At 41.2% G+C, this 72,089-nt stretch overlaps 4 protein-coding genes across 4 annotated transcripts; all 4 read left to right on the top strand.

Moving 5' to 3' along the window:
- The first annotated feature begins 2,514 nt into the window (after positions 1–2,514).
- LOC118887146 (keratin, type I cuticular Ha3-I-like) lies at positions 2,515–6,958 on the top strand. The gene is given in 7 exon segments (XM_036837748.1): positions 2,515–2,886; positions 3,920–3,990; positions 4,485–4,641; positions 5,855–6,016; positions 6,111–6,236; positions 6,408–6,628; positions 6,841–6,958. Coding segments are annotated over 7 exon segments (1,215 nt in total). The 5' UTR covers positions 2,515–2,526.
- Positions 6,959–34,787: 27,829 nt separating this feature from the next.
- Positions 34,788–35,072, top strand: LOC118887431 (keratin-associated protein 17-1). Its single transcript, XM_036838245.1, has one exon. The coding sequence runs from the start codon at positions 34,788–34,790 to the stop codon at positions 35,070–35,072; it is 285 nt and encodes a 94-aa protein (XP_036694140.1).
- A 6,829-nt stretch (positions 35,073–41,901) lies between these two features.
- On the top strand, positions 41,902–42,872 carry KRTAP29-1 (keratin associated like protein 29-1). Its single transcript, XM_036836730.1, is given in 2 exon segments — positions 41,902–42,763; positions 42,766–42,872. Coding segments are annotated over 2 exon segments (969 nt in total).
- Positions 42,873–68,584: 25,712 nt separating this feature from the next.
- Positions 68,585–68,962, top strand: LOC118886366 (keratin-associated protein 4-8-like). The gene is given in 1 exon segment (XM_036835989.1): positions 68,585–68,962. A coding segment is annotated over 1 exon segment (378 nt).
- The last annotated feature ends 3,127 nt before the right edge of the window (positions 68,963–72,089 follow it).

Here is a 72,089-nt window from a genome sequence, read left to right as displayed (position 1 = left end):
GGCTGTGTAATCTGTGTGTGTCTGTGGCTGGGTCACTATTGCTGTAGGCACACTAGTGTGGGGGCTTGTCACCAGAGCAGCTGGCTGTAAGACCCAGCTGCAATAGTTGCAGGCAGTCTGATGTGTGGGGCTGGACCCTGGGCAAGAACCACTTTGGAGGGATGCTGGTGCTGGCTGAGGATGTCTGCTTCTCCTCTACGATCATCTGTTACTCCCTGGCTCATACCATCCTTACTAAGTTTTTTCCAATTTCTCTAATGCAGAACTTCCCAACTTATTGAGGTGAATGGGCTAGAGGGAGCCATGGTACTGATGCTCTGAGTCCTCAGAATAGCTGGCCAAGGCAGCCCAGTCACTTTTCCCCAGTGAGCCACAAAAATATCATTTTCTGTTTAAGCTGTTTGTGAAAAATAGGAAATATGGTCAAATGCAATGTGCTCTCTCACTTCTGGCCTTCATGTTTGCCCCAACTCTACCCAGAACAATCTCCTTCCTCTTCACTTAGTTTCAGCTTTCAGCAACATCATCAATTCCTCAAGAAAGCCTTCCTTGACCTCTGCTAAGTCTGGTTAGATCTCCGGCTGCACGTTCTTACAGCAGCTGGGGCTTCCCCCCATGACAGATGTATCATCTATTTGGCTGGTGTGCATTCTCCACTAGGTTGTAGGTTTGCCTTTCTTGCTCACTGTTGCATCCCCAGTGCCTAGCTCTGTGTCTGGTATATAGGAAGGACTCAGTAAATGTTTGTTAAAGGAAGTGAGCTAACTCATCCTTGGTGTGCAAAACAGTGCTTTCTCTTGCTCTCTGTGTTTCTGTGAATGGTAAAGTTTTTCTCCTAAATTCTTATGCTTGCCAAATTTTCGGTTCATTCTTGACCCTCTCTCAGATTGCTGATTTAAAAAAAATGTTTCTTTGAAAATGGTTCTTACACCAATTTCTTCTTTTACACTTCCCCTATAGACACCTAAACTCAATTCTTTATTACTGCTGACCCAGACTATTATAATAACCTTGCTGCTCCTCTGCTTCCAGCCTTATCTTCATTTTGCTAAAACAGATAAATGTTTGCTAAAACGTTGCCCTCCAGGGAAGTCTAAGCTCCTTAGCTTTGTCACTGAAGACCTCTGCCATATGGTCACAACCTCCCCATCCAGCTCTGTTTTCCACCACTTCCCTTCACTCCTCTCCCCTCCCAGTTATCTAGTCATACTCGACCATGCCTTGGGCTTTCCTGCACCGTTCTGTTTGCACATGATTCTTCCACCTGCAGTATCTGCTTTTCTCCTCTCTGTTTCTTAGAAACCTCCCCATCCCGTCACAAATCTATCCCTGTGAACTTCCAGTTCTGGCTGTGCTCTCTCTCCCCATTTTTTCAACTTCTCACTTATCATCTCTTGCCTCATATTATTATACAATGCTCATTCCTTCATCCACCCAACAAATGTCCATTGAGTCCCTACTGTGTACCATGTGCCTAGAGCTGAGGATTCAAAGATGAACTAAACCATGTCTTTGCTTCTGGGAACTCAAATACACAGAGAGATATGCATATAAGTCATGCAGTGTTATGCTCAAAGTGAAATGAAAGCTAAGAGAGGAGGGAGAGATGACTTGTCGGAAGAAGTTAGGGAAGGAGTTAGTTCATTAATTTAAGCAGCATGGTATGATGGAAAGAACAGAGATCTGTGTTGAAATCCTGGATTCACAACACATTAACCCCTACTCTCTATGCCTCTGTTTGCCTATCTGTAAAATGGGAATATTATCATGTACCTCGAAAGGTCATGGTGAGATGTGAATAAGATCATGTTTGTGAAGAATGTCTAGTAGCAACTTGGGCTTGTACAGGTGCTCAACAAGTGTGAGCTCCTTTTGACCATAGCCCTGATCCTACCTTCCATATTCCTCACAGTGCCCTGTACAAACTATGATCCTGGTGACTATCTGCTATTTTGTTGATTGACATTATTATGGATATGGATGATGCCTGTCATATCAGGTAACAGGGCCACTGGGAACCAGGCTATTTTAATGATCCTAGAAGGGATCTATTCCTCTTTCTGAGAACCATGAATTTGGAATTTGACCTAGGGAATGATACATGGGCAAGTGTTATACTTTTCCATCTCAGCAAGAAGAGTCAGGGCTGTCAAGCCAGGAAGCAAAGAAGCCATAGCGTTCCTGGACACCCCACTAATGAAGGCCAGGGCTTTCACGAGTCCAGCTCTTTGAAACCACACCATAAAGCTCTTACTTCACGGATGCACAGCATGGAAGAGGAGTTCTGACTTAGCAAGAAGCCCAAGTAAAGTCTTTTATGAGATGAGGGACTCTTCTGAGGAAACGTAACAAGCCAAGGGGAAAGGCTTTTGACAACCAAATGAGTAAGAAAAAAGGGCTGTCTTCCACACCCACACCCTCTGCAGAGGGGCTATAAATGCTCCCAAGAGGAAGGAGACCCACAGCTCTGTGGCTTGGACAACTTGGACTCTGTCTTCAGCCGGTCACCTCACTCCCTCCATCACCATGCCTTACAGCTGCTCCCTGCCCAGCCTGAGCTGTTGCTCCAGCTGCTTCTCCCGGCCCTGCGTGCCCCCCAGCTGCCACGGCTCCACCCTGCCCGGGTCCTGCAACATCCCCGCCAATGTGGGCAACAGCAGCTGGTCCTGCGAGGGCTCCTTCAATGGCAACGAGAAGGAAACCATGCAGTTCCTGAACGGCCGGCTGGCCAGCTACCTGGAGAAGGTGCGCCAGCTGGAGCGGGAGAACGCGAAGCTGGAGTGCCGCATCCGGGAGTGGTACGAGTCTCAGATCCTGTACATCTGCCCAGATTACCAGTCCTACTTCCGGACCATCGAGGAGCTCCAGCAGAAGGTGAGGGGGTGGGCACCCCACTGCCTCCAGCAGGAAGTTTTAGGGAGGGAATTCAAGATATGATTAAGAAACAATATAAGCTCTCGGTGTGATTGAAACGCATGGGTTGAAGTCTTACTTTTCCATTCTGTTTTCTTGAGGGCCCGTCTTATTCTAGTTCCAGGACTGTTAGATCTGAGTATTTGCATAATGTTAGTCTGTGTGGAGGTAGCAGCACTTTGCATAAATAAACTGTAATTAAAAGCTGCCTCCGAATGCTTCCGTGCATTTGCCAAGACTCTGGAATTATTATCCTGAGGTGAGAGAAGAGACTGAGCCCAAGAAGGAAGCTGAGAAAGTGAAATTTTTGTAAGAATTGGACCAATTTCTCTCTCTCTTATCTGGGCTTTTGACTGCTCTGACCTCTTGTTGCTGTCCTCTTCTGGGTGCCTAATTATCTTAACTTCATCGTCTTGACCTAGAGGCCTCTGGGCTTCTCATGATGCACAGTGTCCAGTGAGGGCATAGAAGAGTTGGCTGAAATCAGAAAGAGTGGAAACTACCTAGAAGAACATAGGACCAACCCATCCAGGATGGATAGGAGGGCGTGACTCCATCCATGACTCTGCCCCCTCCAATTGCTAGTTGACATATTTATCTTCTCCACTGAATTGGAAGTTTTTTGTGGGCAGGATCTAGTGCTTACTCATTTTTGTATCTTCAGCTCCTGCTACCATGCCAGACATACAGTAGGTTTTTAAAGAGAAATGTTAGTTATTATTATTATCAGCTTCTCAGTATTGCTTATTAGGAAAGAAAAGGAAAAATTGTGTATCTATTGACACTTTTCTTGCATATGTCAGTGTTCTTTTTTTCCCCCAAGTTTGATTTCTTAAATATTTATTGAGCAACTATTGCACATGGACAGCATTTAATAATCTTATATAAGATCCACTGTGATTTCTCATTCTGGTCCTTCCAAGTAAGTGAATTAGTAGGGATTGCTGTTGGCTAAAAATAATCACGCTTATTCTAGAATGTTTTGGGTCTTCTAGATCCTGTGCAGCAGTCTGACAATGCCAGGCTGGTGGTGCAGATTGACAACACCAAACTGGCCTCAGATGACTTCAGGACCAATTGAATGGGTAAGGGGGCTGTTGTCTTCCCTCTTTCCTCTCCTTCCCCTTAGCCTGTCCTCTGTACCAACAAACATTGACAAAGTTTTCCCTAGATGATTTCCCTAAGATCGACAGAGCCATTGCTAACCAGAGCTCAGAGAACCCTTCTCCAGAGTCAGACTCTTTGCCTGTTTTTCCTTTCCAGAGGACATCTCTGAATCCCATCCAGTGTAGAAGTCATGTTCCCCTGATGCTCCACTATGCACAGAGTCCAATCAGGAGAATGGAGGAAGTGTTTTAATTCTGGAAATCTCACGGTTTATGGGCTTTTATCCCATTAAATCCACTGGCTCTTCATTTATTAAAAAATAATTACCAGTGCCTTTTCCTCCAGGAGCTTCGGTAGCGTGTTGAAAACCTAGATGAACGAGATGGCTGTAAAAACCACAAGCCCCAACTCCCAGTTGTCTGACAAACCAAACCAGGCCTGCCTCTGATGCTCCTGTATCACAGGTATGAGACAGAGGTGTCCTTGAGGCAGCTGGTGGAGGCAGACCTGAACAGCCTGGGCAGGATCCTGGACGAGCTGACCCTGTGCAAGTCTGACCTGGAGGCCCAGGTGGAGTCCCTGAAGGAGGAGCTGATCTGCCTCAAGTAGAACCATGAGCAGGTGAAGTTCCCCAACAGGATCAAACTCGCCAAGGCCTGTTTCCAGCTGCCAAGGGGTGTGGGAGAGGCTCAACTAGCCAAGGAATCTGTTCTCCAAACAAAAAGGGATTTGGAGAGAGTGAGTAATCTGTGATAGGAGGCGAGGGTTTTTCTGCCAGTGGCAGGAATGAGGGTGAAGGAAGCTGGCAAGCCCAGTAATGAGGAAAGGTCAACAGCAAGGCAGTGCCCACAGCTGCTTCCTCTCCCAGGTTGGAGCACACGGGGCTGCAGAGATCTTTTATTCCAATTCTCCACTTAGTAACAGGAGAAGCCAGCAGGACCACCCTGCAGGGAGGGCTGAGCTGGAAACACAACCCAACTCTCCCCTTTCTGGTCCGGAGCTCTTTCTGCTATTCAGTGTTGCCCAGAGGAAACGCTGTAAAGTGCTCACATCACTGCTAGATTAGTTGCACGGTAAAGAAGACAGATATTTTGTGCAAACCTTAATCCCAGAACATTGTAAATGGTGATAGTTAATATTAATTGAGTGCTTATTGTGTGCCAAACACTGTGCTAAGTGCTTTAGAACTTCATCTTACCGATGAAGCACTTGAGGCTTCTAGAAGCTTCTAGAAGCTTTCTAGTAAGTGGTAGACAAGAAACCCAATTCAAATCTGTCTGACATCCACCTAAGCCCAAGCACTAAGCTATGTTGGATGTGTGAAGAGATTAGCTGATAGTTACTTCCTTTATCAATAGCTAAACTAGTGAAATCAACAAATCACCAGTTAAGTCTATTCTATCCCAGGATGGCAGATTTTGAAGTAAACATTCTTTGTTTCCTCTTTAGCTGCACTCTATCCTTTTTATTATGCATGGCTAAGAATCAAACCATAGTCTATATGGTATACTAACAAGAACACTGGATTGGGTGTTTGGGCTCCACAGTTTAAATCACGGTCTATTGCATCTCGGCTCTGAGTCCAAACCCCTGTACCTCTTTAAGTGAGGAGTGGTATACTGAGTACAAAGGTGGAAGGAGGTCATGGACTTGAAAGCACTCTGTAAAGTGGAATGTACAGGTTAGTCACTGAATACAGAACCCAGTTAATGAGAGGATCAGAGAGAATAGAAATTTTGAAAGCTTAAGAATAAGCACAAGTTGAATTGCATTCTCTTAGAGGAGAGCATTAGGATCCTTTGTGATACTTTGAATTGTCCCCTTCCTCCATCAGGAAGCCAACTCCCTGCGGAGCCAGCTTGGAGACCGCCTCAATGTGGAGGTGGACGCCGTCCCCACCGAAGACCTGAACCGCGTGCTCAACGAGACCAGGTGTCAGTACGAGGCCCTGGTGGAGAGCAACCGCAGGGATGTGGAGGAATGGTTCACCAGGCAGGTGGGCATCTCGGCACGTGGTCGCTCAGGCCCCTCGGCCCCTCAGGGCCCTTCAGACACGGTCTGATCCTGCCTTCTCCCCTTTGGTGTTTCAGACCAAGGAACCGAACAGGCAGGTGGTGTCCAGCTCGGAGCAGCTGCAGTCCTACCAGCTGGAGATCACTGAGCTGAGACGCACGGTCCATGCCCTGGAGGTGGAGCTGCAGGCCCAGCACAACCTGGTGGGTATCGTTCAGACTCCTGGTGAGAAGGGGAGGTCGGGGAGTCAGAGGCACCGGGCTGGCCTTTGGGCCCTCCTCTCCTTAACTCTTGGAGCTTGTGACTTCTTTGGATCCTGTGGAGAAGCCCTTTCAGGAGCAGTTCTGTGACCTTCCTTCCCTTCCCCACGACAGAGAGACTCTCTGGAGAACACCCTGACGGAGATAGAGGCCCGCTACAGCGCCCAGCTGGCCCAGGTGCAGTGCCTGATCGGCAAAGTGGAGGCGCAGCTGGCGGAGATCAGGAGGGACCTGGAGCGGCAAAACCAGGAGTACCGGGTGCTGCTGGATGTCCGGGCCCGGCTGGAGGGTGAGATCAACACATACCGGGGGCTGCTGGAGAGCGAGGACTGCAAGTGAGTAGGAGGCTAGTGATATTCCTCTTGGGGCCTCATGAGGTTGCTATGAGGATGAAAGATCTTCTTGTTGGAAATTAATTTATAGTTACAAGCTTTCGGTTGGAGGCAGTCAGAGGAAGTACAATAGTCTTGCACAAAGTGTGTTTCGTATCTTCCTATCTCTTCAGATCCCTTTACCATAACCTGCTCTAATGATTTTCTGTCTCCAGGCTCCCCTGCAACCCACGTGCCACAGCCAATGCATGTGAAAAGCCCATTGGGCCCTGCGTCTCCAATCCTTGTGACCCACACACTTGGTGTGGGCCTTGCAACACCTTTGTGCACTAGAGGCCCCAGTGCCAGCAGGACGACAAGGGCTCCAAAGTCACATCTCAGCTCTACTTCATCCAAGTGTCCCCAGCAGGGACCATGCTTCAACCAGCACCAGCTCCACTGAATTTTCTGGCTTGATCCTTGAGCACAAGAAGCTGCAAAGTCCATCTACTGGCTCAGTCTGTCTTCTGAGTCACACAGAGAAATCTACAACAAGATCAAGTAATATCTTTTATCTCAATGACACATTTGCATAATGTCTTATGCTCTAACAAATACTTACCTAAATGTGATTTTAAATAATTACATTAAGTGTGATAGAGCTGATTAGGCAAGCTATGAAACTGAACATAATTGGAAGAAATATTCACCATCATTCTTTTGGTTTTGGAGATGCAATAAAGATCCTTTGTTAACCTCTTAATAAACTCTTCTTCTGTCACAGGAATGGTAATTGTCCTTTTCATTCATTCATTTCAAAATTGGGTGTTTTGTATAAATTAAAAAAATCAGTGTTCTTTCCATCAGATGAAGGGGTCATCACGACTATAGATGGTCTGTGACTACCCTCAAAGATATCAGCCAACACTCATCTAATTGACATAGGTTTCATGTTTGGGAGGAAGATGGTAGGAAAGGAATGACAAGTCCACATGAGAGTATCTGCAAACATTTTCTGTTGAGCTCCTCAGAGGGGGTATGTGAGAGAATCACAGAAAGGGGACAACAACATCAGGAGGAAGTGAATCGAGAGAAAGGCTGTGCCTCTTGGCAACATGAAAACATTGTAACCTAGAAAGAACTGGGGAAAATAGCTCAGCCAACAGTTATCTTCCTCCATTTCCATCTTAGCATATTGGAGAGTTTTTTTCCATAGCCATCAAAATCATGTAATGACTATTTTTGTGCCTAAAAACTCTCATAATAATTATTAAAATATGCAAAAATGTGCTCAAACCCAGACCTTCAACTCAAAGTATTACAAATCCTCAAACCAAAATGTTAAAAAAGACTCATTTTCAGTCACATTCGTCTTACCAAAATGTTTTTAATATTGATATTTTCTTCATATCATTTAATCATGATATTTCAAGAGGGTGAAACTGAGCAAGACCCTGTGCAGCCTTCCTGGGGACAGGAACCCCTCTCCCAAATTCCCTACCTCTTTTTTGTAGAAAAGCTTTAGTCTCCTAGGGCTTCCCCAAGTTCCAGAGAGAAAACTTAATCAGAGAAATGAGAAATTGCAGACATAAAGGAAAGCAGTCAAGCAAGACAAAATAATAGTTTAGCCATAAAGTCAAGGACCTTTAGTTCCTCCTCAAGGGTTATAGATAAAATCCTGAGCCATATCTTTGAGTTGTTCTGCAGATACTAAAACCCCCACCAGGTGGAAGAAGTTAACTGCATGCTGATCACCAGCACATAGATCCCAGACCAGTTGGAACCAGAAGTTTGATGACTGAGATTCCTGAAACATCACCCTGTTACCTCACCATCAACCAGTTAGAGAAGTGTGCATGAGCTGATCAGGCACCCTGTAACCCACACTCCTAAACTTGCCTTTAAAAACCCATCACTGAAAGCCATTGGGGAGTTCAGGTCTTTTGAGCACTAGCTGCCTGTTCTTCTAGCTTGGCGCCCTGCAATGAATGCTGTACTTTCCTTCACCACAAGCCTGTGTCAGTAGATTGGCTTTGCTGTGGGTTAGGTGAGCGGACCCCAGTTTGGGTTAGTAATAAGGGCAAATTTAATACTAAAGACAAATATAATTTTAAAAGCTTTATCACAGATTACTTACTCCTTGAAAAATTTTTATTAGTAGTATATAATGTATATTTTATAATATGCATAATATTTTATAGTTGTAGTATATACACATATAATATGCATAAAAATAAGTAAGCATATTTGGTGTGTGCACTCAAAGCTTTTCTGATAGGGGTATAATATGAAATATTGTGAAACCCAGTGGATTAGTGTGCCCTGTACCCCCTGCTGATGGACTGGGGTATGTCATTTCAACCTGATAAAATTATGGGAGAAAACTGTTTGTTTTGATCAAAAGAATTCTTCCTTTTCACAGCGAGGGAATAGCATGAGATTTACACACATACAATTTTTTGAACATATAAATTTACCCAAGATATCTACACTGTGTGAAAGTGTGTGCTGGAACCACTTAATGCAAGCTGTGGTTCCCTCTCCCAGGGTTGTCCTGGGCTGTCAGGACAGAGCAAGTTCCTACAAGTCAGCCCACTGGAGGCCCAGATGGATTCACAGAGAGCCTCTGCCCTGCCCACCCTACGCCTCACTCTTCCCCTTTAATTCCCTTCTCTTGCTACATTGGCTTCGGGTCGCGAGCAAATGTCCTGCCCCCAGGAAGAGCGCGGTGGAGACCCCAGGCTCCCCGATGGAGTCTGAGAGACAAGTAGTGGTTCGGACTTCTTACAGGCTTAGCACCACCCTCCAGAGGGAGGGGCTGCAACTCAGGTGACCCTCCTGGCCTCAGGTTCCTCCCATCCTTTGTGAAAAAGAGAAGAACAAAATGGTTCCTAGTCTATGCTGTACTCACATCTGACTCTGTTCTTTACCAGCTCTAACCGTTGGGCAGGTCCTTCCCCTTCTCAGAGTTTCATGCCTCCTCACAGGGTTTTGAGATGCGATTGAGAAAATGCAAATTCTGGGAGTAAGTGCAGACCATCTGCAAAGTGCTATGTGGAGGCAAATGTTTATTCCTCAACACATCCTATCGTACTGATGTATTTGTTGACGGGACTATTGATCCAGTGGCCACCATATTCTTCTGTTAAAGAATGTGATTCTGGAGCTAGAGTCTGTGGGTTGGATCCGGGTTCTGCTCTTTAATAGCTGTGTGACCTTGGCAAATAACATAAACACTATGCTCCCCAGTTTCCTCACCTATAATACGAGGACAATAATAGCATTTTTTCATAGGATGCTGAAGAAGATTAAATTAGTAAATACACATAAAGGACATGATAGTGTACCTAGCAGAAATAATGAGGGCTATTAGAAGTCATAGGGTGCCCACCCTTGGGGTGCAGACAGGAGAGGTGGTCTTGGGTGGTGCTAGAAGGGAGCACTAGGGAAGCTTCTGGGTCCGGGGCAGAATCTGTTTTCACTGTGTATGAAAACACAGTGTGTGAAGATTCATCGTGCTATATGCTGGAGATATTTGTGGTTTTTGTTTGTGTGTCATAATTCCAAAAAAGGTGTTTTTAAAAAGTGTAACTGGGTATTAGTAAAAATTCTCAGGAGGGCTTCAGACTTGCAGAAGGTGTGAAAGTGGTGGGGTCCATCCAAGCCTGTATCTCTGAGAAGAAAAGGGAAATCCAGCTAATCTTTGGGGTAAATTTGGAGTAAGAGAAAATTACACTAAGGTAATATGAATCTTAGTGTGTGCATATATACATAACACACACCATATATATACCCATGTACATATATACACACACCATACATACATATAAACATCATACACATATATATGCACCACATGCATATATATGTATATATGTACACATAATAATTACACATGAATACATTGCATATATTAGTATATTTATTATAATTATATATTATATTAATATTAATTTATATTTAATATTAATATATTAACTATTAACAGTAACATATTAATGTTGAATTTAAGTATTAATTAATATTAATTAACCAAATAATATTAGTTCAAGTTGATCCTTGAACTAATCCATGTATAGCTTTGCAGTTGGCCCTCCACATCTACAGTTCTATATCTGTGATTCGGCACCAACTGCAAACTGTGTAGTACTGTAGTAGACATTCATTGAAAAAAATACATGTATAAGTGGACCCGTGCAGTTCAGACCCATGTTGTTCAAGGGTCAACCGTATTGTATATATTATACACACACACACAATATGCTGAGAGGTTGTAGGTGGAAAGTAGGAAGGATAGAGGGATCTGGTGGCTATGAGGAGTGCAGAGATCTCCTAGGCTGGATGATGGGGGAGGTACCTTGGGTCCACCTTCCTCTTTTTGTCCCTTTCTCAGCACCCAAGAATCCCTCTTGACTGTTCCAAAGCTCTGTGATATGAGCCTGGAGCTTATGCTGGAATGTGCTTTCTCTGCTCAGTTGCCTGAGCAGCAGTGCACGTCAGAAGATGGAGAACTGTGGTTGGTTTATTCTGTGTTTTAGTGAGTCTGGAGCTTTGGTTCCATCTGTTTTTATTGGTATGCAGTCGGTCATACTACATACCATTCCTGTCATACTACTGCATGCAGTGGTGTCCACATTTACCAACGTTTAACAAAACACAAACAACAATCAAGTGAGGGAACCCAAGTCTCAGTCCACAAAAGAGATTGACACTTGTTTTTCCTTTTGCTGGTCCTGCTTTTCTCAACTGATTATTGGAATGGAGAGATATCGGGAACATGAACTCTCACAGAGATTAGAACATCAGCCACCTCTGAGAAAGGTAGGGCAAGGCAAGAGGTAGAGTGGGGACTAAGGCTTTTATCTAAAACTCACAGATCATATACTTAGGTATCATTGAGTTCCAGGCAAAAATATCAAAAACCTTGATTCAGGGTGTGCATACCTGAGGACACCAGAAGAGACAGGCCCTCAACCCTTGTTCACCAGCTGCCTTCCCATCCCAGGTGTCTCTGGACCACCCTCTCCCTTGTGTTAGGGCTGACGTGGAGAGTGATGCTGGCCCTCTGACAGATTCTGATCATGCACCACTCTGTGTTCAGGGAGCAGAGTCCTATAGAAGGGAGAATAGATGTTTTAATCTATCTATTCTAAGATCTGAGAATCAGTGCCCTTTTCAGCAGAGAGGACCACTGCCTAAAATATCAGTGGAGAACCACATACACAAAACAATTCTTTATTTGAGTTTGGTAGAGAAGAATCAGTAGAAAATATTCTTATCAACTTTAAAAATGATTAACATGGATACAAGATAAATCTCAAATCAATGTAGAAAGTCACATTATCATTATTAATGAATGTCTGTTGCTTGCTTAGAATGAGAAGAGAAATAAATGGGTCTGGGACTCTCTGGGTCTTTTTTTTTTTAATTGTCTTTCAGCAGCAACAAAGAGGCAGGAAAGGAAGAAGAGAGCTCTCTTACAGGTAGGGTCCTTCCATTCAACTCTGGGCTCTCCAGGTTTAAGATAAATTTCTCCCTTCCATGGGGGCCCCAGCCCACCATCGTTGAGGCCATCAGTTCCTAGAGCTGGGTCTTCACAGAAACAGTGCTGTCATAGCCCAGAAGCAAGGGCATCAGAACCTGGGAATCATCTCCCAAACCCACTCTGCCCTCCACATGAAACAGGCAACACAAGGCTGGGCAGAGTCTTACTCACTAGATGACAGTGTCAGACGTTGTCAACTTCCCTAACTTTCAGACTCTTCCTCTGAGGAAGCACCTGGGCAGGCGTCTCATGTTGTGATGGTCACTGTGTGTGGAGACATGGCACCGTATACACATAACAAGCCTTAGTATTATTGCCATTGACCCTTTGACCTTGAATACTAATTCCTGGGCTCTGAGTCTAATTTTGAGATTGTCTATTCCCAGCTTCCTACAAGGTTCTTTTGTTCCTGCCTTCGACCTGTGTAACCCGGACTCCTGTTTCCCAGCATGGAGCTGGGGTCATGCAGGACCAAGTTTTCCCTTCTGTAGAGATGACTAATCTCTTCCATTATTCCTGGTGTCCTTCTTGCTAGCTTGCCCATGGAATTCTAGGCCCCAGAGTAGCACAGGGTTGACATGAGAGGAGGAACCACAGGGATTGGAATGTGATGGAGAGTCTTGGGGTGAGCAATGAAAGGAAAATTGTCTATGGGGAAATGTGGGGAGACATGAGGGGAAGGAACGTGGGCCCATCTAGGTGGTCTGCCCCCTTTCTCCTCCTGGATGCACGTTTTAACCTCTTGTTTCTTTTTTTTAAACACTTTTTTTTTTAGCAGATATTCATTTTTAATTAATTAGTTAATTAATTATTTATTTTTGGCTGCGTTGGGTCTTCGTTTCTGTGCGAGGGCTTTCTCTAGTTGCGGGGGCCACTCTTCATCGTGGTGTGCGGGCCTCTCACTATCGTGGCCTCTCTTGTTGTGGAGCACAGGCTCCAGACGCGCAGGCTCAGCAGGCTCACGGGCCTAGTTGCTCCGCGGCATGTGGGATCTTCCCAGACCAGGGCTCGAACCCGTGTCCCCTGCATTAGCAGGCAGACTCTCAACCACTGCGCCACCAGGGAAGCCCTTAACCTCTTGTCTCTTATAGGCACCTGCATGAGCTTCCTTTTGAGGTTAGTTTTATGTGGGTGGCTCTGAGAAGGAGTCACTCACAGGATGGATTATCAAGAGGCTCAAGGGAGGACCTTGAGCAGAAGCGACCTGGAAACACCCAGGACCTACACTTGGGTAAGAAGATGCAGAATATCCGTGGGAATTGCTGTTCACTCTGGGAAGTCCTATAGCTGCTAAAACCCAGAAGTCTGGCTCCCTTGTCCTGGAGGGGGTGTTACCAGAATTCCTCTCAGGACACTTCTTTTTTCATCCAGGTCCTTCACTGTTTTTAGAAGCCCATATTGTGTGGTTTTGCATATCGAGGTGGGATCCACTCTGAGGTCCTTGAATGCAAAACACTGTTGATGTTGAAAGAGACTCAACCCCGACCTCTTCCTCAGGCCACCGTTCATTCCTCATCTGTCCATTTCGAGGGCTGACCCCATGGCCATGCCCCATGGCCATGCCTGGCTGACCCCATGGCCAGGCCATCGTTCATTCCTCATCTGTCTGTTCTGAGGGCTGACCCCATGGCCATGCCTGGTGGGTGAGAGGGCCTTGATTACGCAACTCATAGAAGAGGAAGCTGCTCACAGACCGGGTGGTCTGGCTCCAGAGCGCCCACTCCCAGCCGCACCTCCAGCCCGTGGGTCTCGTGCCTCTGAGGGCCCAGAACAGCAGAACTGCTGCTGATGTGGGTATTTGTACTTCCTTCTCAAATGTCCTCATCCGTGACCACATCTGGGCTTGTTCTATGTGCCAGACAGGGATACATAAGTATCACTACTACCATTAAAATAAAGCTTCATTGATGGATAATTGACATACAATAAACTGCACATATTTAAAGCATGCAGTTTGGTAAGTTTTGACAAATGTGCACCCTGGAGAATTATCACCACACGTATCCACCATCCCCCCAAATTTCCTTGTGCTGCTTTATAATCCTCCCCCTGCCACACTGGCCCCTTCTCCACTTTACAAAAGAGCAAACTGAGTTTCCTGGGCATCTAGAGCAAGAACACACACCGCCTGGCTCTTGCCTTTTTCCTACATATTGTGGCTCATAAGGCCAGCAAGGTGGCCAATGGCAGTAGTGTGGGGCTTCCAATGCTTGATAAGAGAGGAGCCGACATCTATTTACTACTTACTGTGTTCTTTAAACCAAGGAGGGCAGTTTAAATGATGGCCATTACATAGATGGGGACCTGAGAGTAAATGGTTTAAGGAAACTTGGCCAAAACCTGCAGGTCAGTAGTGGAAGCAGGTTCTCACCCTCCGCCCCCCCCCCCCGACCCCCAAAATCTAGCTCTTCTCCCCTGTTCCAGCTTGGATCTGATGTGGATGGCTTCACCTCCGTCCATCCAATGGTGCTTTGACATTCTCTCTCCATTCGTGGGGGAGCTGATACCATGGCTTTTCCTAGACGGACACTCACCTGTTCCACTGTGCCAGGCCTCCCAGGTATGTGCATTTAAAGTCCCCCTGGAACCTGAGTCTTCCTTCCCTTGCAACAGAATGCCAGATAACGCCTTGGAGATGGTGGAGAGATTCTGGAGTTTGGAGATGGATAAAGTGGGGAAGAAGCTTCTTCTAGGCCAGGTATGTGCCTGTGGTCAGCCCAGAAGGTCATTTTCCTCTGGAATCCTTGGTGTAGCTGGAGGAGAGGAAGCAGGGTCTCGTTCTCCTTCTTCTCCCTGTCCTGCCTTCTATTCCCTTTATCTTAAAACACAGCAAAGGGGCTTCCCTGGTGGCGCAGTGGTTGAGAATCCGCCTGCCAATGCAGGGGACACGGGTTCGAGCCCTGGTCTGGGAAGATCCCACATGCCGCGGAGCGGCTGGGCCCGTGAGCCACAATTGCTGAGCCTGAGCGTCTGGAGCCTGTGCTCCGCAACAAGAGAGAGAGGTCGTGATAGCGAGAGGCCCGTGCACCGCGATGAAGAGTGGCCCCCGCTTGCCACAACTGGAGAAAGCCCTCGCACAGAAACGAAGACCCAACACAGCCATAAATAAAATAAATTAAAAAAAAAAAAAAAAAAAAAACACAGCAAAGAGGAGGCTGTGGGACAGGCAACTTTTAAAAAAGCAACAGGATTCCTTTTCCAAATAAAAACGTAAAAGGAACAGAGTATATAAAAGGGCAATGGTTTACTAGTATATCTTTAATTTTAAGACATATTTACATTACTTAGGAATTCAACCAATGAGAGCAATGAGATTGTTTGGATTCATTTGTTTGCTCAATGAATCTTTATTAAGCACTTACTCTGGGCCTGTTCTTGTTCTCAGCACCAGGGGTGGTGCCTCAATGGAGAAGACAGGCAAGATCGTGCTCACCCAGAGTTCACAGAGCAGTGGAAGAGACAGGCAGTAAATAAGAGGGACTGAGTAAACCAGTACAGCAGGAAGAGGATTTTAAACAGTGATAAGCACCGAGAAGAAAAGAAAGTATGGTGATTGATAGGGGTCTGGGCAATAGTATTTACCATGGTCAGGTCTGGTCTTTCCAGGAGGTGGCATTTGATCTGAGACTGGAAAATGATAAGAAACAGACCAGAAGGAAGGAGCATTCCAGACAGAGGGAACAGCACCTCAAGGGAGGGAGCGAGCTTGATGTCTTTGCAGGAGGAAGGAAGACCAGCGATGGAGTGACAAACCAGGGAGGAGCCATAGGACCTGGGGCCGGCAGTGGTCTCCCCTGCTCTGGGGAGCATCTGATTGTATTTTTAAGCAAAGAGGGAAGCCTTAGAAGGGCTAAAAGGATGGATTTGATTGACATCGATATTAAAAGGAGCATTTAGTGGCTGAGTGGGAAATAGATCAGCTGAACACTAACATTTAAAACAAGGGGCTAGTGGAAGACAGTTCAATCAAATGCTTTGTTCTGTTTTGTTTTGTTTCAAAGAGGATCAATGATATCTAACAGCCACTCACATTCCTCATCTAAAACAGGAAAGTCAGGTAAGAAGTGCCCAAACTTACAAGAACTGATAAAACGATGAGAAGATGTGATCATAATGAGGCCTGTCCCTTGTTATTGGGAAACTCACACGGACACCTTGACGTGGGCATGTGCCAGGCAGACAGATGGGCTGAGCCATGGCAGGAGTGCTGTGTAGTGTGGCTCTCTCACTCTCACTTTTTGATGGGTAGGGACAAGCACGGGTCTGAAGTTTAGGGAAGGTCAGGGAAGATTTTCAGCTCTCTTGATCAAAGACAGATTTATAAGAAATTAAACCACATGCTCAGCAGCAGCAGGGAAATGTTGGTGTCTGTGTGAGATGGATTCAGGTGGCAGCATAAATGAAGTTCATGGTGGCCCTGAAGAGCTAAAGCTGGGAATGTGACACATTGGAGTGTGCATGTGCATGTATTTAAAGTTTTTAAAATGGTTCAAAGATGAAAAGAGAAAGAATATAAAGCAAGTCCCAGAAAACTCTTGGCTTTGAAAAAGCTTGCTTCAGTTTTCCATCTGAATCGCAGCCTCTATCTGAATCTCAGTCCTCAGTGTGTTACTTGGCCTGTCTGAGCCTCAGTTTCTTAATCTGTAAAATAGGGAGAATAAGAACCACGTCATAGTTTTTAAAATAAGGATGGAATGAGATGATGCTGGTAAAAGTGCTTAACCCAATGCCTGAAACACAGTAAATTCTTAGTAAACATAGTTTCTATTCATGTCCTTAGGGTTGTATCCCTGTGCTGTGACCCCCTGTTCTATTGGTCAGGACAGGGGAGCCACAGCCTTGAGATTCAAAGGTTCCACTGACTCAGGTCCTTTGGTGCTATGTTAGGAGCCTGGTTTCAAGCTCCCTCAAGTTCAGGGCTATAGGAAACTGGCTGGATGGGGGCAAGAGGCTGAGGAATCTGAGCTGGAGAGTTGAGACTCAGAAATAAATGAATTCAGATGTGCGTGTGTGTGTATGTGTTGGGAGGAAGGAGGAGAGTTAAGAATATCAAGCCAGTGGTACTTTCATGAATGGTAGCAATCAGAATTTGCAAACTGGAAGATAAAAGTAAAGCACAGATCTGGTGTCAAAATCATAGTCATTTTAGTCACTCACTGTAGCTAGTTTCCACTGATGTCTATTTTCTACACAGGGAAGCAACACTTAAGCTTGTCATGAAAGACCTGGATAAAATTTAACATATTTGTATTTCATTTTAATAATAATTTCATACCTGTACCTGCTGACGTTGTCATTGGTTGTTTGTGGAGCCTGGCTTGCTGCTGACCACAGAGACAAGTGTGCAGGAATATTGATTATCAGCAACCTGGACGCTGGGGGGATGGAGCTGTGTGTGGTCTATCGTTCAACAGCCAGGCTGGGAAGAGGGTCCCCCAGAAGTGCACACTCAGGCTGTGTGCAATGATGTGCAAGTACACATCACCGCGGAGATCAGGTCTAGGAAGGGTGTGTTCTGGGGGAGGGGAGAGAGCACCCATGGGAGAGTTTCAAGTCTGTTCTTTATAAAGTCTTAATGAGATAAGTTCTCCAAGGCAGCATATCTTGAACTGAGATGCAGAAACGTAGGTGAGCTCGTGGGATGATGGGTGGGGAAGTATCCAGAATCTTGCAACTGAGATATGGTGAGCTTTGTGTTGGCGGGACTGGCTCCCAGGGTCTGACATTTGGAAGTCAACGATTTTAGAAAAGAGAATGTCTGTTTTATTACTATGTGTTTAACTGAGGGTTTGCCTTCCTGCTCTGAGGTTGGTAGAGAGAGAGGGGAGGAGGAGAAGAAGAAGAAGAAGGAGAAGGAGAAGGAGAAGGAGAAGGAGAAGGAGAAGAAGAAGGAGAAGGAGAAGGAGAAGGAGAAGGAGAAGAAGAAGGAGAAGGAGAAGGAGAAGGAGAAGGAGAAGGAGAAGAAGAAGAAGAAGAAGAAGAGGAAGAAGGAGGAGGAGGGGGAGGGGGAGGGGGAGGGGAGGGGGAGGGGAGAAGAAGAATGGGAAGAAGAAAGGAGGAGGAGGAGAGGGAAGAGGAGGAAGAGGGGGGAGGGAGGGAGGAAGGAAAGGAAAGAAGGAAGGAAGGGAGGAAGGAAAAAAGCAAGCAAGCAAAAGGCCAGGCAACCCGACTGACTCTGTTACAATTGTCTTAGCCTCTCTCAGTGTACTTTATCACTTGGTCTTTGTGGCCCTGTGTCTGCTACTACCTTGGCTTTATCTCCCAATTCTAGTCTCATGTTTGCCCCTTATATTTAATGGTAGATCCAATTTTTCTGGTCCTCATCTTTGGTGCCCCAGGACACTATCTGCCCCCATCCTCTAGCTCATCCTGCTCTTGGCCTCCCCAGCCCCCCCAGCCAGTAACCCACATGTGCCATTGGTGAATTAGATAAAGGCTCCCTTTCTGGCTGGACACACCCACAGGTGCCTGGTTTGGCAAACAGCACATAAGTTGGTCTTCAGCTTCTATGCAACCTCATAGCTGGGTGCTCTTGTGCCTGGCATGACTCTTACAACTGCATGTGGTCGCCTTGAAACGCAGCCTTCTCAAAGCCGGGCCCCTGGACTCCATCCAGGCCATTGTGCCTAAATTGGCCCTCAAGTCAGATAGTTTAAATAACTGTGAAGAATTTTCACATTTCCTAACTGATCCTTAGTGGTGTTTTTTATGGCAGACACCTAAGAGGCCCATAATAGGTGTTTGATAAATAATAATCTGCCTGCCTGAAATTAATAACCCATTTAGGGCAAATGAGGAAATGAAGCACAGAGAGGTTGCTTGAGCAATGTTACACAGCAAAAAATGCTTTTTATTATTAAGAGGAGATGCACTGGGTATCTATGAGAAGAACAGGAAACATGTAGGTACATGGTTTTGTTTTGTTTTGTTTTTTCTAATGAGAAGGGAGTAATTCCCCTTTCTCTTAACCTTAGCACTGTGTTCTTTGAAAGCAGTATGTCTTTCCTATAATAACAAACATGACACAGGATTAAACATGAAACTTCATTGTGAAAGAATTTTAGTGACAAAACAGGGTACAGAGTGTAATTTTTGAATCAAGCCCAATTTAAAAGAGAAATTAAGTAAAGAAATAAAGTAGTTTGACTACACAAAGATGGATTTAATGCCAAGAGTTTTTCTGCTTCTTCTTGGAGGTGCTTAAGTAGACCCAGAAAGTTGTCTGTTACGCCCATATCATAGCGCTGCCTGGTGACCGAGCCAAGACTTAAAAAGCTTTGATCCCCCTTTGTTGTTCTTCTCTTTACAGAGGACTGGGCACTTCCTGATAAACAGAAAGCTGATCAAAGGTGACAAAGGAAGGTACACATTCTAGAAAGTTTTGGATTTTAGTAGAGAGAGTCAGGGTGTGTCTAATCTTTTTCTTCCTCTCTAGTTAAGCTGTGACTGATAATAAACAAAGACCTCTTTGAAAAGGGAACCTCTTGGTTGAACTAAAGAGTTCTTTCAAACTCATAGTAATTGCATATCCAATTAAATAAGTTGACTGAAAAAAGCTAGTTAATGTTTATGCCTGTAATTAAAAAAATCTTGGACTTGTATATACATTTATAAAAGCATGAAACGCTAGAAGGGTATACATATTAAATTCATGATTGTGTTTGTCTCTGGCAAGAAGGGATTGGAACTTGAATGGATATAAAAGTCAAAGAAATTCTCTCTGTTATCTTTGATGCTATGTTTACTTGATTTTTTAACATAGAGCAAATAAGATAAAAAATATTAACAGCTACTAATCCTAAGTAGAAAAGCACCGGCTTTAAAATATATTTCCTCTGTTCTTTTTTTTCTTTTCTTTGTTTTAATGCCAAATGGTTTTTATTTTTTAAAGTTTTTTATTGCTATGAAAACAAACCAAACACAGAATTGAGTGGAAAAGCAAACTAATCTCTTTATTTCAGCCAGTGATGGCTGTGGTAATCCTGGGTATTAGACCTTCAAATCTTAATGGCATTGTTGTTTACCTGATGGAAACTTTCGGTGAGTAACCAAGGGGATACACATTCTTGTGTTTGGTCCTGGATTCCCAACAGCCACGAAGTGATGGCAAATGACATTTGTCCAGATCCTTGCAATAAGTTAGTCATGTAACAGTATTTATGATTTTCATACTTACTATAATAAGGGGAAAGGAGGGTGAGACAAAGGCCACATTATAAAAGATCTAGCCGCTTTACCTTTTTATCTAATTGCTTTATCTTTACCTGCAATATCTGAAATATTTAATTCAATACTTCCAGTTTTATTGAAATCAGGGAAGTGTGTGGATCAGAAAAGATGGTCCATGTTGAATGTTGAATCTCCATTCTCAAGAAATCTGGAGTTCTCCTGGAAGCACTGTACAAGATTTATACATAATGAGTATTTATTTCCCCCCCATGAAGGACTGGGAAACTTCATATTCAAGATGAATATGGCAATGTTCTCAACCAGAGAAACATCAATAAATAAGTGTATGGTTACCAAGGGTGACTACACGTGGGTAAGCAAGTTTCTCTAAGATATCTGTCTAGTGGACTCGTTGTCTGTGGAAACTTTCTTGTTCAAAATGGTGTTGCCTTTTTCAAATACAATTCCTTGATTTTTACTAAGAATATCTTCCAATGGCATCCTTCTTTGTGAGAAATTTTACAGTAGAAGTAGACAGAAAAATGAGGATGGTAGACTGTGATGGTTAATTTTAAGTGTCAACTTGGCTGGGCTAAGGGATGCCCAGATAGCTGGTAAACATTATTTCTGGGTGTGCCTGTGAGGGTGTTTCTGGAAGAGATTAGCATTTCGATCAGTAGACTGAGTAAAGATCACCCTCACCAATGCACTGGGCATCATCCAGTCTGTTGAGGGCTTGAACAGAACAAAAAGGCAGAGGAAGGGTGAATTTGCTCTCATTGCTTGAGCTGGGTCAGCCATGCTCTCCTGCCCTTGGACATTGGCGCTCCTGATTCTCAGACCTTCAGACTCAGACTGAATTACACACCCAGCTTTCCTGTGTCTCTAGCTTGCAGATGGCACATTGTGGGACTTCTCAGCCTCCATAATCATGTGAGCTAATTCCTATAATAAATCTCCTCTTATACCTATATCTATCTTATTAGTTCTGTTTCTCTGAAGAACCCTAATATTTGGAGGGGGGTGGTCCAAGATGGCAGGTACTGAAGTTTGCGGTGGCATGAATATGCCTCCAAAATAAAGAACAGGCTTGGGAAGCTTTTCCTGGGAATAGGAGACTAGGGAATGGAGATGAGTGTGCATTCAACATGGACCACCTTTTCTGGTCCTCACAACTTCCCTGACTTTAGCAAACCTGGAGGTGCTGAATTAAATTTGCCTTCAGAGACAAGTGAAAGGTCTTTTCTTCCTTCTTTCAAAGTCTGTCCAATAATTCCCCTAATTCCTTGCTAATGAAGAGAGAGAGAGAGAGAGAGAGAGAGAGAGAGAGAGAGAAGAGAGAGGAAACAGACTGAGATGCAAGGTATGGTTCCATTGAAGGGTTATTAGCAAAATGGCTAATGAAATGGCAGAAAAAATGGCTGACACCAGATACCTTTTTGCTTTGTTGTGGGGGGGAAAGGAGAGGGAAGAAGCAGAGAATAATAGCTGTAGGTCATTAGCATCCGACAGGTTGGGGGAAAGGATTACCTGGGAGGAGAGAGAGAGACTGTGTGAGAAGAGAACTGTGCAACAATGTCTCTTATCCCAATGTTCTTCTTACAACATGACTTTGCTGGTCCTCCTGTTGACATAGACCCTCTCCTCAAATCAGGGTGAGTTTCTGACTGCAGAGGAAGTGACACTATGTGACTTTTGACGATAGATCATAAAAGGCAATACAGCTTCTACCTGGTTCTCCTGGACTACTATGAGGAAGCCCAAGCAGCATTCAAGTAATCCCCAGCCTTCAAGTCTTTCCAGGTGAGACTCCAGACATCACAGTGCAGATACAAGCCATCCTACTGTGGCTTTTCAGAATTCCTGGCCCACAGAAGCCATGAGCATAAGAAAATGTTTGTTGATTTATATCACTCTATTTGGGTTGTGTGCAAGGCCTCTGGTTTATCTTCACCTTAAGTGGGAACGAAAAGAAAGCATCAGACAGTTACATCTTGACTTCCCATGAAATTCTAAGAGGGTTTAAACAGGGCTGACTTTCTTTAGTCTGCTGTATTTCCAAAGACCACACCTGTAGGTATTTTCCAGCTTGTCTTTTATTTCTTTAAAGATAGCAACATACTTTATTATAATTTGTGTTTGATCATTCCAGTATCTGAACTGTAGTCTGTTTATGCTCTATCATTGCTACTGGTTCTCACTCATGGTGCCTTGTTTCCTTGTGTGCTTAGTTGTATGTATGACTGTGAATTGTTCATTGTATCTGTCAGGGTAGGCTACGTTATGGTTACTGCAGTAACAAACAACTCTCAAATTTCCCAAATCTTACAACAAGAGTTTATTTCTTGCTCATGCTCCATGTCCAATACAAGCCATTAGGAGGCTCTACTTACTCAAGAACCCAGACTGACAGTAGCTCCAACTCTAGATGTACTTCCACAGATCTGCTTGGGAGGGTGAAGAAAAAATGGCAAATTGCACATTGGCTTGTAAACACACTTATGTGTTATTAGCCAAAGCAAGTCCCTTGGTCATGCCTAACTTCCAAGGAGATAGAGAAGTGCATTCCTGCCATGTTCCTGAAAGACAGAGAGAAAGAAATATTTGATGATAGCACTAATGATTGCCACACTCATTTTCCTTGGAATATCATTTGTGGGACTTTGTTGAGGTAGGATGATGGTATGTTTCTCCAGAAAGGATTTGCTTTTGTTTCTGTCAGTGCACTGGAGCACTAGCAGTCAGAGGCCTCTTTCAATTCATGGCCTGAAGTTTTAAAAATCATACAGGTAACGTACAAGATAACTTTCCTTACAGTGTCTTGGTGGTAGGAGTGGATGGGCTGAGTTTGTGTCTGGGTCACCATTACACTAAGGGTGTGTTCCTTTGGGGGTGGGTGTCCCAGCTTTATGGAGGGGAGGTTCTCCTAGAGGCATCCATACCTTGGGTGGGTCCTGGGTCTTCTGTTTCTATCTCCCTGAGAGGTCGTGAAAACCACAGTTCAAGTTTGCCAACTTCAGCAAATGCTTTTGAGGGAGAAGCAGTTTCAGTGCTCAATTTACCTCTCTGAGTACCTGCCTTTACTTAGTTCTTTGATAATCACTTGGCAATTTGTACTATCTTGTCAGCAATTTGTTGCTTTTAAGAAGATTCAAAAAATATTTTAAAAATACACCATATTTAGTTGTTTTCATGAAACAGATTAATCCAAATAACCTAGCCTGACATACTATCTGAAACAGACTTTTTGGGGCTTTGCAGTCTAATACAGAAGTCACTGGCCTCATGTAGCTCTTTCAGTATAAATGTATTAACAATAAATAATATTAAAAATTCAGTTTCTCCATCACGTTAGCCACAGTTCAAGTGCTCAATGGCCATAAGTGTCCAGTGAATTCCATATTGGACAGAGGAGACAGAACATTTCTATTACCACAGAAAGTTCTTTCAGACAGCACTGCTTCTTGATCCAGGATTGAGTGAAGCATTGATTGATAATGATGAAAAGTGAGTGAGGTCTTGTTTGCTTATTTTTGCTTTTGTTGCCCTTGCCTGAGGAGACAGATTCAAAAAAATATTGCCAAGACTGATGTCAAAGAACTTATAGCCTATGTTATTTTCCTAGGAATTTTATGGTTTCAGGTCTTACATTTAGGTCTTTAACGTATTTTGAGTTTATTTTCATATATGGTGTGGGAAAATGTTCTAGTTTGTTTCTTTTACACATAGCTGTCCAGTTTTCCCAATACCACTTATTGAAGAGACAGTATTTTCCCCATTGGATATCCTTGCCACCTTTGTTGAAGATTAATTGACCGTATGTGTGTGGGTTTATTTCTGGGCTCTCTATTCTGTTCCACTCAGCTATGTGTCTGGTTTTGTGACAGTACCATACTGTTTTGATCATTATAGCTTTGTAGTATAGTCTGAAGCCAGGGGGCCTGATACCTCCAGCTTTATTCTTCTTTCTCAAGATTGCTTTAGCTATTTGGGGTCTTTTGTGGTTCCATCCAAATTTTAGGGTTATTTGTTCTAGTTCTGTGAAAAATGCCATGGGTATTTTGATAGAGATTGCATTGAATCTGTAGATATCTTTGGGTAGTATGGCCATTTTAACAATATTCATTCTTTCAATCCATTAAGACAGGATATATTTTCCTTTCTTTGTATTGTCTTCAATTCTTTCATCAATATCTTATAGTTTTCAGAGTACAGGTCTTTCACCTCCTCAGTTAAATTTATTCTTTGGTATTTTATTCTTTTTCATTTGATTATAAATGGGATTGTTTACTTGATTTCTCTTTCTAATAGTTCATTATTAGTATATAAAAATGCAGCAGATTTATGAATATTAATTTTGTATCCTGCAACTAAATTCATTTATTAGTTCTAATAGTTTTTTGGTGGAGTCGTTAAGGTTTTCTATATATAGTGTCATATTATCTCCTAATAGTGACAGTTTTACTTCTTCCCTTTCAATTGGTCTTTTACTTCTTTTTCTTGTCTGGCTGCTGTGGCTAGGAAGCTTTTGCACAATGAAGGAAACCATCAGCAAGACAAAAGGCAACCTATTCATGGGAGACGATATTTGCAAATGGAACGTCCAATAAAAGGTTAACGTCCAAAATATACAAAGGACTCATACAACTCAATAAAAAACAAACAAACAGCTAACCGTATTAAAAAATGGGCAGAGGACCTAAATAGGCATTTTTCCAAAGAAGACATACAGATGGCCAACAAGCACATGAAAAGACACTCAACACCACTAATCATCAGGGAAAAGCAAATCAATACTACAATGAGATATCATCTCACACCTGTCAGAATGGCTACCATCAAAAAGATAAGAAATAACAAGTGTTGGTGAGGATGTGGAGAAAAGGGAACCCTAGTACACTGTTGCTGGGAATGTAAATTGATGTAGCCTCTATGGAAAATAGCATGGAGGTTCCTCAAAAAATAAAAAATAGAACTGCTATATGACCTAGCAATTCCACTCCTGAATATTTAACCAAAGAAAATAACAATATGAATTCAAAAAGATATATGCACCCTAATATTCATAGCAGCATTAATTACAATAGCCAAGATATAGAAGCAACATAAGTGTCCATCAACAGATGAATGGATAAAGAAGGTGTGGTATATATATACAATGGGATATTACTCAGCCATAAAAAAGAATGAAATCTTGCCATTTGCAACATGAATGCACCTGGAGGGTATTATGCTCAGTGAAATATGTCAGACATAGAAAGACAAATACTGTATATATTTCACTTATATGTGGAATCTAAAAAACAAAACAAATGAACAAACATAACAAAACAGAAACAGATTCACAGATACAGAGAATAAACTAGTGGTTACGAGAGAGGAGAGGTTTGGGGGGAGGGATAAAATAGGTGAAGGGGATTAAGAGGTACAAACTAGCAGTTATAAAATAAAAAAATCACAGGGATGTAATGTACAGCACAAGGAATATAGTCCGTATTTTATAATAATTTGGTATGGTGTATAATCTATAAAATATTGAATCACCACATTGTACACCAGAAACTAATATAATATTGTAAGTCAACTGTACTTCAATTAAAGAAAAAGTGAGTGGGGAAAGGTGGCAGAGACCTCACTCTCTTCTAGTTGAAGCTTTTGATTATATTGCACTGCAGGGGGTCATCTCATATTCATTTATGATTTTATTTATTTATTTTTTATTTCTTATTTTTAAATTTTTATTTAAAAACTTTTTAAAACATCTTTATTGGAGTATAATTGCTTTACAATGGTGTGTTAGTTTCTGCTATATAACAAAGTGAATCAGCTATACATATACATATATTCCCATTTCTCCTCCCTCTTGCTTTATTCATTTATTTAAGAAATATTTTGAGTGCTCACCATGCAGTAGCCACTGGATGTAAATTGGTGAATGAAGCAGCTATGGCCTCTGTGGTTGTGAAACTTAAGATTACTTGAAGATGTTCTTGCTTAAGACTTACCTTGAGACAAAGAGGCAATTTTCTGTGGTTCCTGCAAGAAAGCCTGACATAGAGGAAGGGGGTGGACTTCAGAAGCAGACAGATCTGGGTTCAAATCCAAGGTCTGCATCTTCTAGTTAAAGTTATTGGCAAGCCTTCACAAGCCTCAGTTTCCTCATGTGCAAAATAAAGATAATACTACTTATTGTATATGGTTATCTTGAGTTAACCAAGAAAACACATACGAAGTGTCTAGTGTGGTACGTGGCACAGGGGAGGGGCTGATAACATGCCTCCTTTGCCAAGAGATGGTTAATCGGACACACGATTTAAATCAGTGCCACGTAGATATAATCAGCTTCTAATCAAACCATGTTTGTGCTGAGTTGCTACTGGTGAAGTCAGAATTGGGGCATAGCTTGTGGTTGTCTCTAAAAGAAACACCAGAAGCTGCATGTGTAATGGTACTTGGCGAACAGTAGAGGCTTCCAGAACAGACACCACACCTAGGTTTTTAATGACTCCTGCTGTGTCTCCGCATCCAGTTCTTTCTTGCATACTAAGCACTCATTTAATAGATACCTTAGTTTCACAGTTAGGAAAGCCAGGATCTTTTTGTAAAGCAGAACCTGCCACACAGCAAAATAAATTCCTGATACATAACAGCATTAAGTGTAAAAAATACAACTATGAAAACTAGGTGAAAATAAAGTTAATAATTGTATAATTTGGAGATGAGGAAGAACTTTCAAAGTATAAAAGCAGCAGAAAGGAAAAGATTGACAGGTGTACCCACATAAAAAGAAAATTCGGTGCATAAAAATACCATAGACAAAATTAAAAGCAAATACTACTCTTGGACTAATTTTACATGTGACAGAAAAGTTAATGTACTTAGCATAAAATAAGCTCTTATAAATAAATTAGGAAAGATGATTAGCTTAATAGGGAAATTGGCATGAGTAGGTAATTCCTAAAAGAAGAAAAACGTGATCTATTAAATAAATGCACTAATACTTAAGTACAAAAAAATACTGCAATGAGATTTCATGATTGGCCTATCAAAGTGACAAATAGACTTAAAAAAATAACGCATTGGTGAAGGCACTGTGAAATGGGTGCAAATGGGACAATTAAAAAAAAAGGTTTTTCAGTATATATTAATAGCTTTAATATTATTAACATGCTGAAGATTTTTTTAAAAATTAATTAATTTATTTAGTTTTGGCTGTGTTGGGTCTTCGTCTCTGTGCGAGGGCCTTCTCCAGTCGCGGAGAGTGGGGGCCACTCCTCATCGTGGTGCGCGGGCCTCTCACCATCGCGGCCTCTCCTGTTGCGGAGCACAGGCTCCAGACGCGCAGGCTCAGCAGCTGTGGCTCACGGGCTTAGTTGCTCCGTGGCATGTGGGATCCTCCCAGACCAGGGCTCGAACCCGTGTCCCCTGCATTGGCAGGCAGATTCTCAACCACTGCGCCACCAGGGAAGCCCCCATGCTGAAGATTTAATAATTACATTTCTAGGAATTTACTGTAGGAAGATAATAGGAAAAATGCATAAAGATTCACATTTAAGGAAGTTCACCTCAGTGTTTTGCTTTAATATTGGAAAGTTGGAAACAACTTAGATATGCAACAATAGGGAAGGTTTACATCAACTTGAAGATGTAAATTCTCAAATTTTCCTAATAATTAATAATCAACATATGAGCATTTTCTCAGGTTAAGCGCAATAGTCAGTGCAAAAATCAATTTACATAGTATGATTTCAATTTTGTAAAAATACGTGTTAGGAGGAAACCTTGAGGTACTCACTGTTCTTGTCTTTCTTCTGCAATTTCTTTTACTGCTGCTCTTTCCTCTTCACTTGGGCATCAGTGGGGCAGGGTTCTTGATGTGGGAGTGCAGAGAGAATGACTCAAGTTGATACTTAGCTTATGCAATTCAAAATAGACTTTTGGGGGTGGAGGAAAGTGGGTGATCAGACAGAGAAGATCTTGGGCATCCTGGATGGGGTGGTGGGTGCAGAATTCACGGAGAGCAGGGAGAACTTGAATATCTCAGTTGTGCCATCAGAAGGAGGATGGTAGCTGAGAATAAGAGAGGACCATGTACCTTTTCCTGGATGCCCGCTGTGAACCAACTGCCACCCTCTTCAATGCTATGATACTATCCAAGCCCCCAAACTCAGATACCATCTCCAGATAAAGGATGGGGAGGGAGAAATTTGAAATGATTTCTGAGTTTATACAGAACTACCTTTTCTTCCCCTATAAGCTGGAATGAAGGTTTGAAACAGGTTTAAGTAATCTTAGAGAAAAAATTGTTATACATTTTTAACCTACCTTGGAATATGGATTTATATTTTATATTTATATTTATATTTAAAAATTCATACCTGAGATAAATATATACATAATATACGTATATGCACAAATATATATGCTTATATATATCTGTATGTGTATCTAGCTACATTCATATCAATATTTATATGTTAATCTTTAGAAAAAAACACTAAAAAGGAAACAAAATATTAGCAGTAAATATCTTTGTGGCGTTATGGATGATTTTTATTTTCTTGTCTCTAATTTTTTGTATTTTTCAAAAATTCCATGGTGAGCACGTATGAAATTTATAATGCAAACATTACTATTATTATTATTAAACATTACTGCTATTATTTAAATACAGCACCAAAGGCTAATGACAATCTAGGAAAAATATTTACAACTCAAAATACAGACAACACTTTTATTTTCCATTTCACCAAGGGTCCCTATCAATCAAAGTAAAAGACCAACAACACAAAAGAAAATGGACAATGGTTATGAAAAGATAATTCACAAAAGAGGGAACATAAATAGCATTTAAGCATGTGAAATATTGCTTAATTCCATTCACATAATAGGAATGCAAATGAAAACCATTCCAAGATCCTGTCTCGCTTATCAGGTTGGCAAGGTCAGCATTTGTTGTATTGATCTTTGCTATTGTTTCCTTCATTTCTTTTTCATTTATTTCTGATCTGATCTTTATGATTTCTTTCCTTCTGCTAACTTTGGGGTTTTTTTGTTCTTCTTTCTCTAATTGCTTTAGGTGTAAGGTTAGGTTGTTTATTTGAGATGTTTCTTGTTTCTTGAGGTAGGATTGTATTGCTATAAACTTCCCTCTTAGAACTGCTTTTCTGCATCCCATAGGTTTTTGGTCGTCGTGTTTTCATTATCATTTTTTCTAGGTAGTTTTTGATTTCCTCTTTGATTTCTTCAGTGACCTCTTGGTTATTTAGTAGCATGTTGTTTAGCCTCCATGAGTTTGTATTTTTTACAGTTTTTTTTCCTGTAATTGATATGTAGTCTCATAACGTTGTGGTCAGAAAAGATACTTGATATGATTTCAATTTTCTTAAATTTACCAAGTCTTGATTTGTGACCCAAGATATGATATATCCTGCAGAATGTTCCATGAGTACTTGAGAAGAAAGTGTATTCTGTCGTTTTTGGATGGAATGTCCTATAAATATCAATTAAGTCCATCTTGTTTAATGTATCATTTAAAGCTTGTGTTTCCTTATTTATTTTCATTTTGGATGATCTGTCCATTGGTGCAAGTGGGGTGTTAAATTCCCCACTATTATTGTGTTACTGTTGATCTCCCTTTATGGCTGTTAGACTTTGCCTTATGTATTGAGGTGCTCCTATGTTGTGTGCATAAATATTTACAATTGTTATATCTTCTTGGATTCATCCCTTGATCAGTATGTAGTGTCCTTCTTTGTCTCTTATAATAGTCTTTATTTTAAAGTCTATTTTGTCTGATTTGAGTATTGCTACTCCAGCTTTCTTTTGATTTCCATTTGCATGGAATATCTTTTTCCATCCCCTCACTTTCAGTCTGTATGTGCCCCTAGGTCTGAAGTGGGTATCTTGTAGACAGCATATATACGGGTCATGTTTTTGTATCCATTCAGCCAGTCTGTGTCTTGGTTGGAGCATTTAATCCATTTACATTTAAGGTAATTACCAATGTGTATGTTCCTATTACCACTTTCTTAATTGTTTTGGGTTTGTTTTTGTAGGTCCTTTTTCCTCTTGTGTTTCCCATTTAGAGAAGTTCCTTTAGCATTTGTTGTAGCGCTGGTTTGGTGGTGCTGAATTCTCTTAGCTTTTGCTTGTCTGTGAAAGTTTTAATTTCTCCGTCAAATCCGAATGAGATCCTTGCTGGGTAGAGTAATCTTGGTTGTAGGTTTTTCCCTTTCATCACTTTAAATGTGTCCTGCTTCTCCCTTCTGGCTTGCAGAGTTTCTGCTGAAAGATCAGCTGTTAACCTTATGGGGATTTCCTTGTATGTTATTTGTTGCTTTTCCCTTGCTGCTTTTAATATTTTTGTTTGTAATCAATTGTTGAGAGTTTGATTAATATGTGTCTTGGCATGTTTCTCCTTGGATTTATCCTGTATGGGACTCTCTGCGCTTCCTGGACTTGACTGACAATTTCCTTTCCCATATTAGGGAAGTTTTCAACTATAATCTCTTCAAATATTTTCTCAGACCCTTTCTTTTTCTCTTCTTCTGGGACCCCTATAACTAGAATGTTGGTGCATTTAATGTTGTCCCAGAGGTCTCTGAAACTGTCCTCAATTCTTTTCATTCTTTCTTCTTTCTTCTGCTCTGTGTTAGTTTTTCCACTATTTTATCTTCCAGGTCACTTATCCGTTCTTCTGCCTCAGTTATTCTGCTATTGATTCCTTCTAGAGAATTTTTAATTTCATTTATTGTGTTGTTCAGCATTGTTTGTTTGCTCTTTAATTCTTCTGGGTCCTTGTTAAATGTTTCTTTATTTTCTCCATTCTATTTCTGAGATTTTGGATCATCTTTATTATCATTACTCTGAATTCTTTTTCAGGTAGACTGCCTATCTCCTCTTCATTTGTTTGGTCTGGTGGGTTTTTACCTTGCTCCTTCATCTGCTGCATATTTCTCTGTCTTCTCATTTTGTTTAAGTTACTGTGTTCGGGGTCTCCTTTTTGCAGGCTGCAGGTTTGTAGTTCCCGTTATTTTTGGTGTCTGCCTAGTGGGTGAGGTTGGTTCAGTGGCTTGTGTAGGCTTCCTGGTGCAGGGGACTGGTGCCTGTGTTCTGGTGGGTGGGGCTGGATCTTGCCTTTCTGGTGAGCAGGGCTGTGTCCGGTGGTGTGTTTTGGAGTGTCTATGAACTTAGTGTGACTTTAGGCAGCCTCTCTGCTAGTGGGTGGGGTTGTGTTCCTGTCTTGCTAGTTGATTGGCATGGGGCGTCCAGCACTGCAGCTTGCTGGCCATTGGGTGGAGCTGGGTCTTAGTGCTGCGACAAAGATCTCTGGGAGAGCTCTCACCAATTGATCTTACGTGGGGCTGGGAGGTTTTTGATGGTCCAGTGTCCTGGAGTCGGCCCTCCCACCTCAGAGGCTCAGGCCCGACACCCAGCCAGAGCACCATGACCCTGCCAGCCACACAGCTCAGAAGAAAAGGAAGAAAGAAAGAAAGAAAAGAAACAGATAGAATCGTAGGACAAATGGTAATAGCAAACCTAAAAAGAGAAAGTCACACAAAGAAGCACATACATACACAATCACAAAAAGAGAAAAAGGAAAAAAAATTAAAAATAAATAAAACTAAAAAAACAATAAAAATTTTTAAAAAAGGAAGAGAGCAACGAAACTAATAAACAAATCCACCAATGATAGTAAGCACTAAAATCTAAACTAAGATAAACATAAAACTAGAAACAAATTAGATGCAGAAAGCAGACCCCCCAAGTCTACACTTGCTCCCAAAGTCAACTGCCTCAATTTTGGGAACATTGTCTATTCAGGTATTCTTCAGATGCAGGGTTTAACAAGTTGATTGTGGGAATTTAATCTGCTACTCCTGAGGTGGTACAGAGAAATTTCCCTTTCTCTTCTTTGTTCGCACAGCTCCTGGGGTTCAGCTTTGGTTTTGGTCCCACCTCTGCGTGTAGGCCACCCTCAGACATCTGTTCCCGCCCCAGACAGGAGGGGGTTAAAGCAACAGCTATTAGGTCTCTCTTGCTCACTTAGGCTGGGGAGTGGGAGGGGTATGGTAGTCATAATTGGAATGCGGGGTCAGCCTGTGGCAGCAGAGGCTGGCGTGATATTACAACAGCCGTAGGCGTGCCATGTGCTCTCCCAGGGAAGTTGTCCCTGGATAACGGGACCCTGGCACTGGCATCCTGCACAGGCTCCTGGGGGGCTGTGGGTAGTGACCTGTGCTTGCACACAGGATTCTTGGTGGCAGTGGCAGCAGCATTAGCAGTTCATGCCCATCTCTGGGGTCTGAGCTGATAGCCGTGGCTCATGCCCATCTCTGGAGCTCACTTAGGTGGTGCTCTGCCTTCTGTGGGCACACAGGAAAGGAATCGCTCTCCTCGTGCACCCTGAAACGATGGTCTCTTGCCTCTTTGGCAGGTCCAGACATTTTCCTGGACTCCCTCCCGGCTAGCTGTGGTGCACTAGCCCCCTTCAGGCTGTGTTCACGCCACCAACCCCAGTCCTCTCCCTGGGGTCTGACCTCCGAAGCCCGAGCCTCAGCTCCCAACCCCCACCCCCACCCCCCGGCGGGTGAGCAGACAAGCCTCTCGGGCTGGTGAGTGCTGGTCGGCACCGATCCTCTGTGCGGGAATCTCTCCACTTTGCCCTCTGCACCCCTGTGGCTGTGCTCTCCTTCATGGCTCTGAAGCTTCCCCCCCGGCCCACCCCCCATCCCCACCAGTGAAGGGGCTTCCTAGTGTGTGGAAACTTTTCCTCCTTCGCAGCTCCCTCCCAGAGGTTTGGGTCCTGTCCCTATTCTTTTGTTTCTGTTTTTTCTTTTTTCTTTTGCCCTACCCATGTATGTGGGTATTTTCTTGCCTTTTGGGAGGTCTGAGGTCTTCTACCAGCGTTCGGTAGGAGTTCTGTAGGAGTTGTTCCACATGTAGATGTATTTTTGATGTATTTGTGGGAAGGAAGGTGATCTCCACGTCTTAGCCCTCCATCATCTTGAAGGTCTCCCCCAAGAACATATTCTGATTTAACAGGACTGGGGTGTGGACTGGTGATCTGTATTTTTCCAAAGTCCTCTCCTTAGGCAATTCTGATGTAAAATCGGGTTCAGAAACCTTGGACCACATGATCTTTTGGGGTTCCTCCCGGTTCTAAAATTCCACATCCTGTGAAGTACTGAGCATTCTATCATATCCAAGTGACCCATTCCCACCCCCTCATTCCCCTCTTCCCCCAATTCCCAGTCCTTCTAGCCCTTCTTGGAGACTGCTTTACCTCCAGGTCCATCTAAAAAGGAGAGGGAAGTTAAAAGGGAGAGACTGTGTCTTTTGCTCCAGCTCTGCATGCCCACTGTCACCTTCCATCTCTACCTCCCACTCCCAATCCCCTTTCTCTGGGCGCTGCTCTCCAAAGGGCAGAGCCTTCAGGATCCAGGGTTGCCATTATCATTCCAAGAAGACGACAAGGTACCAAAGCCCAAAATGGAGACAGGAATTTTGACCCATCTCAGGATTTACACGTGGACCTGAATCCTCTGTGGATTCTAGTCTCTTTCTAAAGGCATTTTATTCCCTGGGATGATACTCTGGGTGTTTTGCATGCTAATCCCTCATTCTGCCAGATGGTCTATAAAGTTGGAACTCTTAAAAAAAGTGTACAGCATTTTCATTTTAATGCGATGTTTCGGATATTCAATGATCTGCTTCCTTCCTCCCTCCCTTCCTCTTTCCCCGCTCCTCCTCCTCCTCCTTCTCCACCTTCAACACCACCACCACCACCACCTCCTTCTATCTAGGAAAGGGCTGGGCCAGGAGGGTTGCAGGCTCTGACTAGTGCTCTTGCAGCCTGTTTAGAGAGATGTGTGAGCGTTCCGTTTCCATGCAGCTCAGAGGGAACGTGGCTCCCAGCCTCTTGCAATTTTATGATGAGTGTCTCTGCATTTCATAGGGCAGTCGTTACTGGTGACTGACGCTCACTCACCAAGCCCAAACAAGCATGTGGCACTGTACACATACCACACGCAGACACAAATATTTGCCTTGCTCACATCGACTGGGATGAGGACGCCATTTCTACCTGGGAGGAGCCACATGACCAGACCTTCTAAGGCAGCCTCTACCTGTGGCACAAGGCACAGGGCATCCAGCTTTTAGTTCTGGTTTTCCCGGACGAGCATCCACGGCAAAAGGGTCCACTGCCAACTTGCCACTGGGGAAGATGTGGAAGGGTGGCACCCATTCCAGAGCCAGACTCTGGGGCTGGCCTCCCCTCCTCTCTGCAACCTGGGCTAAGGACAGCTGGCCCCTGTTTGGGCATGATGACAGGTCTTTTCCAAAATGTATTTCGTGCCAACACCCTCCAGTGAGGGGATATAAAAGCTGCTGTCGGGGCAGGTGACCTTCAGATTTGGGGAACGCCGGTCGCGTTCCTGACCTGCCACCTGACCGGCGGGGACCATGGGGTGCTGCCCAGGGGATTGCTTCACCTGCTGTCCTCAAGAGCAAGACGGCTGTGAAGTGTGCTGTTGTCAGCCCTCCTGCTGTGGCTGCTCCGGGCCGTGCTGTGGTTCCTGCTGCGGCTGTGACTCTGGCTGCGGAAGTTGCGGGCCCTCCTGCTGCGGATCTGGCTACGGGGGCTGCGGAGGTTGCTGCAGCAGCTGCTGTGGATCTAGTTGCTGTGGCCCCTCTGGGTGCTGCGGCCCTGTGTGCTGCCAACCCAGGCCTGTCTGCGAGATCAGATGAAGACCTTTCCCCCCTCCGCTGAGGCAGACCAAGGGAGAGCTCCCATCTGCTCCAGGTGGACACCCCTCGTCTCCAGGACCTTCCCCGCCACCGAGACGGTGTCCTGCCTGTCGTGTTATTTGTAGCAGAAGGCTTGTTCTCCAAAGCCTGGCCTGGCTTTTCAAGGCACTGAGAACAAGAGCCACGTGCTGGTGAGAAATGAAAACTGGGTCCCACCCAAAATGGTACCCGAAGCTCAAAGGGTGAATCGCCATGACTTTTTTTTCCATGAAGTTAAAAGGGAATCTTCTTATTCAAGGTGGCCTTGGGACTGATGTCTCCTCCTTGACTTTTCTGCTGCTTTTGAGATGCAAAAATTCCTCTTCATTAATTGCTTAATAAATTCAAACGTGCTGGCGTAACCAAATTAGTTCTCCCGCCTCTTCCTTGGCTCTCTCTTGGGCACTGGGCCAGGAAATTTACTCTGGCATCCACAATAGGGTTTTTGAAATGTGGCTTCTGGACCACCTGCATCAGAATCACCTGGGGGCTAGTTAAAAACGGAGATTCTGACACTCTCTTTGAGACAAGCAGAATCAGAATCCACAGGAGTGTGACCCGGCAATCTGTGTTTTTAACAAGACCCCAGATGTAGACTAAAGCTTCTAGGTACTGCGTGAGAGTCACCTGGGGAGGATCTAAAAATACAGATCTCTGGGCTTCCCTGCCAGAGATTTGATCCTTTAGCTCTAGAGTGGGGGCTCTGGGACCTGCAGTTTTAAAAGCTCCCAGGTAAATGCTAATGCTGGCCAAATTTAATTTTGAGTGAGGGCACGTCTTCCTTCTGCATTACAGTTCTGCAGGAAGGCTTCAGGTTTGGTCAGAACTTTCTGGCAAAGTCAGAGAAGGAGGCTTTGGTAAAACAAGCTTGATCCTGAATGGAAGGGATACCTGTGGCAAAACCTTGTGAACACAGAGGTTCAAAGGATGCTCTGGGAAGTCCAGTTCCTTCCTCCAGCCTCATGCTTCAGCAAAGTCTTCCTTTTCTGGGTTAGTTTTTCTTGTCCTGGAACCAGTTGTATTTCTTCTGCTTGAGTCCCAGGGATGACGGGGGTGAGTGTACATCTATCTGCTAGGTAGGACCTGACCCAGGTGTGTGAGAGTCAGTTGGAAGGTTAAAATTCAAAGGATAGTTAATTCAACTTTTTGCTGAATGTGATCTTAAGCTACATGTGGAATAAAACTAATTCTGCTCTTGCCCTGGGAGAACTTTATTTTCATTCCCACAAAACAATGTTTCATTCAACAAACAAACAACACATTTTTTTCTGATTATAAGCATAGCAATGATCCCTAAAAATGTGGAAAAAAATGCAGAAAAATATAAAGAAGAAATAATAGCCACCCGAATTATCACCATTTAGAGTTTATTACTGACATGTATCTTTCCAGACTCCTTCTAAGCATGTTTATAAATAAAACTGGGATTATGCTGTTTTTACTTTTTTGCTTTTAAAAATTTTCTTTCATTTTTTATAAGCCAAACTTATTGAGATATAATTTACATTTAATAAAGTACTCCCATTTTTAGTGTACTGTTCAATGAGATTTGACAATTGTATATACTTAAGTAACCTCCTCTGCATTCAAGATATAGAACTTTCCATCATCCTCCAAATTTCACAGCGTCCCTTTGAAGGAAATCCTGCCCACTATCTACCCCAGCCTTAGGCAATCATCTATCTGCTCTATATCACTATAAACTTTGCATTCGTCGGGAGGGAGGGAGGGAGGGAGGGAGGAAGGAAGGACGGAAGAAGGGAAGAAAAAGAAAGATAGCAGAAAGAAAGAAAGAAGCAACGTCAGCCCGTTTCGTTTGGCGGGACTTCGGATTTCTTTCTTTCTGTCGTGCTGGAGCAGAAGTAACAAGTCCTTCCTGTTCTTCCTTCTTCCTTCCTTCCTTTCTTCTTTTTTCTTGCCGTTCTGTCTTTCTTTCTCTTCTTTCGTTCTTTCTTTCTTTCTTCTTTCTTCTTCTTTTCGTTCTTCTTTCTTTCTTTCTTTCTTTCTTTCTTTCTTTCTTTCTTTCTTTCTTTCTTTCTTTTCTGGCTGTGCTCCGTGGCTTGTGGGGATCTCAGTTCCCCCACCAGGGATTGAACCTGGGCCAGGGTAGTGAAAGCCCGGAATCCTAACCACTAGGCAACCAGGGAATTTCCCCTAAACTTTGCATTTCTATAATTTCATATAAATGAAATTACACAGTGTGAATTCTTTTTCACTTAGAATAACATTTTTTAGTATTCATCTGTGTTGTGGCACTATCAGTAGTTCATTACTTTTTACTGAATAGTATTGCATTGCATGAATAAACTACATTAAAAAATATTCGTCTACTGATTTGGGTTATCTCCAGTTTGGGGTTTTTGGTTTTTTTTTTTGCTATTATGAATAAAGCTGCAATGAACATTCAGGTACACACTTTGCTGTGAACATATGTTTTCACTTATTTTGGATAAATACCAAGGAACTGGACTGCTGAGTAAATACTGAGTGAATGTTTAACTTTATAAGAAGCTATCAAACTGTTTTTGCACATTGGCTATACCAATTTTGTATTCCCACCAGCAATGTCTGGGAGTTCCAGTTGCTCCATGTCCTTGCTAACACTCGATATTGTCAGTCTTTTTATTTTTAGCCATTCTAGCAAGTGTATAGTGGAAGCTCACTGTGTTTCCTTTCTTTCTTTTCTTTTCTGTATCATTAAAAAACCCAGCAGGATTAGTAGTATCTTGCTTTTGGAGAGAATTCGAGATTTGACTCTTCTCTTGTTGAGTTTCAGACTCTATTATCTCGGTCATTTTAGATCTGGCTGGAATTAGCCTCCCGAAAACTGGCTCTATAACCTCCAAGACAAAGTCACAGCCAGAGCAGGAGTGTGCCAGTGGGACAAAGTAGGCAAGAGGCCAATGGGTTTGCACTGAGTGGCTGCGATTCAAAGTGGCTGATTCTTTTGTTGCTCGTGGCGGTGGTCTCTCAGATGGGTGAGTAGAGAGTAGTAATTTTTTTCAATTACTGATAGAGAATTGCCCTTCCTAGCTGTTCACAGAGGTCCTCATTCATTCATTCAATAAATATTAACTGTGACCATGAATTGTGACCCTCTTATGTATCAAACACTGCTGTGGGTACAAGTCAGTGAATAAACAAAATCCTTGCCCTTCTGCAGCTTAGATAATGTCAAAGGGGACAAGAGCTATTAAAAAGGACAAAATAGGAATGGGTTAGATAGTTAAAAGAGCCATTGGGTTAGACAAGGGCAGAGGGAGAAAGTCAAAAGTGAAACTTACCCTGCACATTGGTGTTGGAGTTACTGTCTATTAGGCCACTGGGATCTATCTCTATCTCCTTTCAGAGTTAAGAGACAAGTTGGCTAGGTTTTTAAATCTCTGTGCCCAACACAGACTCAGTGTAAATCACAGAAATTCTGTGAGATAAGATTTCTTTTCCCCTATTTTATAGATGAAGAATATGAAGGGCAAACAATCCAAATGCCTATCAACACAGACAAGAAAATTGTGTTATATTCATTCACACAATAGACTAGTATGCTGTAGTAAAAACACCTGGATAATGGCTACATGCAGCAAAATGAGTGAACCTTATCCCTGTAATGTTGATTGATATAAACAAGCCCCAGAGACCATATATATATTTAAAGTTCAAAACAACACATATACACATATACACATATGTATGAGTATACATACATGTATAATATACATATATACAAATATATACATTATAAAATATATATCTCTATATGTCTATATCTATCTATCTATCATCTATCACCTATTCACAATGAAATGACAACACAAAATTCAGGATAGTCACAGCTAGTAAGTAACATACAAATGACTAAAACCCAGTTCTCTCCAAGCTTGTGTTTTTATGCAACAACATAGTTCTTGATGCGATAACAAAAGCTCTTGGTGATACACTAGATATCTTTAGTGCCTTGAACCATAGCAAAACCAAAGTTCTTTCTGTTGAGAGGGTTTTTTTTTTCCAGCTTTATTCAGGGATAATTGATAAATAAAATAGTGAGATATTAAAAGTGTACATGTGATGATTTTATATACATATTTATTGTGAAATGATTCCTCCATCTAGTGAATTAACACATTCATCACCTCACATATTTATCTTTTTCTCTTTTTTTTTGGTGAGAACACTTAAGTTCTTTTAGCAAATTTCTATTACACAATACAGTGTTATCAACTATAGTCACCATGCTGTCCATTAGATCCTCATACCTTATTCATCTTAGAGCTGAAAGTTTATACCCTTTTACCAACCTTTTTAGATGCTTCTTTAAGAGGAAGGGAGGCAAGCGCAGAATCAGAGAAAAATGGTTGTAAACATGGATTGCTTTGAAACAATAAAAGTGGTAAGTATGGGTATAGGATATTGACACCTTTTTCAGACTGAAATTTACATGCTTTCTCAAATATGCTCATGTTCACATTTTGATTGATCTATTTGGTAAGACCAAATGTATTTCCTCTTGGGAGATGAGAGTTTGGGGATGTAGACTTTCGGGAATAAAACATAGTGCAGGGATCCCTGCAGTCTGCAAGATGCTAAAATGAACAGTGCTGAGATGGAGGGCAAAAGAAGTGATTGATGCCGTGACATGAAAAGCAATGGTCGAGGAAAGGCATTTTTATGACAAGGGTGAGGATTTTTCAGGCATCGTGATCAGAAAAATTTCTCTTCCTTTTAAAACAAGAGCAAAGAGATAACATTTTGTAACGGATACTTTGAAAAGTAGCTTCCAGAATTTCCAGCATTTTCAATAATTGTGAGGCAGACCATAATAATAAAAATACCATGAGACATAGCCATGCAGTTGATTGACTGTCAGTACTTTGAACACTTGGGTAATGAGCTAACATGTCCAGTACACTGAGTTTGCAGCAGAGCCAGAAATCAAGGTGAGCCCTGTCTGCATTCCAAGCCCATGAACTCTCCATTCCATCATGTTATCTCCAGTGTGAACCAGGCCAGGATGTGGGCCAGTGTGGGATGCTGAAGTTGGCTGATGTTGCAGAGCTAGGACCAGCCCAAAGGAAGAGGGGGAAAATCAGCAAAGTCCCTCATGAATTTCTCTTGGATGAGGTTGATTTAACACAAAAACCATTTTGCAGAGATGTCCTTATATCACTTCTAGTTGTTGTGTTTTATACAGTTATAGAATTCACGTCTGTTGACTCCATAGTATGAGTTTAATCTTTCTTGATGAAACATTTTGCAGTTTTAAATTTCCAAATTAAAAGATTGTCTTTGGGTGTATTGATACCGGTTTGATCTAGCTGATGATTACAGTCACCGGAGTGGGCAGATGATCCCCAGCGCGGGGACCTGGACCACCTGCACAGTGCTGGGAGCACCTGACCAGTGACGCTGGTCAGCCTTCCATCACTGTATTAGAGTCTTCCTCCCCACCTCCAAAGTCGGGAAGTCTAATAGGTGATTAAGCTCCGCGGTTTTGGAGTCAGCCCAAAGTAGGTTCAAATCTTGTTTCGCTCCATATTACTTGCATAATTCTGGGAACATGATTTACTCTCTCTGAGTTAGTCTTGCTACCTCTAACATAATGGTGAAAATTACATCTGCTAACAAGGATCATTGCAAAGATTCAATGAAAAATGTAGTCAAGGACTTGGTACATAGGAAGTATGCTATTTTGAATGAAAAATATTGCCTGCCATATCAGCAAACAAAGGATGTTGCAGCTATCAGACCACCACATTACAGCTGCCCTGATGGTGAGCCTGGAGGAAACTCAGGATGGAAACAGATTGCTGCAGTCACCCCCAACGGAGCATACTGGGGAGACTCAGGATGAGAAAAACACAGGATACTGGGCCCAGATAACTGAGGTGCATATCAAAGGAATGATTTCAATGAGCCCAGACTTTGCATCTTCTCATACATAGAAAAGCGCTAATTTCATTAACTTGAGATGTCTGGTTTTCTTTGATTAACAGTAACCTTTTGATGTTCTGATTGTCTGGTCTTTTGTTGCAAAAACTCCTATGTATCCTGGATCCCCTCTTGGCTCTTCAGAACAGTCCTCAGCATTATCTGAAATGCTGTGTCCTGGGTTTGAAGTCCTCAGTATGTCCACCGAATAAAACATAACTCTCTACTTTTAGGTTGTGCATTTTTTTTTCAGTCAACACTATAAATGGAAGCCATTACTACTGTTTTTATTATTAGTGGTATTAGTAAAGCTGGGTTTCAGGAAAGCCAAACAGGAAGATTCTAGAAAGAGGTGGAGACACTGAAGTGTCCCTTGGGTTGCACTACCTGATTTTCTGTTTGCCATCTCTGATATCATCCTGCCTCAACTGGGTCACAGCTTCATTTCCTGCTTGTCTAAATGGCGTGGAACTGCATTCCTGGCAGAAGAGCGGGTTGCTTTGGTTGGGTTGTGGCCTCTTGATGAGAGGTTGGCCTGGGGAGAGCTCTGCTTCAGGGAGGCTGGAGAACAAGCTATAAGAGAGGCAGCTTAGCTCAGAGCAAGAGCAGTGGCAAGGTACCCAAACTCAGCCACGAAAACTCCCAGCTCAGCCAACCGGTTCTTAAACTGGGTACAATATCTCCCACGCTCCTGAAGCCCGCTAATCAGATGTTTGTAGGCAATTGGGTGGAAACAATAACAAGGAAAGATACTCTGTCATGAAACACCCCTAGTGAAGGACTATAAAAGCCCCTATGTATTAGATGTCTTTCAAACTCAGGTATACTGAGGTTGCAGCTTCCTGGCAAGGTTAGCACCAGCACCATGGTGGACAGCTGTTGTCCTGGAAATGCCAATGCCATTCCAGCTGTGCCCACCATCTCCATATGCTCAAATGGTGGCAGCTTCAGAAATGGTATCTGTTTGCCTAGTTCCTGTCAGAGCAGAACGTGGCAACGGGTTATATGCCAAGGAAACTGTCAGTCATGCTGCAGTGCCCCAAGTGGCTGTGAACCTGATTCTTGCCAACCTACCTGCCTTCCAGTAAGTTCTTGTGTGGGTTTTGTTTGCCAACCCATTTGCTCCTGCATGGCTTGCTATGAATCTGGCACTGGTCGGTCTCCTTGTCGGGTTAGCTCATGCCAGCCCTCCTGCTCAGAATCCAGCGGTGGTCAGGCAAAGTGCTGTAAAGCCAGCTCCTGCCAACAAAGCTCCTGCCAGCAACCTGTCTACACATCTGGATCGTGCCAAGTAGCTTGTGGCCAATCAGCCTGCTGTGACGCTAGGTCCTGCCAGCCATCCTGCTCTGAGGTAACTTCCTGTCCTGAAACATCTTGCCCACCGACTGTCTGTGCGGCTCGTCTGTGCCAGCCAACTTGCTGCCAAGCAGGTTCATGTCAAGCCATTAGTGGTGAAGATCGGCCCTGCAAGTCAACTTATTACCAACCGATCCGCTACATTTTCAAGCGTTGCCGATCAGTTCCCTGCCAGCTGTCTCCTTGTGTGTTCAGTTCTTGCAATCCTACTTGCTGTGTGTCCTTCCCTTGCCAGACACTTCACTCCAAACCAGCTCCTTCCATATCCTTCATCTGCCAGCCAGAGGTTAACGGCCAGCCCCCTTGTTCGGTAACGGACCCTTACAAACTAGCTTCCTGTGACACCATGCTTTCTGGCCAACCAAATTGTGGTGAACTTCTTCCTTCAATCAGAGTGGCTGCAAATCCCCTTCCTGCCAACCAGCTTGCTGTGTGACAGGTTTTGGCAAATCATCCAGTGGTGGCTCCAATGGCTTCTGACCAACTGCCCCAAGTCTCTGCAAAGCCAGCACCTGCTTGCTGACTTCCTGCCACCCCAGCTATGAGTCCAGCAGACGTAAGGCAACATTTCATTGAGGCAGCACTCTTCACACCTCCTCTGACGTCTGCTGCTGTCTACAAGTGCATAGCCATCCCACGGTGCCTGCCTCCAGCCGAGCAAAAATGCTGCCTGCTTGCTAGCTTTACTCCAAGTCCAGTCCCACTTTCCCTCCAGGTGCTGATGAGGGAATTTATCCTAAGAGATCCTTCTTAACCGAGGATAACCTTTCAGCAAGCATGGTGCATGCTATAGCTTGCATTTCCTGATGTTATCATTTCATTTCACTTCAGCAAAGCCTTTTCTCCAGTTTTTCTTTCTTTGGATACTGCCAAGTCTTTAAGGAGACTCTTTTTCTGGCAATTGCTAATAGAAATGTGACTGGTTAAGCATAACGAATCAGACTAATAGTGCTTTCATTCCTTTCAATATACCCCTACGTAGATTTCCTTTAGGTTCCATTTGAACGCAATGACCTTGGGCCCTCCAAATCACTGTGTCTGCATTGGTATGCAAGGGTAGTTGCTGTCTAGAATTATAGATGCCTAAGCTGGAAGGGAGTAAGGACAAACAGTTCCCTGGCTTCCAACCTTTACACCACCAAGAGCTCTTTGAGTTGGGTGACCTCAGTCTTCCCACAGTGAAGAGACTTGGAAAGCCAAAGACAGAAATGGTTCAGGGAAGCCATAGATTAAAGTAAACATGAGGTTTTGGCCATGGAGAATAACTAAGGGTTAAGTCACTTAACATTGGTTTTAATGATCAATTCACCTAATGGCCAATATAAATAAAATTAAAAATTCTTGAGAAAATTTTAGCAGGTAATTGCTATGTTTTTGACATTTTAAGAAACAGTTTTAAAAACAATTAGTCTAAGGGAACTTTTGACCGAATTTTGTTATTTCTAGTGTGTAATTATTGAATCCAAACATTTTTTGGATTGGTTTTCTTAGGGGAAAAGCTTAGAGGAAGATTTATAGTGTGTACTTGTAGCAATGGTACAGAGTCCTTCCTGAAGGGGATCTGGCCTCCCCTTTAATGAAGGGGCTCTGGGCCTGCAAAATGATTTAAGTATCAACCCCCCAAAATTCTTACACAGCTCCATAAAGGGACACATATGATGATGTCCACTGTGGCATGACATAGATTTTAAAGGAAATCAGTGGTCCACCACTAGGAGAATAAAGAGTGGGTAGGTAACAGGTGGTGATTCCTTCCACGGGGTATTGTATTAGGCTGGTTCTCCAGAGAAATAGACCCAATAGGGGATCTATATCTATATCTATATCTATATCTATATCTATATCTATATGCACTCATTAAAAGGAATTAGCTCACGTGGTTATGGAGGCTGGCAAGTCCAAATCTGTAGTGTGGGCCTGAAGTGTGGGCTGGCAGGAGGAGACCCAAGAGAGGTGATGGTGAAGATGAAGTCTGAAGGCTGTCTGCTGGGGAATATGCATTAAACAGAATAAAACAGCTGCCTATCGAAAGAGAATGGGACATAAGAACAGGAATTAAATTAATTGATATGTAAGCACATAAAGAAAAAAATAAATAAGAGGGAACTTGCAAAGACCAAAAGTGATAATGTGCCACATAAGGAATATAACGGATTCAAGTATTTGCAACTGAAATCCAAACAGAAAATTAAGAAGAAGAAAAAAGGGAGAGAGGGACCTTGATATGGCAAAAGAATTACCATGGATGGAATGTCTTCTAGAAGTGACATTTTGATGGATACCCTGTTTAAATTCTCTCTCCCACATCTTCCATGGAGATTCCTCAGCTGGAGGAAGGATGAGACTTTGGGTAGTGGAATGCATCTTACCTCAGTCCTGAACAGAATTTTCAATAATGTTCCTTACAGTTTAAGTTTAAGGAATCACATCTCCTTAAATAATTTGCTTATTAATCCCCGAATTCTTGACATCCTTGAAATTTCAGATTTTATTTTGCAATTTTTTTTTTGACCCACCTAAGTCAATCTTATTTTTATCTTTCCAGTTACGGATTTCTCTGTTGTACAGGCAAGTGTTTTTCACTGGTCGCTTGCTATCACACAAACTGCATGTTTTAAACATGTCAAGTGTAAAAGGTGTGTTGGAAGCCTTGTACCTCCTCCTATGCTTGGCAACAGTTTAAATATCAAAGCATTTATTAGTTGCTTTTAGGTTTGCTAGAACTTGCTCATAAAACATCCGAACCTCCAATTATAAACATTGTTCTGCCGAGCCTGAACATGCTTATAACTAAATCTTTGTTTACATTTATGTCCTGGGTAGGGGAGCAATTTTAAAAATACAGGGAAGTTTTGAGAAAAATATAGGCGTGCCTTGTTTTATTGCACTTCACTTTGTTGTGCTTCCCAGATATTGCATTTTTTTAATAAACTGAAGGTTTGTGGCAACCCTGCGGCAACCAAGTCTGTTGGTACCATTTTTCCAACAGCATTTGCTCACTTTGTGTCTCTGTGTCACGTTTTGTAATTCTTGCAATGTTTCAGACTTTTTCATTATTATTATATTTGTTGTGGTGATCTGTGATCAGTGATTTTTGATACTATTGTAATTGTTTTAGGGCACCATGAACCACTCCCATATAAGATGGTGAACTTAAAACGTGTGTGTTCTGATGAATGGATAAAGATGTGAGATACACACACACACACACACACACACACACACACACACACACACACAATGGAATACTACTCAGCCATAAAAAAGGATGAAACAATGCTTTTTGCAGCAACATGGATGGACCTAAGATTATCATACCAAGTGAAGTAAGTCAGAAAGAGAAAGACAAATATCATGTGATATCACTTATATGTGGAATCTAAAATATGATACAAATGAACTTATTAACAAAACAGAAACAGACTCACAGACATAGAAAACAAACTTATGGTTAGCAAAGGGGAAAGGCAGGGAGGGATAAATTAGGATTTTGGGGTTAGCAGATACAAACTACTAATTATAAAATAGATAAACAACAAGGTTCTACTGTATAGCACAGGGAGCTGTATTCAATATCCTGTAATAAACCATAATGAAAAAGAAAAAATATATATCTGAATAACTTTGCTGTATACCAGTAACTAATACAACATTGTAAATCAGCTTCAATTAAAAAACAAAAACGATGTGTGTGCTCTGACTGCCCTACCAAGCGACTGTTCCCCTAGCTCTCTCCTTCTTCTTGGGCCTCCCTATTTCCTGAGACACGACAATATTGATACGCCAATTAATAACCCTAAAATGACCTGTAAGTGTTCAAGGGAAATGGAGAGTCTCTAAGTTTCTCACTTTAAATCAAAAGCTAGAGATGATTAAGCTTAGTGAGGAGGGCAAGTCAAAAGCCGAGAGAGGCCAAAAGCTAGGCCTCTTGGACCAAAAAGTTAGCCAAGTTGTGAATGCAAAGGAAAAGTTCTTGAAGGAAATGAAAAACGCTACTCCAGTGAACACATGAATGATAAGAAAGTGAAACAGACATTGCTGTTATGGAGAAAGTTTTAGTGGTCTGGATAGAAGATCAAACCAGCCACAATATTCCCTTAAGCCGAAGCCTAATCCAGAGCAAGGCCCTAAATCTCTTCAATTCTGTGAAGGCTGAGAGAGGTGAAGCTCTCAGAGGTTCCTTCATAAGGTTTAAGGAAAGAAGCCATTTCTATAACATAAAAGTACAAGGTGAAGCAGCAAGGGCTGATGTAGGACTTGCAGCAAGATCTTTATCCAGAAGATCTAGCTAAAATAATTAACGAAGGTGGCTACACTTAACAACAGATTTTCACTGTAGTTGAAGCAGTCTTCTATTGGAAGAAGATGCGAGCTAGGACTTTCATGACTAGAGAGAAATCAATGCTTGGCTTCAAAGCTTTAGAGGACAGGGTGACTCTCTTTTTAGGGGCTAGTGTAGCTGGTGACCTCAAATTGAAGTCAGTGATCATTTACCATTCTGAGAATCCAGGCCCCTTAAGAATTATGCTAAATCTACTCTGTCTGTTATCTATAAATGTAACAACAAAGCCCGGATGACAGCACATCTGTTTACAACATGGTTTACTGAATATTTTAAGCCCACTATTGAAACTTACTGCTCAGAAAAAAAGATTCCTTTCAAAATGTTACTGCTCATTGGCAATGCACCTGGTCAGCCAAGAGCCCTGATAGAGATGTACAAGATTAATGTTGTTTTCATGCCTGTTAACATAACATCCATTCTGCAGCCCATGGATCAAGGATTCATTTTGACTTTCAAGTCTGATTATTTAAGAATTACATTTTGCGTAAAATAGATAGCTAGTGGGAAGCAGCCGCATGGCACAGGGAGATCAGCTCGGTGCTTTGTGTCCACCTGGAGGGGTGGGATAGGGAGGGTGGGAGGGAGACACAAGAAGGAGGAGATATGGGGATATATGTGTATGTATAGCTGATTCACTTTGTTATACAGCAGAAGCTAAGACACCATTGTGAAGCAATTATACGCCAATAAAGATGTTAAAAAAAAAAAAGGAATACATTTTGCAAGGCTATGGTTGACATAGATAGTGATGCCTCTGATGGATCTGGGCAAAGTAAACTGAAAACCATCTGGAAAGGATTCCCCATTCTGGATGCCACTAAGAACATTTGTGATTCATGGGAAGAGGTCAAAATATCAACATTAACAGGAGTTTGGAAGAAGTTGATTCCAACGTTCATGGATGACCCAGGGGTTCAAGACTTCGCTGGAGGAATTAACTGCAGATGTGGTGGAAATAGCAAGAGAACTAAAATTAGAAGTGGAGCCTGAAGATTGGACTGAACTGCTACAATGTCATGATAAAACTTTAACAGATGTGGAGTTGATGAGCAAAGAAAGTGGTTTCTTGAGATGGAAACTCTTCCTAATGAAGATGCTGTGAAGATTGTTGAAATGACAACAAAGGATTTAGAATATGACATACACTTTTCGTTGATAAAGCAACAGCAGGCTTTGAGAGGATTGACTCCAATTTTGAAAGAAGTGCTGTGGTGGGTAAAATTCTGTAAATAGCATTGCATGCTGTAGAGAAATCGTTCATGAAAGAAAGAGTCAATTGATATGGCAAAGATCACTGTTGCTTTATTTTATTATAAATAAATAAGTTAATTTATTTTTGACTGCATTGGGTCTTTTTTTTTTTTTTCTAACATCTTTATTGGAGTATATGCATTGGGTCTTTGTTGTTGCGTGCGGGCTTTCTCTAGCTGCGGCAAGTAGGGGCTACTCTTCGTTGCCGTGCGCATGCCTCTCATTGCGGTGGCTTCTCTTCGTTGCAGTGCACAGGCTGTAGGTGTGTGGGCTTCAGTAGTTGTGGCGCATGGGCTCTAGAACGCAGGCTCAGTAGTTGTGGCGCACGGGCTTAGTTGCTCTGCGGCATGTGGGATCTTCCCGGACCAGGGCTCGAACCCGTGTCCCCTGCATTGACAGGCAGATTCTTAACCTCTGTGCCACCAGGGAAGTCCTGTTGTTTTATTTTGAGAAATTGCTACTGCCACCCCAAGCATCAAGCAACCACCATTCTGATCAGCCAGCAGCCATCAGTATCAAGGCAAGAGCCTCCACCAGCCAAAAGATTATGACTTGCTGAAGGCAGATCATGGTTAGCATTTTTTAGTAATAAAATATTTTTAAATTAAGATATTTACATTTTTAGACATAATGCTATTGTACACTTAATAGACTACAGTATAGCGTAAGCATAACTTTTATGTGCCCTGGGAAACCAAAAATTTGTGTGGCTCGCTGTATAGCAATATTTGCCTTATTGTGGTGGTCTGGAACTGAACCCACCACTCAGGACTGATGTTCTTCATTATGTGATTCGAATTCTGGTTCTACCCTCAGGATAGCTGCTCTCCTCAAAGCGCTTTCCAATTATTCAATATTCTTTTGAAAGGTACATCGTCAGAGCCTAACTCAAGATCTAGCTGCTTTTTAACCAGCCCAGGATGTGAAATGGTCATACTCCTTTTCTGAGTTATAGCCCATATTTCCCCCAAGGTCATGTTTGCCTGATGATATAATTAAGTACTATTCTTTAAGTTAGATATCTCAGCCTCACCAGGAAATTTGCTGGGATCTGAATGACTAAGTCCCTTTTTAGTATAGTGGCATGTGTCTTCCTGTAGGGGTCATTCCCATCACTCCTCAAATGGCTTCTTGGTCCCTGTGTTGATATTCTCTGTTCCTGTCTTTGCATGCCTGTTCCTAAGGTCATATTCCTCCTCCAGTCATACCTATATTTTTATTGTCATCGTATGCAAGAGGGAGTTCTTCAAGTTCAGATTTAACATCAACTTGAGATATATGGCTCTTTAATTTGAGTCCAAGTTAGCCATCGTGCTTCCTCCTTAGCAAACTCCAGGTGCTTTGAGTATCTGCAGAAAAGACTACCCAGTGGATCTGCCCCACAGACAGAGGGGCAGTCTGTCCAACTGCCCCTCTAGCCCATCTTTTATCCAGGGTCTCAGCTTGAATTTGGGGTCAAGTGTTTATTATTATTGGATGAAGTGAGATGCTATCATTGGAAATGAGACATGTCTTGGCAATTGTCATTGAATTCGGTCTATATTTCCACATTCTCTTCGTAAGCTATTATGAGAGTCCTTTTCAATTGTCCTGCTGAAATCCAGATTCATTTCCTACTGAATTTCATTGATCAACTAATCTGGCAAAAATTAAAAGTTAAATTATTTGACATGACTTGGCCTAAGTGGTCCCATGTTCTTTTTCTAGGGGTCCACAAAAGGTCTTTCGAACAACCCATTCTATGATTTGCAGAAACTTGAAAATGGAATGGCATTTGCTTGTCTCAACATCTCTTATTAAGCATCTCTTCTTCTCAAAGATTCCTCAAAATCAATGTGTAAAGACTGTTTTGGGAAAGATCCTCTGTGTTCTCCTTACTTGCTGCAAGTAATAAATCCTTCCTTCTACCACTTAAAAAAAAAATCAATGTGTGGTTTACTTCCAGTCTCTGAGTGCTCTGGGACATAATGTGCATAGCATACAAAAGCATGAGTTTATTTTGAGAATCTAGGCATTTGTAAAATCTATTTGTCCTTGTAAATGTTTAGTTATTTTTTCAATTTGATTATTTCCCATTGTCTGAAAAGACAGACACCAAATAAGAGTCTTTCTAGCATAACTTTCACATTCTTTGTGCTACATTCCACAGGGAGATCTCAGATCTTATCTTATCTCATTCCAGGTCTCAGCATGAACTAAGGAGAACAGACCACTTTTACAAGCCTGGATTTTCATTGCCAGCTGCTGACATGTTGACAGCTCATGGATCACGAGTTGGGTGAGAGGTGGTTGCAAATGCATCATGTGAACATTTTTTTTGCAGTATCACACTGAGGAGTTTACTTCATTTAAGCTTCTTGGTGTTATTTTGAAATAAGGTTTGATTTCCTTATTTAAATAAAAAAGTTAAACTCTCATTCTCTTTCTCTCTTCTCTCTCTCTCTCACTATTGCAGGTTTTCCCATTTAATTCAGAAGGAAATTTTACAATCTTCATTTTTCTTTTATTGTAAAAATAACTCGAGAGTTCCCTGGTGGCCTATTGGTTAGGATTCTGGGCTTTCATTGCTGTGGCCTGGGTTCAATCCCTGGTTGGGGAACTGAGATCCCATAAGCTGTGTGGCAAAAACAAACAAATGAACAAACAAACAAACAAAAACACATGCTTGAGGTAGAAAACAATGTATGAACAAAAAATGGAAAGTCCTGGTCCACCAAAACTCCCCACACATCCTGCTCCCCTGAGGCAAACTACTGGTTTCTGTTTATTATGCCCTAATCTTGGGTTTCTCTTTCCCTTTACAGATGCCTGGTTTTTTTTCCTTATTTGAAAGATGGAAGAAAAATAAAAAGGAACATTGATTTCTATATCTCAAGCACAAACACCAGATTATCCACACAAAGTAATAGACTTTTGTCTTGTTTGATGGCATCATTACTGTGCTTATAATCATTTAATAAAAAACATATCTTTCCATGTGTTTTCTATTTTTTTCCTTTGTGAGCATCTGGAGCTTCCTTTATTTTTCTCATGGGTGGGTACCATTCCTATTTAATGCCCAGTTCATGAACCTTTCTGTCTAATTAAATTACTATACTTTAAGTTAGCCCCCACCAGGAATTTTGCTGGAATTCGAACGTTGTGGCATCTGTCCTCCTGTAAGGGCCACTTCTGTCATTCCTCAGATATTCAATTGCACATTATCAATTATTTTTTATCTACAAAAATGAAAATCTCTTGGGCTTCCCTAGTGGTGCAGTGGTTGGGAGTCTGCCTGCTAATGCAGGGGACACGGGTTTGAGCCCTGGTCTGGGAAGATCCCACATGCCATGGAGTGACTGGGCGCGTGGGCCACAGTTACTGAGCCTGCGCGTCTGGAGCCTGTGCTCCACAACAAGAGAGGTCGCAATAGTGAGAGGCCCGCGCACCGCGATGAAGAGTGGCCCCCGCTTGCCGCAACTAGAGAAAGCCCTCGCACAGAAACGAAGACCCAACACAGCCATAAATAAATAAAATAAAATAAAATAAAAATAAAAAAATAAAAGAAAATTTCTTTTGATTCAAACTAGCATATTCCCTTCTTGGCCTTTTTCAGTCAAATCCTAATACACATCTCCTTATAACTCTCTCTGGTATCTTTATATACTGGAAAGTATTTTAAAAGGCATTATGACAATAATCACACTCAGGAAAACGTTTTTTAAAGAATTAAGACAACTTAAGAAATTCTTTCTACCAGTGTCTTTTAGAATGAAATGTTGCCGACCATTTTTCTGTTTCTTTTGTTATCTATTTAATAACTAGGGTACACGTCAGACTTGTCCTGAGAAATTCCATTCTTGAAGAGCAAAAGCTCTTTATTTTTTATCTTATCTTCATAATCCCAGATGTGAGATTGCCATAATGGACTTTGATAAAGAGAGGGGCAAAATAATCTGTATGATGATTGAGGCAGCTTCACAAAGGTCAATTTTGAAACCAAAGATCCACAGGGAGTCATCCCAGTGGCTATGAATAAAGAAAATAGAATGGAAGGTAATGTCTGAGACACACAAAAGGCCCAAAACATACATGTAAGGAGCCTAAAAGATGAGTCCCAAACATAACATGTAGAATTTTCCCATCTGTGTGATGTATGACATTTGGTGTTATTTTTGTTGATCTCTTCAGTTTGGCCATATAAATGGGTTCATCTTATAACAATAATCCAATGACATCAGGAAGTAAATTTCCTCTTATAATCCACTTTCTCAGAAACTTTTGAGCAAGGCCCTGAACTTAGCTGGAGCTGGAGAAATGTTTGATGATAGTAACTTTATGATATATAGTCTAGAGCTGTTACAAACAAAATCAGAAAGTTGTTCTTTAGATGGACTCCTTACTTATACTCTAAGGCAGCTCAGAGTGGGATCCATAATCCTTGTCCAATGTCTTCAAATTTGGTCTCTTGTCTTTGTGTGCAGGAACAGAGTAGAAGAAATTTGTAAAATATAAAATATTCTCCAAATCTAAGGGCTTGTGAAAGACACACTGTACACACAGTCTAGGTCACTAAAGGACATGCAAGATGAGTAGAATTTATTAGGTGATAAATTGGGAAATGCCTTAGTTGCAAAGAAGGCAATTCAGATGACCGTAGAGGGTAGAAAACAAATATAAGCACAACAAAGAAGAGTAAAAGAAAGACATTTTAAAGGTGGAAAAATTAATCAATTATTAAGACAATCAGCAGGGTGGATGACGGGGATGGAGAATCTTATGCCTATCCAATTTCTAACGACACTCTTTAGCTAAACCCAAACTATCACTAGATAAAGCCCAACTTTTTGACAAGGGCAATGAAGACTAAGATGTGTTTTCTTAAATCAAATCCTGTTATCTCCCTGATAATGTATTATTTCACCCAAGGAATAAACGTAAGTAGCCTGTTTTACATGTATCTCAAACCATCGGAAGAGGAGTTGACGCCATTGAACTGAACTATCAGGAAAGAAGGGGAAGGAAGGGTATGTCACTCAATGCAAGGAGGTCCAGCTGGCATGGATTCACCAGGTGCACCCTTTTTTAGGACATATCTGTACAAAGGAAGTTAATATTCACCAGTTTAGAGCAAAGAGAAAGAGGAGAAAGTAGCAGTTCAGGCACTAAACAGAATGAAGACAATAATTTGAAACACAGAAAATGTTGTAAATGTTATTACAAAACAACAACAACAATAATGATAAATTCCCTACTGTATAACAGGGAATTGAGCAATAGCTGAGAGAGATTGTTTGAAGTCTTCATGGACATTGTAGGTTACTAAGAGTCAGCAAGACAAACAGCTCATATAATTCAAATCCTGGGATGTAGATTGCAAACTCTGGGACACTCACTACTTCCTGAGAGAGTCTGTTTCTTGTTTTGGTCAGCTCAGATGGTATGAAAATTACCTCTGATACTGATACCCATCTAGTCTCTTTATGTCTTAGATCCTCCATGAATTTTCAAATTTTCAAATATCACCAACAAGGGTTCAGTGTTCTCACACGGAAGATATCTTAGTACTTGAGGAGTAATTTGTCTAAGGCTAGAAAACTAGAACTCATTTAGAGAAACTAAATTTTCTCCATACTGTTAACACTCATTTGGAGCTATTAACCCCTCTTTCCCATTTTCTTTCTACACCCTTATGTTCAAATATTATCCTTTACATACATAAGTAATATTGAGAAGTCCTCTTTCCTTAAGTTATAATCATAATTTTACCAATGGATCTCAAATGAAATTTTACTGCTTCTTAAAATCACCTATTTGTGTGGAGAAAAATCCTTTTTTGGGGGAGGGGTCTTACTTAAGTTGCTTGTTTTGTATATTAAGTATATTTATGCTTTGCTATAGTTGCTACTCTTGGGCAATTAAAAGGGAATGCTGAGGGAGAACTGGGTTAACTTTGCTGGAAATCAACCTTAAGAGGTAGAAGATCATTTAAAATTTGTCTCTTTCCAATCTTAATCAAGCAAGAATCTGAATGAGGCTAAAGAGCTTGGTTTTTCATTATACCCTTATCTTGGGTAAGGAATGCTTTTGTTTAGAAGGAGGGTCTGAAGGCTTTCTGGCCAGGGACAGTTACAACCATTGTAAACACAACAATAATAAAGGAGAGGTGAAGTATGCATGCTTTCCTTATCACGTTTACACTCTCTCTACAATTTAGACTTCTTTGATCTATGGTTTGGGCACGGAGGAAGAGTTTGATAATAGTCCATGTTGGTGCTATAAATCAAGGGTCCTCAAATGAGGAGGCCTGGGGAGAGATAACACAGGATTCTACCCCTCCTATGAAGGCCTCTAATTGAGAGATTTTAGGAGAGGTTGGGAAGAGTTTGTTGTGTCAGTTTTGAGACTGGGCAGGACGTGCCAGGGCCCTGTTTCCATTAACATTTGTAAATAGACATTTAAAAAAATATACTCTTTAGATCTTTCCATAAATTCTAGGGGATGGGTTAGCTGGAAGAAAAAAGATGAGAGTGACCTGAATTGTGGGTTTGATTTATGAGTCTGGCAGAACGGGCAGAAGTCAAGGGGCATTGAAGCCTTGGGCAGCTCAGACAAGAGACTGGAGATCCAAGGTACCAGAGGTCCAGGAAAAGGGAGAGGGGTGGATGGATGGCACAAATACTAAATACTCAAGGGATTTGAGGATCAAAGGCAAAAGGCTTATGTTTGAACCATGATATCCTTCATGAAACATGCCCATGTTTGCAACTGCGTCAGATTGATGAATTGAGCCTTTTTAATTCCATTTAATTTAGTCCATCCTCATGAACGAATTATTGGGAGCTCAGCTTCATGACAAAAAGAACCAAAGACCCAAGAATTAGTCTTCTAACCATAAGGCTCCCCAATATTGCCTGAATCTAATAGAGTGGGTGGATGGAGAACTACTAAATGAGAATGAAAGGACAATTCTGATTAAAATCTGCAACTGATCAGAGACATCAACACATGAAACCTGGCTCAGGTATTTTGTCCTATATTGTAGACACCCCCTCAGATGACCTTCATAATCCAAATAAGATTATCCATCTGGCCTCTGGTCACGGGATATGGTGAGAGATTGGAAGTGCTTTGTAAACATTGTAAAATGCTTTCTGTCTTTCTTTTTTTTTTTTAACTACGATGTTCAAGTTAGGAAACAGTTGTGGGTAAACGCTTTTGAAACATCAAACTTAACAGCTTTTAAACAGGAAAAAGAACAGCTGATTTTAAGATATTATTTATTATTATTATTTTTAAATCAGTCATCAACTTTATACACATCAGTGTATACATGTCAAACCCAATCGCCCAATTCAGCACACCACCATCCCCACCCCACCGCGGTTTTCCCGCCTTGGTGTCCATACATTTGTTCTCTACATCTGTGTCTCAACTTCTGCCCTGCAAACCGGTTCATCTGTACCATTTTTCTAGGTTCCATATACATGCGTTAATATACGATATTTGTTTTTCTCTTTCTGACTTACTTCACTCTGTATGACAGTCTCTAGATCCATCCACGTCTCAACAAATGACTCAATTTCATTTCTTTTTATGGCTGAGTAATATTCCATTGTATAGTAAAATGCTTTCTTAATGGAAATTTTTAAAGGACTCAGGGCTCATATCAGTTAGAGCTTTTTAAGATGAATAGAGATTATTAGGAGATTGAACAGGAAGGCCCTATTGTAGCTACAAAGATTATTCCAAGTTATCATGAAAGGTAGGAAAAAGGATATAAGAATAATGAAGCAATTGGGGAAAACATTGTTATGTAGAAATATTGAGCAATTGCAGTTACTAGGTCCTGAACAGTCAGCCTGGAGGATATGGTTTTTAAAAATAGATTAGATTAAAAGTCTGAACTGGAATCTCATTGGGAAGGTAGATCTTGTCATCATTTGCAAGGGGTCTCTAACCACTGTCGACTGAAGAAAAATGCACAACCTAAAATTTGAGTGATATGTTTTATTCAGCGGACAAAACTGAGGACTTAAGCCTGGGACTCAGAGTTACCTGAGAGACCGCTCCGAAGAGGTGAGGGGGAGAGCCAGGATATATAGGAGTTTTTGCAACAAAGACTAGGTATTCAGAACATCAAAAGATTACTGTTAAAAATTAAAGAAAACTAGATATCTCAAATTAAGGAATTTAGTGCTTTTCTTTCTTTTTAAAAATTTTTTATTGGAATATAGTTGATTTACAATGCTGTGTTACTTTCAGGTGTAGTACAGCAAAGTGAATCAGTTATCCATATACATATATCCACTCTTTTTTAGATTCTTTTCCTGTATAGGTCATTACAGAGTATTGAGTAGAGTTCCCTGAGCTATACAGTAGGTCCTTATTAGTTACCTATTAATATTTTATAGATAGTAGTGTGTATATGTCAATCCCAATCTTTCAATTTCTCCCTCCATCATCCCTCATCCCATGGTAACCATAAGTTTGTTTTCTACATCTGTAACTCTATTTCTGTTTTGTAGATAAGTTCATTTGTACCCTTTTTTTAGATTCCACATATAAGTGATATCATATACCGTACAAAACGAAAAGACAACACTTAGAATGGGAGAAAATATTTGCAAACGAAGCAACCGACAAGGGATTAATCTCCAAAATATAGAAAGAGCTCATGCAGCTCAATATTAGTGCTTTTCCATGTGTGGGAAGATGCAAGAGTCTGGGCTCACTGAAATCATTCCTTCAGTATGCACCTCAGCTATCTGGGGCCAGTGTCCTATGCCTATTTATCCTGAGTTTTCTCAGGGTGCACCATTGGTACACCCTGAGACCTGCATACAGGTCTTATGTCTCCTTAGGTAGGTTTATTCCTAGGTATTTTATTCTTTTTGTTGCAATAGGAAATGGGAGTGTTTCCTTAATTTCTCTTTTAGATTTTTCATCATTAGTGTATAGGAACGCAAGAGATTTCTGTGCATTAATTTTGCATCCTGCTACTTTACCAAATTCATTGATTAGCTCTAGTAGTTTTCTAGTAGCCTCTTTAGGATTCTCTATGTATAGTATCATGTCACCTGCAAACAGTGACAGTTTCACCTCTTCTTTTCCGATTTCAATTCCTTTTATTTCTATTCCTTCTCTGATTGCTGTGGCTAAAACTTCCAAAACTATGTTGAATAATAGTGGTGAGAGTGGACAACCTTGTCTTGTTCCTGATCTTAGAGGAAATGGTTTCAGTTTTTCACCATTGAGAATGATGTTGGCTGTGGGTTTGTCATATATGGCCGTTATTATGCTGAGGTAAGTTCCCTCTATGCCTAGTTTCTGAAGGGTTTTTATCATAAATGGGTGTTGAATTTTGTTGAAAGCTTTTTCTGCATCTATTGAGATGATCATATGGTTTTTCTCCTTCAATTTGTTAATGTGTATCACATTGGTTGATTTGCATATATTGAAGAATACTTGCATTCCTGGGATAAACCCCACTTGATCATGGTGTATGATCATTTTAATGTGCTGTTGGATTCTGTTTGCTAATATTTTGTTGAGGATTTTTGCATCTATGTTCATCAGTGATATTGGGTAGTCTTTTTCTTTGCAACATCTTCGTCTGGGTTTGATAGCAGGGTGATGGTGGCCTTGTAGAATGAGTTTGGGAGTGTTCCTCCCTCCGCTAAATTTTGGAAGAGTTTGAGAAGGATAGGTGTTAGCTCTTCTCTAAATGTTTGCTAGAATTTGCCTGTGAATCCAACTGGTCCTGGGCTTTTGTTTGTTGGAATATTTTTAATCACAGTTTCAATTTCAGTGCTTGTGATTGGTCTGTTTATATTCTCTATTTCTTCCTGGTTCAGTCTTAGATGGTTGTGCTTTTCTAAGAATTTGTCCATTTCTTCCAGGTCGTCCATTTTATTGGCATATAGTCGCTTGTAGTAATCACTCATGATCCTTTGTATTTTTGCAGTGTCAGTTGTTACTTCACCTTTTTCATTTCTAATTCTATTGATTTGAGTCTTCTCCCTTTTTTCTTGATGAGTCTGGCTAATATTCTCAAAGTGCCAGCTGTTAGTTTTATTGATCTTTGCTATTGTTTCTTTCATTTCTTTTTCATTTATTTCTGACCTGATCTTTATGATTTCTTTCCTTCTGCTAACTTTGAGTTTTTTTTGTTCCTCTTTCGTTAATTGTTTTAGTTGTATATTTGAGATGTTTCTTGTTTCTTGAGGTAGGATTGTATTGCTATAAACATCCCTCTTAGAACTGCTTTTGCTGCATCCCATAGGTTTTGGGTCATCATGTTTTCATTGTCATTTGTTTCTAGGTATTTTTTGATTTCCTCTTTGATTTCTTCAGTGATCTCTTGGTTATTTAGTAGTGTTCTGTTTAGCCTCTACGTGTTTGTATTTTTTACAGATTTTTTCCCATAACTGATATCTAGTCTCGTAGTGTTGGGGTCGGAAAAGATACTTCATACTATTTCAATTTTCTTAAATTTACCAAGGTTTGATTTGCGACCCAAGATATGATCTATCCTGGAGAATGTTCCATGAGCACTTGAGAAGAAAGTGTATTCTGTTGTTTTTGGATGGAATGCCCTATAAATATCAATTAAGTCCATCTTGTTTAATGTATCATTTAAAGCTTGTGTTTCCTTATTTATTTTCATTTTGGATGATCTGTCTATTGGTGAAAGTGGGGTGTTAAAGTCCCCTACTGTGATTGTGTTACTGTTGATTTCCCCTTTTATGGCTGTTAGCATTTGCCTTATGTATTGAGGTGCTCCTATGTTGGGTGCATAAATATTTACAATTGTTATATCTTCTTCTTGAATCGATCCCTTGATCATTATGTAGTGTCCTTCTTTGTCTCTTGTAATAGTCTTTATTTTAAAGTCTATTTTGTCTGATATGAGTATAGCTACTCCAGCTTTCTTTTGATTTCCATTTGCATGGAATATCTTTTTCCATCCCCTCACTTTCAGTCTGTATGTGTCCCTAGGTCTGAAGTGGGTATCTTGTAGACAGCATATATATGGGTCTTGTTTTTGAATCCATTCAGGGATTCTATGTCTTTTGGTTGGAGCATTTAATACATTTACATTTCAGGTAGTTATCGATATGTATGTTCCTGTTATCATTTTCTTAATTGTTTTGGAGTTTGTTATTGTAGGTCTTTTCCTTCTCTTGTGTTTCTTGCCTAGAGAAGTTCCTTTAGCATTTGTTGGAAAGCTGGTTTGGTGGTGCTGAATTCTCTTAGCTTTTGCTTGTCTGTAAAGGTTTTAATTTCTCTTTTGAATCTGAATGAGATCTTTGCTGGGTAGAGTAATCTTGGTTGTAGGTTTTTTCCCTTTCATCACTTTAAATATGTCCTGCCACTCCCTTCTGGCTTGCAGAGTTTCTGCTGAAAGATCAGCTGTTAACCTTATGGGGATTCCCTTGTAATGTTATTTGTTGCTTTTCCCTTTCTACTTTTAATATTTTTCTTGGTATTTAATTTTGATTGTTTGATTAATATGTGTCTTGGTGTGTTTCTCCTTGGATTTATCCTGTATGGGACTCTCTGTGCTTCCTGGACTTGGTTGACTATTTCCTTTCCCATATTAAGGAAGTTTTCAACTATAATCTCCTCAAATATTTTCTCAGTCCCCTTCTTTTCCTCTTCTTCTTCTGGGACCCCTATAATTCGAATGTTGGTGCATTTAATGTTGTCCCAGAGGTCTCTAAGACTGTCCTCAATCCTTTCATTCTTTTTTCTTTATTCTGCTCTGTGGTAGTTATTTCCACTATTTTATCTTCCAGGTCACTTATCCCTTCTTCTGCCTCAGTTATTCTGCTACTGATTCCTTCTAGAGAATTTTAAATTTCATTTATTGTGTTGTTCATCATTGTTCGTTTGCTCTTTAGTTCTTCTAGTTCCTTGTTCAATTTTTCTTGTATTTCCTCCATTCTATTTCCAAGATTTTGGATCATCTTTACTATCATTACTCTGAATTCTTTTTCAAATAGACGAGTATTTCCTCTTCTTTTGTTTGGTCTGGTGGGTTTTTAGCAGGTTTTCACCTTGCTCCTTCATCTGCTGTGTGTTTCTCTGTCATCACATTTTGCTTAACTTACTGTTTTTGGGATCTCCCTTTTGCAGGCTGCAGGTTAGTAGTTCCTGTTGTTTTTGGTGTCTGCCCCCAGTGGCTAAGGTTGATTCAGTGGGTTGTGTAGGCTTCCTGGTGGAGGGGACTGGTGCCTGTGTTCTGGTGGATGAGGCTGGATCTTGTCTTTCTGGTGGGGAGGATTGTGTCTGGTGTGTGTTTTGGGGTGTCTGTGAACTTAGTATGATTTTAGGCAGCCTCTCTGCTAATGGGTGGGGTTGTGTTCCTGTCTTGCTAGTTGTTTGGCATAGGGTGTCCAGCACTGTAGCTTGCTGGTCATTGAGTGGAGTTGGGTCTTAGTGTTGAGATGGAGATCTCTGGGAGAGATTCCACTGTTTGATTATACGTGGGGCCAGGAGGTCTCTGGTGGACCAGTGTCCTGAACTCGGCTCTCCCACCCCAGAGGCTCAGGCCTGACACCTGGCTGGAGCACGAAGACACTTTCAGCCACATGGCTCAGAAGAAAAGGGAGGGATGAAAGAAAAGAAAGAAAGAAAGAAAGAAAGAAAGAAAGAAAGAAAGAAAGAAAGAAAGAAAGAAAGAAAGAAAGAAAGAAAGAAAGAAAGAAAGAAAGAAAGAAAGAAAGAAAGAAAGAAGAAATAAAGAAGGAAGGAAGGAAGGAAGAAAGAAAGGAAGGAAGAAAGAAAGAAAGAAAGAAAGAAAGAAAAAAAGAAAAAATAAAATTAAAAAGTTATTAAAATAAAAAATAAAAAAAATATTAAAAATAAAGAAATGAAAAAGTAATAAAAAGAAGACAAAGAAAGAAGAGAGCAACCAAAACAAAAAACAAATCCACCAATAATAACAAGTGCTAAAAATATAGTAGAGAGAGACCTTCAAGATGGCAGAGGAGTAAGACGTGGAGATCAACTTCCTCCCCAGAAATACATCAGAAATACATGTACTGTGGAACAACTCCTACAGAACACATACTGAACACTGGCAGAAGACCTCAGACTTAGCAAAAGGCAAGAAGCTCCCCATGTACCCAGCCGTGTGGCTGACAGTGTATTGGTGCTCTGGCCGGGTGTCAGGCCTGTGCCTCAGAGGTGGGAGAGCCAAGCTCAGGACATTGGTCCACCAGAAACCTCCAGACTCCACATAATATCAAACGGTGAAACCTCTCCCAGAGATCTCCATCTCAACACTAAGACCCAGTGCCACTCAACGACCAGCAAGCTACAGTGCTGGACACCCTATGCCAAACAACTAGCAAGACAGGAACACAACCCCACCCATTAGCAGAGAGGCTGCCTAAAATCATACTAAGTTCACAGACACCCAAAACACACCACCGGACGTGGTCCTGCCTACCAGAAAGACAAGATCCAGCCTCATCCACCAGAACACAGGCACCAGTCCCCTCCACCAGGAAGCTTACACAACCCACTGAACCAACCTTACCAACTGGGGGCAGACACCAAAAATAACGGGAACGACGAACCTACAGCCTGCAAAAAGGAGACCCCAAACACAGTAAGTTAAGCAAAATGAGAAGACAGAGAAACACACAGCAGATGAAGGAGCAAGGTGAAAACCTGCTAAAAACCCACCAGACCAAACAAATGAAGAGTAAATAGGCGGTCTACCTGAAAAAGAATTCAGAGTAATGGTAGTAAAGATATCCAAAATCTTGGAAATAGAATGGAGAAAATACAAGAAACATTTAACAAGGACCGAGAAGAACTAAAGAGCAAACAAACAATGATGAACAACACAATAAATGAAATTAAAAATTCTCTAGAAGGAATCAATAGCAGAATAACTGAGGCAGAAGAACGGATAAGTGACCTGGAAGACAAAATAGTGGAAATAACTACCACAGAGCAGAATAAAGAAAAAAGAACAAAAAGAATTGAGGACTGTCTCAGAGACCTCTGGGACAACATTAAATGCACCAACATTTGAATTATAAGGGTCCCAGAAGAAGAGAAAAAGAAAGGGACTGAGAAAATGTTTGAAGAGATTAAGTTGAAAACTTCCTTAATATGGGAAAGGAAATAGTCAATCAAGTCCAGGAAGCACAGAGAGTCCCATAAAGGATAAATCCAAGGAGAAACATGCCAAGACACATATTAATCAAACTATCAAAAATTAAATACCAAGAAAAATATTAAAAGTAGAAAGGGAAAAGCAACAAATAACATACAAGGGAATCCCCATAAGGTTAACAGCTGACCTTTCTGCAAGCCAGAAGGGAGTGGCAGGACATATTTAAAGTGATGAAAGGGAAAAAACCTACAACCAAGATTACTCTACCCAGCAAAGATCTCATTCAGATTCAAAAGAGAAATTAAAACCTTTACAGACAAGCAAAAGCTAAGAGAATTCAGCACCACCAAACCAGCTTTCCAACAAATGCTAAAGGAACTTCTCTAGGCAGGAAACACAAGAGAAGGAAAAGACCTACAATAACAAACCCCAAACAATTAAGAAAATGGTAATAGGAACATACATATCGATAATTATCTTAAAAGTAAATGGATTAAATGCTCCTACCAAAAGACATAGACTGGCTGAATGGATACAAAAACAAGACCCGTATATATGCTGTCTACAAGAGACCCACTTCAGACCTCGGAACACATGCAGACTGAAAGTGGGGGGATTGAAAAAGATATTCCATGCAAATGGAAATCAAAAGAAAGCTGGAGTAGCAATTCTCATATCAGACAAAATAGACTTTAAAATAAAGACTATTACAAGAGACAAAGAAGGACATTACATAATGATCAAGGGATCGATCCAAGAAGAAGATATAACAATTGTAAATATTTATGCACCCAACATAGGAGCACCTCAATACATAAGGCAAATGCTAACAGCCATAAAAGGAGAAATCTACAGTAACACCATCAGAGTAGGGGACTTTAACACCCCACTTTCACCAATAGACAGATCAACCAACATGAAAATAAATAAGGAAACACAAGCTTTAAATGATACATTAAACAAGATGGACTTAATTGATATTTATAGGGCATTCCATCCAAAAACAACAGAATACACTTTCTTCTCAAGTGCTCATTGAACATTCTCCAAGATAGATCATATCTTGGGTCACAAATCAAGCGCTGGTAAATTTAAGAAAATTGAAATCGTATTAAATATCTTTTCCAGCCACAGTGCTATGAGAGTAGATATCAATTACAGGAAAAAATCTGTAAAAAATACAAACACATGGAGGCTAAACAATTCACTACTTAATAACCAAGAGATCATTGAAGAAATCAAAGAGGAAATTAAAAAATACCTAGGAACAAATGACAATGAAAACACGACAACCCAAAACCTATGGGATGCAGCAAAGCAGTTCTAAGAGGGAAGTTTATAGCAATACAATCCTATCTCAAGAAACAAGAAACATCTCAAATACACAACCTAACCTTACACCTAAAGCAATTAGAGAAAGAAGAACAAAAAAACCCCCAAAGTTAGCAGAAGGAAAGAAATTATAAAGATCAGATCAGAAATAAATGAAAAAGAAATGAAGGAAACAATAGGAAAGATCAATAAAACTAAAAGCTGGTGCTTTGAGAAGATAAACACAATTGATAAACCATTAGCCAGACTCATCAAGAAAAAAAGGGAGAAGACTCAAATCAACAGAATTAGAAATAGAAAAAGAAAAGTAACAACTGACCCTGCAGACATACAAAGGATCATGAGACATTACTACAAGCAACTGTATGTCAATAAAATGGACAACCTGGAAGAAATGGACAAAGTCTTAAAAAAGCACGACCAGGAAGAAGTAGAAAATATAAACAGACCAATCACAAGCACTGAAAATGAAACTGTGATTAAAAATCTTCCAAGAAACAAAAGCCCAGGACTAGATGACTTCACAGACGAATTCTATCAAATATTTAGAGAAGAGCTAACACCTATTCTTCTCAAACTCTTCCAAAATATAGCAGAGAGAGGAACACTCCCAAAGTCATTCTCTGAGGGCATCATCACCCTGATACCAAAACCAGACAAAGATGTCACAAAGAAAGAAAACTACAGGCCAATATCACTGATGAACATAGATGCAAAAATCCTCAACAAAATACTAGCAAACAGAATCCAGCAGCACATTAAAAGGTTCATACACCATGATCAAATGGGGTTTTTCCCAGGAATGCAAGGAATCTTCAATATACCCAAATCAATCAATGTGATACACCATAGTAAAAAATTGAAGGAGAAAAACCATACGATCATCTCAATAGATGCAGAAAAAGCTTTCAACAAAATTCAACACCCATTTATGATAAAACCCTCCAGAAAGTAGGCATAGAGGGGACTTACTTCAACATAATAAAGGCCATATATGACAAATCCACAGTCAAGATCATTCTCAATGGTGAAAAACTGAAACCATTTCCACTAAGATGAGGAACAAGACAAGGTTGTCTTCTCTCACCACTGTTATTCAACATAGTTTTGGAAGTTTTAGCCACAGCAGTCAGAGACAAAAAAGAAATAAAAGGAATCCAAATTAGAAAAGAAGAAGTAAAGCTGCCACTGTTTGCAGATGACATGATACTATGCATAAAGAATCCTAAAGATGCTACGAGAAAACTACTAGAGCTAATCAATGAATTTGGTAAAGTAGCAGGGTACAAAATTAATGCACAGAAATCTCTTGCATTCCTATATACTAATGATGAAAAATCTGAAAGAGAAATTAAGGAAACACCCCATTTGCCACTGCAACAACAACAAAAAAATACCTAAGAATAAACCTACCTAAGGAGACAAAAGACCTGTATGCAGAAAACTATAAGACACTGATGAAAGAAATTAAAGATGATACAAACAGATGGAGAGATATACCATGTTCTTGGATTGGAAGAATCAACATTGTGAAAATGACTATACTACCCAAAGTAATCTACAGATTCAGTGCAATCCCTATCAAACTACCAATGGAATTTTTCACAGAACTAGAACAAAAAATTTCACAGTTTGTTTGGAAACACAAAAGACCCTGAATAGCCAAAGCAATCTTGAGAAAGAAATATGGAGCTGGAAGAATCAGGCTTCCGGACTTCAGACTATACTACAAAGCTACAGTAATCAAGATAGTATGGTACTGGCACAAAAACAGAAATATAGATCAATGGAACAGGATAGAAAGCCCAGAGATAAACCCACGCACATATGGTCACCTTATCTTTGATAAAGGAGGCAAGAATATACAGTGGAGAAAAGACAGCCTCTTCAATAAGTGGTGCTGGGAAAACTGGACAGCTACATGTAAAAGAATGAAATTAGAACACTCCCTAACACCATACCCAAAAATAAACTCAAGATGGATTAAAGACCTAAATGTAAGGCCAGACACTATCAAACTCTTAGAGGAAAACATAGGAAGAACACTCTATGACATAAATCACAGCAAGATCCTTTCTGACCCACCTCCTAGAGAAATGGAAATAAAAACAAAAATAAACAAATGGGATCTAATGAAACTTAAAAGCTTTTGCACAGCAAAGGAATCTATAAACAAGACAAAAAGACAACCCTCAGAATGGGAGAAAATAGTTGCAAGCGAAGCAACTGACAAAAGATTAATCTCCGAACGATACAAGCAGCTCATGCAGCTCAATATCAAAAAAACAAACAACCCAATCCAAAAATGGGCAGAAGACCTAAATAGACATTTCTCCAAGGAAGATATACAGATTGCCAAGAAACACATGAAAGGATGCTCAACATCACTAATTATTAGAGAAATGCAAATCAAAACTACAATGAAGTATCAACTCACACTGGTCAGAATGGCCATCATCAAAAATCTACAAACAATAAATGCTGGAGAGGGTGTGGAGAAAAGGGAACCCTCTTGCACTGTTGGTGGGAATGTAAATTGACACAGCCACTACGGAGAACAGTATGGAGGTTCCTTAAAAAACTAAAAATAAAACTACCATACGACCCAGCGATCCCACTACTGGGCATATACCCTGAGAAAACCATAATTCAAAAAGAGTAATAAAAAAAAAAAAAGAGTCATGTACCACAATGTTCATTGGAGCTCTATTTACATTAGCCAGGACACGGAAGCAACCTAAGTGTCCATCGATAGATGAACGGATAAAGAAGATGTGGCACATATATACAATGGAATATTACTCAGCCGTAAAAAGGAATATTGTTAAGTGTGTAAGAAATCTATTGATTTTCTTAGTTTGCCTTATGTCCAACTTCACTATTAACACTAACATTCAGTTGATTCTCTGGGGCTTTCTAAGCATACAATGCCATCAGGCAGCTAACTGCCCTCAGCCTCAGGTATGTCCCCAGTCTTTCTGTTTTCCTCACTTGTGCTTCCTGAGATCACCTCCGAGGTAAACTACTTGCACTCACATGTTTGTCTCCGAGTCTGCTTTGGGTGAAATTCAAAGACAATAGATGTTCAGCAAATATTTTTAACTGATTGACATTAAACCGGTAATAGTGGTTACTTCTAGCAACAAGAGCAAGACTGGGAAGTCTGGAGGTGAAGCAGAACCAGTGTTACCATTTGGTGTTTACCTACTTCCTGTGTGAATATAGGCATCTGTATCCATGTTTACCTGTAAAGAAGTCTCATTCTCCAGATCAAATCTTAACTTCCACAAATGTGTTTTATGTGGTTTTCCTCAAATGTAACAATTATCCTTTTGTTTGGAATGCTTCTCCCTCTTTTCTCCATCAGTCAAAGTATATATATTTTTGGATTTCCTTCCCATTTAGGTCGCCATGATTCACTTTGCTTTACAGCAGAAACTAACACAACATTTGAAAGCAACTATACTCCAATAAAAATTAATTTTAAAAAAAGATATATATTTTTAAAGGACCATTACATGCCCCTATGTCATCAAAAGGCCTTCATTCACTCAACAAATATTTATCACTAATGTGCTCTGTGCTAGCCTTGTGCTGAACACCATGGTAAGAAAATTAAATTTCATAGCTCATACCTTCAGGGTATCTGCATTGCAACTGGGGGAATAGTAGAAAATAACTGTGGTACAGCAGAGTGTGCTAAATTAGGTGCACATTAGTGTGCTAATGCATGGAAGAATTATATATGAACGGGGTAGTTTATAATTGAGGGGGAAGCATTGAGGGGAAAGCTGGGTTTTTGATAGAGGAATAGGAGTTTGCAGAGCTGACAAGAAAGAAGAAACACTCCAGGAAGATGAAACAGCTTCAGCAAAGGCTTGCAAGTTTTATTCTTCACCCCTTCCTCAGCTGTCCCAAGACTAAGACAAGCTTACCTTCTGTTTAATTTTCCACAAGTTTCTTTTTCCTCTTAACTTCTCTATGCTTCTTTTGTCTATTGCTTAAAAGAGTAATAAGAATACACACTATATTATATGTTGCATTAAAGATTAAAAACAAATATAAGATATTCAACATAGTGCCGGGTACATAGTGAATACCTTACAAATGATAAATGTTATTATTTCCTCACCTTTTACTGAAGGTGTATGGAACTTAACCACATACTATATATTTTGATTTTAGTTCTTCAATTAAAAGTAACTGTCATTCTTTTAACTGTTGCCAAACTGTTTTCTATGCTGTGTCTTATTCAAGTATCAACAGGAAAAAGATGAAGGGTTATCTGTTATATTCTCTCAGTACCCAAAAGAATGTCTTTGATACATATTTTTGAAGGCTTAATAATTCCAAATATTGTTTATATATAACAAATGCTTCTGTAATGAAATATCCATTGTACAAGTTTGACAACTAAAAGATAAATCAAAACTTCCCGCTCTTAATGCCTATCCTGGAAGACATAGAGCAAAAATGTGTTTTTACTATTTAAAAGCAGTGAGTATTGCTAAGTGCCTCAGCTTGAGATGGTGGAATAAGATCAGACACAGAGTTTGAAATTGCCTTGCGGTCCTACTATCTCCCTGACCATCCAGGATGCCCACAGAGGATCACAGCCATCCTCTTTAGAGGGGGGACACCCTCCCCCCAAATGGGTCTTTCTTTCTAATTCCTTTCTAGCATTTCACCTGACCAGCACATGTTTTCCTCATCCTTGACAAGGAAAGATACATGAGCACTGTTAAGAACCATTCTCTGTGATGTTCAGGGTGCAGTGATAGGAGAGAACGTCACATTCAAAAGCAAAATGTCAAAGTCATGTGACGAGAGCTTTGTAAGACATTGCACCCACCAGGAACAAAGGTGACACCCACTAGGGAAAAAAAATGTGACAGGTCTTTCAACTGGAAACACAGGAGCACACCAGGAAAAGGAAATGTGATATTTTGGAATACTTAACTAGAAACACACAATTATGGAATTCAAAGATTACGTTTTTCTAGTAGGATAAATAATAACAAGGAAATAATGAAGCAACGATAGCAGCTCTTTAGCAGGGTATAAAGGGGGCTGTGCGCCAACTAGACTCCCAAACTCAAGAACCTCTCTCTCCTGGAAACCCACCCAGAACCTGTACCCTCTGACACCATGGTCAGCTCCTGTTGCAGCTCTGTCTGCTCTGACCAGAGCTGTGGCCAAGGTCTCTGCCAGGAGACCTGCTGCCACGCCAGCTGCTGCTAGATCACTTGCTGCAGGACCACCTGCTGCCGTCCCAGCTGCTGTGTGTCCAGCTGCTGCAGGCCTACCTGCTGCATCTCTAGCTGCTGCAGGCCCCACTGTTGCCAGTCTTGGTGCTGCCAGCCCACCTGCTGCCGCCCCAGATGCTGCATTTCTAGTTGCTGCCGCCCCAGCTGCTGCTTGCGCCCAATCTGTGGCCGGGTCTCCTGCTACGTCACTTGCTATCGCCCCACCTGTGTCACCTCCACCTGCCCCCGCCCCGTGTGCTGTGCCTCCCCTTGCTGCTGAGCCCCCTGCCCTGTGACCACTGTCTCAGTTGACCTCTGTCCCCACAGATGTAGATCCTTTCTTGTGCTGACCCTTAGGACACATGGAGTCCGGTGGACGTCATTCAGCGGGTTGAACCCCGTGATTCCAATGAGTGCACCACTGTCCCACTGACTCTGTGAGTACATTCTGGTTCGTTTTATACTCTCTCCCTTGCTATCTTTTCCTTCCAATATCAGCACCTAGTAGGAATTAATTTGCAATCCCTCAGATAAGAAATTATCCCAATCCTCTAAATTTCTCATTCTACCTGATCACTTTGGGGGTCTAGATTATCCTTTCAACAACGTGGCCATTATCTGCAGCCCCTGAGTGGCACTGATTTGACACCCTCAGACCGGGGGTCCAATTATACCCTGTATTTTCTAAGAGAGTGAATTTCTTATGTTTTGTCACTTCTCTGATTTCTAATAAACTTTTCTGCACATAAGAATTCATTGGCATTTTTTTCTATTATTTTCATTTTATGAAGTAACTAGGCAACTATATTTTACATGAAGATACAGGAAGGATAACCCATGATGAAATCACGATGATAAATGCTATATCAGATATAGATAATTTAAGATATTAGAACAAAAGTGGCATGAATGTGTATGTGTATGTGCACATGCATGTCACTTAATATCTTAAATTAGGACAGAGTTAATTCATGTCTTTAGCTCTTAATTAAAACACACTACACCCCTTAATACCATTGGCCCCATTTGGAGAAAAGGTAAAACCAAATTTCTGAGTGTGGAGTGTGTGCCAAAGAGAGAAGAAAAGTCTCCTGTAAAGAATTTAATGTACCCAATTCCTTTCACTCAATAAACAAGGTTTCCAAATTATAATCACAGGTGGATCATATGTCCATTGAGTTCTGTTGAGAAGATATGCATATTTCATTGCATTTAGAAAAAAACACTTTATTGAAGTATGATTCATGTGTAAAAAAGCTGTACAAATTTAGTGAATACAACTCGAGTTATATTTCACTGTATTTTTTAAAAAATTATTTATCTATTTATTTATGGCTGTGTTGGGTCTTCGTTTCTGTGCGAGGGCTTTCTCTAGTTGTGGCAAGCGGGGGCCACTCTTCATCGCGGCGCGCGGGCCTCTCACTGTCGCGGCCTCTCTTGTTGCGGAGCACAGGCTCCAGACGCGCAGGTTCAGTAGTTGTGGCTCACGGGCCCAGTTGCTCCACGGCATGTGGGACCCTCCCAGACCAGGGCTCGAACCCGTGTCCCCTGCATTGGCAGGCAGATTCTCAACAAGTGCGCCACTACGGAAGCCCCATATTTCACTGTATTTTTAAGAAAACATGCCTCATCTGGTTGGTGTGGTATGTTTCTGAGTGTGTCTCTCAGGGTTCTCCTCATAATTCAAATAGCTCCTCACTTAACATTCTGACACATATTGACACTGGGAGGCTGGAATTTTAGAACTCACTTTTTTAAAAGATTTTTTTTTAATTGAAATTAATTTGTAATTTTGAGTAGTTCTCAGCTGGGGTGCACACTGGCTCTGTGAGCACACTGGTACTGAATTCTGCAAAGGAGATTGAAACCTACCCAGTGAGTAAGCAATGTCAAGATTTCCTAACCCCTGATTTAGAATTTGAAATAGCTACAGCTTTAGATAGTATCAGAAATTACTTTCCAAAATAATGTTCTATAACTGTCCATAAAAATATTAAAACAAAAAAATTTAAAGTTAAAGCAGCATTATCGCATATTATCATCCATTAAAATGCTTTCTCTGCTGGCTTTTTTCCAGGATGAGGAAACTAGTGGGAGTTCAGGTGAAGTGGACACCAAGACCACATTCTCCACAGGGGCGATTCTCACATGTATAAATAAATTGAATATGTAAAGATTGTCTCACTTGTCTATTGTTACGTAACAAACCACCCCAAAGCTCAATAGCCTAACACAATAACAATTTGTTATTTCTCACAATTCTCTGCATTGACTGGGCATTCTGATGATCTTTCCTCTTCTCACTCATGCCACTGCATTGGTCTCAAAGTTCAACTGGGGTTAAAAGGTCCAAGATGGCCTCATTTATATGTCTGGTAGTTGGTGCTACTTGTCAGCTGGGGTGTCTTGGTTCTTCTCAACATGGTCTCTCGTTCTCTGGCAGGCTCTCCTAGGCTTCTTTTATGATAGTAGAGCTTTTCCAAGAGGGAAAAGGGGATGCTTCAGGACCTCTTGAGGCTTAGATTCCAGAACTCATATAACACTATTTCCACAATGTTCTGTTGGTCAAAGCAAGTCATAGACCAAACCAGACACAAAGAGTGGGGAAATAGAATCTACCTCTTGATGGGAGGAGTTACAAGATACTGCTGGCCAGTGTGGGGCTAAGGCAGAATGGGGAAGATCTGCCAAGCCAATGTCAGTCCTGAGGATCCTTTCCTTCCTGTATTACACTTATTTGAATACTAAGTAAAAGTATTTATTCATGCAGGTGAATAAATTCACCTCTATGAATTACAATGAGCAAATTTTGGCTACGATTATTGACAGCGGTGGGGCTGCAGGTAATGACAGCTCTTTGTATTTAAAAGAAGAGAAATAAGGAACATGAGAACTTCCAGACTGCAGAATTGGCCCCATGTGAGCACCTGACATCAGCTGCTCATGAGTTGAGAGATTTGGTCAACTCCTAGTAAGAAAAGAGACTGTGTGACCCCTACACACCTGAGATTTGATATGATGAAAAAAGCAAAAAGGTTTTTTTTTTTTTTTTACTTAAAAAACAAAAGTAAAAATGTCAAGAGGCAGAGAGTGCCACTTTTAAAATTTTTTATTGGAGTATAGTTGATTTACAATGTTGTGTTACTTTCAGGTGTACAAATGAACTCATTTACATCTTCTTTACTTCTTTTTATCAAAAGACTAAGACTATTGAAACTTTGCAGAAGACATTAAAGAGACTCAGAAGCTAAAGAGTTTAGTGTGATTGGCTTGGTCTCAAAAGACAGAGAACCCAGAACACCTCTTTGATTTAGGAGGATATACTGCAATTGGACAAATTCTCCTATCATCTCCTGTCAAAGCTGATGCTTTATTATGGGTTAATGGAAAAATTGTTCTTCGGTGCC

The sequence above is a fragment of the Balaenoptera musculus genome, chromosome 20, assembly GCF_009873245.2.
Source record: "Balaenoptera musculus isolate JJ_BM4_2016_0621 chromosome 20, mBalMus1.pri.v3, whole genome shotgun sequence".
Lineage (NCBI taxonomy): Eukaryota > Metazoa > Chordata > Mammalia > Artiodactyla > Balaenopteridae > Balaenoptera > Balaenoptera musculus.
The sequence above is the reverse complement of the archived record's forward strand: the minus strand, read 5'-3'. Positions and strand labels throughout refer to the sequence as shown.

What these genes read in the sequence shown, in the direction of transcription:
- LOC118887431 (XM_036838245.1), top strand. Translation starts at nt 34,788, where the DNA reads ATGGGGTGCTGCCCAGGGGATTGCTTCACCTGCTGTCCTCAAGAGCAA.